This window comes from Oncorhynchus masou, chromosome 21 (assembly GCF_036934945.1).
Source record: "Oncorhynchus masou masou isolate Uvic2021 chromosome 21, UVic_Omas_1.1, whole genome shotgun sequence".
Lineage (NCBI taxonomy): Eukaryota > Metazoa > Chordata > Actinopteri > Salmoniformes > Salmonidae > Oncorhynchus > Oncorhynchus masou.
In genome coordinates, this window is record NC_088232.1 from 54,578,045 (window position 1) to 54,641,767 (window position 63,723).

The following is a 63,723-nucleotide window of genomic DNA, read 5'->3' on the forward strand; positions in this document are numbered from 1 at the left end:
GAGATGAGGACTGATAGAAGCTCTGAGAACACTGGGTAGAAGCTCTGAGATGAGGACTGGGTAGAAGCTCTGAGATGAGGACTGGATGTAGAAGCTCTGAGATGAGGACTGGGTAGAAGCTCTGAGATGAGGACTGGGTAGAAGCTCTCAGATGAGGACTGGGTCAAACCTCTCAGATGATGACTGGGTAGAAACTCTCAGATGAGGACTGGGTAGAAGCTCTCAGATGAGGACTGGGTAGAAGCTCTCAGATGAGGACTGGGTAGAAGCTCTCAGATGAGGACTGGGTAGAAGCTCTCAGATGAGGACTGGGTAGAAGCTCTCAGATGAGGACTGGGTAGAAGCTCTGAGATGAGGACTGGGTAGAAGCTCTCAGATGAGGACTGGGTAGAAGCTCTGAGATGAGGACTGGGTAGAAGCTCTGAGATGAGGACTGGGTAGAAGCTCTCAGATGAGGACTGGGTAGAAGCTCTCAGATGAGGACTGGGTAGAAGCTGGGTAGAAGCTCTCAGATGAGGACTGGGTAGAAGCTCTCAGATGAGGACTGGGTAGAAGCTCTCAGATGAGGACTGGGTAGAAGCTGGGTAGATGCTCTCAGATGAGGACTGGGTAGAAGCTCTGAGATGAGGACTGGGTAGAACCTCTGAGATGAGGACTGGGTCAAACTTCTCAGATGAGGACTGGGTATAAGCTCTCATATGAGTACTGGGTAGAAGCACTCAGATGAGGACTGGGTAGATGCTCTGAGATGAGGACTGGGTAGAAGCTCTGAGATGAGGACTGGGTAGAAGCTCTGAGATGAGGACTGGGTAGAAGCTCTGAGATGAGGACTGGGAGATAGAAGCTCTGAGATGAGGACTGGGTAGAAGCTCTGAGATGAGGACTGGGTAGAAGCTCTGAGATGAGGACTGGGTAGATGCTCTGAGATGAGGACTGGGTAGAAGCTCTGAGATGAGGACTGGGTAGAAGCTCTGGGTAGATGAGGACTGGGTAGAAGCTCTGAGATGAGGACTGGGTAGAAGCTCTGAGATGAGGACTGGGTAGAAGCTCTGAGATGAGGACTGGGTCAAACCTCTCAGATGAGGACTGGGTAGAAGCTCTGAGATGAGGACTGGGTAGATGCTCTGAGATGAGGACTGGGTAGAAGCTCTGAGATGAGGACTGGGTCAAACATCTCAGATGAGGACAGGGTAGATCCTCTGAGATGAGGACTGGGTAGAAGCCTTGAGATGAGGACTGGATAGAAGCTCTGAGATGAGTACTGGGTAGAAGCTCTGAGATGAGGACTGGGTAGAAGCTCTGAGATGAGGACTGGGTAGAAGCTCTGAGATGAGGACTGGGTAGAAGCTCTGAGATGAGGACTGGGTCAAACTTTTCAGATGAGGACTGGGTATAAGCTCTCATGAGTACTGGGTAGAAGCACTCAGATGAGGACTGGGTAGATGCTCTGAGATGAGGACTGGGTAGAAGCTCTGAGATGAGGACTGGGTAGAAGCTCTGAGATGAGGACTGGGTAGATGCTCTGAGATGAGGACTGGGTAGAAGCTCTGAGATGAGGACTGGGTAGAAGCTCTGAGATGAGGACTGGGTCAAACCTCTCAGATGAGGACTGGGTAGATGCTCTGAGATGAGGACTGGGTAGATGCTCTGAGATGAGGACTGGGTAGGAGCTCTGAGATGAGGACTGGGTAGAAGCTCTGAGATGAGGACTGGGTAGAAGCTCTGAGATGAGGACTGGGTCAAACTTCTCAGATGAGGACTGGTATAAGCTCTCATATGAGTACTGGGTAGAAGCACTCAGATGAGGACTGGGTAGATGCTCTGAGATGAGGACTGGGTAGAAGCTCTGAGATGAGGACTGGGTAGAAGCTCTGAGATGAGGACTGGGTAGAAGCTCTGAGATGAGGACTGGGTAGAAGCTCTGAGATGAGGACTGGGTAGAAGCTCTGAGATGAGGACTGGGTAGAAGCTCTGAGATGAGGACTGGGTCAAACCTCTGAGATGAGGACTGGGTAGAAGCTCTGAGATGAGGACTGGGTAGATGCTCTGAGATGAGGACTGGGTAGAAGCTCTGAGATGAGGACTGGGTAGAAGCTCTGAGATGAGGACTGGGTAGAAGCTCTGAGATGAGGACTGGGTCAAACATCTCAGATGAGGACTGGGTAGAAGCTCTGAGATGAGGACTGGGTAGATCCTCTGAGATGAGGACTGGGTAGAAGCTCTGAGATGAGGACTGGGTAGAAGCTCTGAGATGAGGACTGGGTAGAAGCTCTGAGATGAAGACTGGATAGATGCTCTCAGATGAGGACTGGGTCAAACCTCTCAGATGAGGACTGGGTAGATGCTCTGAGATGAGGACTGGGTAGATGCTCTGAGATGAGGACTGGGTAGGAGCTCTGAGATGAGGACTGGGTCAAACCTCTCAGATGAGGACTGGGTAGAAGCTCTGAGATGAGGACTGGGTAGATGCTCTGAGATGAGGACTGGGTAGAAGCTCTGAGATGAGAACTGGGTCAAACCTCTCAGATGAGGACTGGGTCAAACCTCTCAGATGAGGACTGGGTCAAACCTCTGAGATGAGGACTGGGTAGAAGCTCTGAGATGAGGACTGGGTAGAAGCTCTGAGATGAGGACTGGGTAGAAGCTCTGAGATGAGGACTGGGTCAAACCTCTCAGATGAGGACTGGGTAGAAGCTCTCAGATGAGGACTGGGTAGAAGATCTCAGATGAGGACTGGGTAGAAGCTCTCAGATGAGGACTGGGTAGAAGCTCTCAGATGAGGACTGGGTAGAAGCTCTGAGATGAGGACTGGGTAGAAGCTCTGAGATGAGGACTGGGTAGAAGCTCTGAGATGAGGACTGGGTCAAACCTCTCAGATGAGGACTGGGTAGAAGCTCTCAGATTGGGTAGAAGCTCTCAGATGAGGACTGGGTAGATGCTCTGAGATGAGGACTGGGTAGATGCTCTGAGATGAGGACTGGGTAGATGCTCTGAGATGAGGACTGGGTAGAAGCTCTGAGATGAGGACTGGGTAGAAGCTCTGAGATGAGGACTGGGTAGAAGCTCTCAGATGAGGACTGGGTCAAACTTCTCAGATGAGGACTGGGTATAAGCTCTCATATGAGTACTGGGTAGAAGCACTCAGATGAGGACTGGGTAGATGCTCTGAGATGAGGACTGGGTAGAAGCTCTGAGATGAGGACTGGGTAGAAGCTCTGAGATGAGGACTGGGTAGAAGCTCTGAGATGAGGACTGGGTAGATCCTCTGAGATGAGGACTGGGTAGAAGCTCTGAGATGAGGACTGGGTAGAAGCTCTGAGATGAGGACTGGGTAGATGCTCTGAGATGAGGACTGGGTAGAAGCTCTGAGATGAGGACTGGGTAGAAGCTCTGAGATGAGGACTGGGTAGAAGCTCTGAGATGAGGACTGGGTAGAAGCTCTGAGATGAGGACTGGGTCAAACCTCTCAGATGAGGACTGGGTAGAAGCTCTGAGATGAGGACTGGGTAGAAGCTCTGAGATGAGGACTGGGTAGAAGCTCTGAGATGAGGACTGGGTAGAAGCTCTGAGATGAGGACTGGGTAGAAGCTCTCAGATGAGGACTGGGTAGAAGCTCTGAGATGAGGACTGGGTAGAAGCTCTGAGATGAGGACTGGGTAGAAGCTCTGAGATGAGGACTGGGTCAAACTTTTCAGATGAGGACTGGGTATAAGCTCTCATATGAGTACTGGGTAGAAGCACTCAGATGAGGGTTGGGTAGATGCTCTGAGATGAGGACTGGGTAGAAGCTCTGAGATGAGGACTGGGTAGAAGCTCTGAGATGAGGACTGGGTAGAAGCTCTGAGATGAGGACTGGGTAGAAGCTCTGAGATGAGGACTGGGTAGAAGCTCTGAGATGAGGACTGGGTAGATGCTCTGAGATGAGGACTGGGTAGAAGCTCTGAGATGAGGACTGGGTAGAAGCTCTCAGATGAGGACTGGGTAGAAGCTCTCAGATGAGGACTGGGTAGAAGCTCTGAGATGAGGACTGGGTAGATGCTCTGAGATGAGGACTGGGTAGAAGCTCTGAGATGAGGACTGGGTAGAAGCTCTGAGATGAGGACTGGGTCGAACCTCTCAGATGAGGACTGGGTAGAAGCTCTGAGATGAGGACTGGGTCAGAAGCTCTGAGATGAGGACTGGGTAGAAGCTCTCAGATGAGGACTGGGTCAAACCTCTCAGATGATGACTGGGTAGAAACTCTCAGATGAGGACTGGGTAGAAGCTCTCAGATGAGGACTGGGTAGAAGCTCTCAGATGAGGACTGGGTAGAAGCTCTCAGATGAGGACTGGGTAGAAGCTCTCAGATGAGGACTGGGTAGAAGCTCTCAGATGAGGACTGGGTAGAAGCTCTCAGATGAGGACTGGGTAGAAGCTCTCAGATGAGGACTGGGTAGAAGCTCTGAGATGAGGACTGGGTAGAAGCTCTGAGATGAGGACTGGGTAGAAGCTCTCAGATGAGGACTGGGTAGAAGCTCTCAGATGAGGACTGGGTAGAAGCTCTCAGATGAGGACTGGGTAGAAGCTCTCAGATGAGGACTGGGTAGAAGCTCTCAGATGAGGACTGGGTAGAAGCTCTCAGATGAGGACTGGGTAGAAGCTCTGAGATGAGGACTGGGTAGAACCTCTGAGATGAGGACTGGGTCAAACTTCTCAGATGAGGACTGGGTATAAGCTCTCATATGAGTACTGGGTAGAAGCACTCAGATGAGGACTGGGTAGATGCTCTGAGATGAGGACTGGGTAGAAGCTCTGAGATGAGGACTGGGTAGAAGCTCTGAGATGAGGACTGGGTAGAAGCTCTGAGATGAGGACTGGGTAGAAGCTCTGAGATGAGGACTGGGTAGAAGCTCTGAGATGAGGACTGGGTAGAAGCTCTGAGATGAGGACTGGGTAGATGCTCTGAGATGAGGACTGGGTAGAAGCTCTGAGATGAGGACTGGGTAGAAGCTCTGAGATGAGGACTGGGTAGAAGCTCTGAGATGAGGACTGGGTAGAAGCTCTGAGATGAGGACTGGGTAGAAGCTCTGAGATGAGGACTGGGTCAAACCTCTCAGATGAGGACTGGGTAGAAGCTCTGAGATGAGGACTGGGTAGATGCTCTGAGATGAGGACTGGGTAGAAGCTCTGAGATGAGGACTGGGTCAAACATCTCAGATGAGGACAGGGTAGATCCTCTGAGATGAGGACTGGGTAGAAGCCTTGAGATGAGGACTGGATAGAAGCTCTGAGATGAGTACTGGGTAGAAGCTCTGAGATGAGGACTGGGTAGAAGCTCTGAGATGAGGACTGGGTAGAAGCTCTGAGATGAGGACTGGGTAGAAGCTCTGAGATGAGGACTGGGTCAAACTTTTCAGATGAGGACTGGGTATAAGCTCTCATATGAGTACTGGGTAGAAGCACTCAGATGAGGACTGGGTAGATGCTCTGAGATGAGGACTGGGTAGATGCTCTGAGATGAGGACTGGGTAGAAGCTCTGAGATGAGGACTGGGTAGAAGCTCTGAGATGAGGACTGGGTCAAACCTCTCAGATGAGGACTGGGTAGATGCTCTGAGATGAGGACTGGGTAGATGCTCTGAGATGAGGACTGGGTAGGAGCTCTGAGATGAGGACTGGGTAGAAGCTCTGAGATGAGGACTGGGTAGAAGCTCTGAGATGAGGACTGGGTCAAACTTCTCAGATGAGGACTGGGTATAAGCTCTCATATGAGTACTGGGTAGAAGCACTCAGATGAGGACTGGGTAGATGCTCTGAGATGAGGACTGGGTAGAAGCTCTGAGATGAGGACTGGGTAGAAGCTCTGAGATGAGGACTGGGTAGAAGCTCTGAGATGAGGACTGGGTAGAAGCTCTGAGATGAGGACTGGGTAGAAGCTCTGAGATGAGGACTGGGTAGAAGCTCTGAGATGAGGACTGGGTCAAACCTCTGAGATGAGGACTGGGTAGAAGCTCTGAGATGAGGACTGGGTAGATGCTCTGAGATGAGGACTGGGTAGAAGCTCTGAGATGAGGACTGGGTAGAAGCTCTGAGATGAGGACTGGGTAGAAGCTCTGAGATGAGGACTGGGTCAAACATCTCAGATGAGGACTGGGTAGAAGCTCTGAGATGAGGACTGGGTAGATCCTCTGAGATGAGGACTGGGTAGAAGCTCTGAGATGAGGACTGGGTAGAAGCTCTGAGATGAGGACTGGGTAGAAGCTCTGAGATGAGGACTGGGTAGAAGCTCTGAGATGAGGACTGGGTAGAAGCTCTGAGATGAAGACTGGATAGATGCTCTCAGATGAGGACTGGGTCAAACCTCTCAGATGAGGACTGGGTAGATGCTCTGAGATGAGGACTGGGTAGATGCTCTGAGATGAGGACTGGGTAGGAGCTCTGAGATGAGGACTGGGTCAAACCTCTCAGATGAGGACTGGGTAGAAGCTCTGAGATGAGGACTGGGTAGATGCTCTGAGATGAGGACTGGGTAGAAGCTCTGAGATGAGAACTGGGTCAAACCTCTCAGATGAGGACTGGGTCAAACCTCTCAGATGAGGACTGGGTCAAACCTCTGAGATGAGGACTGGGTAGAAGCTCTGAGATGAGGACTGGGTAGAAGCTCTGAGATGAGGACTGGGTAGAAGCTCTGAGATGAGGACTGGGTAGAAGCTCTGAGATGAGGACTGGGTAGAAGCTCTGAGATGAGGACTGGGTCAAACCTCTCAGATGAGGACTGGGTAGAAGCTCTCAGATTGGGTAGAAGCTCTCAGATGAGGACTGGGTAGAAGCTCTCAGATGAGGACTGGGTAGAAGCTCTCAGATGAGGACTGGGTAGAAGCTCTCAGATGAGGACTGGATAGAAGCTCTCAGATGAGGACTGGGTAGAAGCTCTCAGATGAGGACTGGGTAGAAGCTCTCAGATGAGGACTGGGTAGAAGCTCTGAGATGAGGACTGGGTAGAACCTCTGAGATGAGGACTGGGTCAAACTTCTCAGATGAGGACTGGGTATAAGCTCTCATATGAGTACTGGGTAGAAGCACTCAGATGAGGACTGGGTAGATGCTCTGAGATGAGGACTGGGTAGAAGCTCTGAGATGAGGACTGGGTAGAAGCTCTGAGATGAGGACTGGGTAGAAGCTCTGAGATGAGGACTGGGTAGAAGCTCTGAGATGAGGACTGGGTAGAAGCTCTGAGATGAGGACTGGGTAGAAGCTCTGAGATGAGGACTGGGTAGATGCTCTGAGATGAGGACTGGGTAGAAGCTCTGAGATGAGGACTGGGTAGAAGCTCTGAGATGAGGACTGGGTAGAAGCTCTGAGATGAGGACTGGGTAGAAGCTCTGAGATGAGGACTGGGTAGAAGCTCTGAGATGAGGACTGGGTAGAAGCTCTGAGATGAGGACTGGGTCAAACCTCTCAGATGAGGACTGGGTAGAAGCTCTGAGATGAGGACTGGGTAGATGCTCTGAGATGAGGACTGGGTAGAAGCTCTGAGATGAGGACTGGGTCAAACATCTCAGATGAGGACAGGGTAGAAGCTCTGAGATGAGGACTGGGTAGATCCTCTGAGATGAGGACTGGGTAGAAGCCTTGAGATGAGGACTGGATAGAAGCTCTGAGATGAGTACTGGGTAGAAGCTCTGAGATGAGGACTGGGTAGAAGCTCTGAGATGAGGACTGGGTAGAAGCTCTGAGATGAGGACTGGGTAGAAGCTCTGAGATGAGGACTGGGTCAAACTTTTCAGATGAGGACTGGGTATAAGCTCTCATATGAGTACTGGGTAGAAGCACTCAGATGAGGACTGGGTAGATGCTCTGAGATGAGGACTGGGTAGAAGCTCTGAGATGAGGACTGGGTAGAAGCTCTGAGATGAGGACTGGGTAGATGCTCTGAGATGAGGACTGGGTAGAAGCTCTGAGATGAGGACTGGGTAGAAGCTCTGAGATGAGGACTGGGTCAAACCTCTCAGATGAGGACTGGGTAGATGCTCTGAGATGAGGACTGGGTAGATGCTCTGAGATGAGGACTGGGTAGGAGCTCTGAGATGAGGACTGGGTAGAAGCTCTGAGATGAGGACTGGGTCAAACTTCTCAGATGAGGACTGGGTATAAGCTCTCATATGAGTACTGGGTAGAAGCACTCAGATGAGGACTGGGTAGATGCTCTGAGATGAGGACTGGGTAGAAGCTCTGAGATGAGGACTGGGTAGAAGCTCTGAGATGAGGACTGGGTAGAAGCTCTGAGATGAGGACTGGGTAGAAGCTCTGAGATGAGGACTGGGTAGAAGCTCTGAGATGAGGACTGGGTAGAAGCTCTGAGATGAGGACTGGGTCAAACCTCTGAGATGAGGACTGGGTAGAAGCTCTGAGATGAGGACTGGGTAGATGCTCTGAGATGAGGACTGGGTAGAAGCTCTGAGATGAGGACTGGGTAGAAGCTCTGAAATGAGGACTGGGTAGAAGCTCTGAGATGAGGACTGGGTCAAACATCTCAGATGAGGACTGGGTAGAAGCTCTGAGATGAGGACTGGGTAGATCCTCTGAGATGAGGACTGGGTAGAAGCTCTGAGATGAGGACTGGGTAGAAGCTCTGAGATGAGGACTGGGTAGAAGCTCTGAGATGAAGACTGGGTAGAAGCTCTCAGATGAGGACTGGGTCAAACCTCTCAGATGAGGACTGGGTAGATGCTCTGAGATGAGGACTGGGTAGATGCTCTGAGATGAGGACTGGGTAGGAGCTCTGAGATGAGGACTGGGTCAAACCTCTCAGATGAGGACTGGGTAGAAGCTCTGAGATGAGGACTGGGTAGATGCTCTGAGATGAGGACTGGGTAGAAGCTCTGAGATGAGGACTGGGTCAAACCTCTCAGATGAGGACTGGGTCAAACCTCTCAGATGAGGACTGGGTCAAACCTCTGAGATGAGGACTGGGTAGAAGCTCTGAGATGAGGACTGGGTAGAAGCTCTGAGATGAGGACTGGGTAGAAGCTCTGAGATGAGGACTGGGTCAAACCTCTCAGATGAGGACTGGGTAGAAGCTCTCAGATGAGGACTGGGTAGAAGATCTCAGATGAGGACTGGGTAGAAGCTCTCAGATGAGGACTGGGTAGAAGCTCTCAGATGAGGACTGGGTAGAAGCTCTGAGATGAGGGGACTGGGTAGAAGCTCTGAGATGAGGACTGGGTCAAACCTCTCAGATGAGGACTGGGTAGAAGCTCTGAGATGAGGACTGGGTAGATGCTCTGAGATGAGGACTGGGTAGAAGCTCTGAGATGAGGACTGGGTCAAACATCTCAGATGAGGACAGGGTAGAAGCTCTGAGATGAGGACTGGGTAGATCCTCTGAGATGAGGACTGGGTAGAAGCCTTGAGATGAGGACTGGATAGAAGCTCTGAGATGAGTACTGGGTAGAAGCTCTGAGATGAGGACTGGGTAGAAGCTCTGAGATGAGGACTGGGTAGAAGCTCTGAGATGAGGACTGGGTAGAAGCTCTGAGATGAGGACTGGGTCAAACTTTTCAGATGAGGACTGGGTATAAGCTCTCATATGAGTACTGGGTAGAAGCACTCAGATGAGGACTGGGTAGATGCTCTGAGATGAGGACTGGGTAGAAGCTCTGAGATGAGGACTGGGTAGAAGCTCTGAGATGAGGACTGGGTAGATGCTCTGAGATGAGGACTGGGTAGAAGCTCTGAGATGAGGACTGGGTAGAAGCTCTGAGATGAGGACTGGGTCAAACCTCTCAGATGAGGACTGGGTAGATGCTCTGAGATGAGGACTGGGTAGATGCTCTGAGATGAGGACTGGGTAGGAGCTCTGAGATGAGGACTGGGTAGAAGCTCTGAGATGAGGACTGGGTCAAACTTCTCAGATGAGGACTGGGTATAAGCTCTCATATGAGTACTGGGTAGAAGCACTCAGATGAGGACTGGGTAGATGCTCTGAGATGAGGACTGGGTAGAAGCTCTGAGATGAGGACTGGGTAGAAGCTCTGAGATGAGGACTGGGTAGAAGCTCTGAGATGAGGACTGGGTAGAAGCTCTGAGATGAGGACTGGGTAGAAGCTCTGAGATGAGGACTGGGTAGAAGCTCTGAGATGAGGACTGGGTCAAACCTCTGAGATGAGGACTGGGTAGAAGCTCTGAGATGAGGACTGGGTAGATGCTCTGAGATGAGGACTGGGTAGAAGCTCTGAGATGAGGACTGGGTAGAAGCTCTGAAATGAGGACTGGGTAGAAGCTCTGAGATGAGGACTGGGTCAAACATCTCAGATGAGGACTGGGTAGAAGCTCTGAGATGAGGACTGGGTAGATCCTCTGAGATGAGGACTGGGTAGAAGCTCTGAGATGAGGACTGGGTAGAAGCTCTGAGATGAGGACTGGGTAGAAGCTCTGAGATGAAGACTGGGTAGAAGCTCTCAGATGAGGACTGGGTCAAACCTCTCAGATGAGGACTGGGTAGATGCTCTGAGATGAGGACTGGGTAGATGCTCTGAGATGAGGACTGGGTAGGAGCTCTGAGATGAGGACTGGGTCAAACCTCTCAGAGATGAGGACTGGGTAGAAGCTCTGAGATGAGGACTGGGTAGAAGCTCTGAGATGAGGACTGGGTAGAAGCTCTGAGATGAGGACTGGGTCAAACCTCTGAGATGAGGACTGGGTAGAAGCTCTCAGATGAGGACTGGGTAGAAGCTCTGAGATGAGGACTGGGTAGAAGCTCTCAGATGTGGACTGGGTAGAAGCTCTCAGATGAGGACTGGGTAGAAGCTCTGAGATGAGGACTGGGTAGAAGCTCTGAGATGAGGACTGGGTAGAAGCTCTGAGATGAGGACTGGGTAGAAGCTCTCAGGTGAGGACTGGGTAGAAGCTCTCAGGTGAGGACTGGGTCAAACCTCTCAGATGAGGACTGGGTCAAACCTCTCAGATGAGGACTGGGTAGAAGCTCTGAGATGAGGACTGGGTAGAAGCTCTGAGATGAGGACTGGGTCAAACCTCTCAGATGAGGACTGGGTAGAAGCTCTCAGATGAGGACTGGGTAGAAGCTCTGAGATGAGGACTGGGTAGAAGCTCTGAGATGAGGACTGGGTCAAACCTCTCAGATGAGGACTGGGTAGAAGCTCTCAGATGAGGACTGGGTAGAAGCTCTCAGATGAGGACTGGGTAGAAGCTCTCAGATGAGGACTGGGTAGAAGCTCTGAGATGAGGACTGGGTAGAAGCTCTCAGGTATATAATCCACAGTTCAGTGAATGCCAGGCACAACCTTGTACATTTTAAGGTGATGCACACGTTACATTACTCAGAATGAAAAATGCACAAAATATTCTTGTACACCTCACCACTGTGTGAGAGGTGTAAGCAGGATGAGGGGACATTGACCCACTTGGACATGTCGGAAGTTACATGCTCACCGGTCTCTCATTTTTGATGACTTATCTAAAGCCTTTGATAGAGTTCTAGCCCCAGACCCATTGATCGCTCTGTTTGGTACAGCTGATGGGAATAACCAGGAGCCCAAAGGCTCATATTGTAATTTTGGAATAGTACAGGGAGATTAAAACAATTAAAACGATACTACAGAGATACAAAATAAGTTAGAGGAAAAACAAAACAACTGAAAGAACTTATTCAAGAATGATCTAATCTAATATATTACAAAAATAAAGCAAACTGGATGGAATATGGAGAAAAATGCACAAATTCTTCCTGAATCTCCAATACAGGAACAAAAATAACGAGCAGAAACTCCTTACTGAAGTCATCTATGATTCTGCAAATTATATTTTTAAAAATAGGACGCTAATTATGTTAGGCAGATGTTCTCTTTTCCGTCTCATCCTCTCCCTCTGAATGAAGATTACGGTAACTATTTCTGTAAGGAATTCTTTCCAAATAATATAAAAAATGCAAAATTAACAAATGTACAGAAAGATCAGTGCGAAGGCCAAATTACAACGCATAAACTTTTTGAGGCTATTAAATCCTTTCAGTCAGGAAAAGCCCCAGTGCTTGATGGAATACCAGTAGAGGTATATATCAAGTATTTTTTGATATATTAAAAGATCCATTGTTAGATTGTTTTAACTACTCCTATAGAAATGGCAGTCTGTCAGGTACTCAGCAGGAAGGTTGGATTTCTCTATTATTAAAACAAGACCCAGATTGCAAATATAAAAACTGGAGGCCCCTTACACTTCAATGTTGTGATGCAAAAACACTAGCAAAATGCATAGCACTCAGAATTAAAAGGGTTTTACCAGGTGTTGTTCATCCTGATCAGACAGGTTTTTTACATGGGCGATACATTGGAGATAATATACGACAAGTACTGGAAAGAATGGAAAGAATGGAACATAATGAAACATCTAAGAAGCCAGGACTGGTATTTATAAAACCCCAAACAGCGGATTTTGAAAAGGCATTTTATAAAGTAAGACTGAATTTTATTTATAAATGCCTGGATTTTTTTCAATTTCGGTATTTCTCTTATAAAATGGGTATAAGTAATGTATAGCAACCCCAGGTGTAAAATAGTAAATAACGGCTACTTCTCAGAGTTTTGAATTGTCAAGAGGAGTTAAACAAGGGTGTCTGCTGTCACCACTCCTTAGTCATATCTCAGTTTACTCACCGATTTATGGCTATCTGATGATAAGAGCAACAAAAAAAATCTTTATCTGGGACACTAAACCAGACAAAATAAAGGCTTAACTTTATAATGAATATGAATTGGTTGGGTTGAGATTATTAAATATAAAAGCACTAAACCTCTCTCGAAAAGCTTCACTTTTTCAAAAGTTTTACTTGAACCCTAAATGGTTCTCAAACAGATTAATAAGAAAAGCTCATCCATTGTTTAAAAATTGCCTTTTTGTCTTTGTGCAGATTGCCATGTCTCATTTTCAATGAATTGAAAATGATACTTTTTTCAAAGTATCTCTCTTTTTCAAACAAGCATTGCAGAGCTGGCTACAATTTCATCCCCCTGAAAAGATAGAACAAATATTATGACTGAACTCAAATGTGCTGGTTGATAAAATACCTGTATTTATGGGAAAGATGTTTGAAAATGGTATTTTGTTCTTCAATTGTAAATTGGAATGGTAGAGTTATGTCCTTCATGGAATTATCAGAATTGTACTGGAAGGTCTGCTCAATCCAAGATTACAACCAATTGATTACAGCATTATCCCAAAAATGGAGGAGGCAGGTTGCAGTAAGAGGAGGTAGGAAACTGGTCTGTCTGTCCAACATAAAGGATCAAAACTAATGCCGGTTTGCCTGAGGCTGATGCCGTGCAGGTGTTTGTACACATGCATATACACACACACTCTCATTCAAATCAACACATACAAGAACACACACATACATATAATAGTGCCAGACACACAAACATATACAGTCGGCATTGCTGTTATGATTTTAGTTGTCCTTGATGTCCCTTGTTTTAAATGTATCATTTTTTTAAATATATATATATATTGCTGTTTTCTTCCTTTTTTTTCTGTTTTTTTGCTCTTTAGTTCTTGGTTGGCATTGGGGGGGTTCTTGGGGGAATGGAATTAATTGTATTTTTTATTATTTTTCATCTTGGGGGGGACTGTGGAAGGGGACAGACTGTGGGAGGGGACAGCTATTGTGGTTGAGGGACTGTCACGGTCGTCATAAGGAGGAGACCAAGGCGCAGCGTGATAAGCGTACATTCTATTGTATTAAACGAATGCAACACTGAACAAAACTATACAAAATAACAAAACGGACCATGAAGCAATATGACTAGTGCGAACAGGCAATTAAACAGAATAACAACTCACAAAATACCCAAGGAACATGGCTACCAAAATATGGTCCCCAATCAGAGACAACGATAAACAGCTGCCTCTGATTGAGAACCAATCTAGGCAACCATGGACATTCAAAACACCTAGATACACAAACACCCCTAGACATACAAAAACTAAACAAACCACCTTCGTCACACCCTGACCTAACCAAAATAATAAAGAAAACAAAGATAACTAAGGTCAGGGCGTGACAGTAAGCCCTCCACCCCCCACCCCCAAAGGTGCGGACTCCCGGCCGAAAACCTAAACCTATATGGAGGGTCTGTGAACAGTCGCCGGACACTCTGGACAGCCAAGGCACACTGTAGGCCTGGTGCGTGGTGCCGGCGCTGGTGGTACCGGGCTGGGGACACGCACCTCAGGGCGAGTGCGGGGAGGAGGAACAGGGCGTACTGGACTGTGGAGGCATACTCATGCAATCTCCTCGTGACCCTCCCCCAAAGAAAATATTGGGCCTGCCTCTCGGGCCTCCGTGCTAGCCGTGTACCCTCATATCGATGCTGTTCCTCCTGTGCTTTCTCCACTTGCTTCCATGGCAGGGTCTTGTCCCCTGCCATTACCTCCTCCCAGGTCCAGGATGTCTTTCTCCAGGGTCCACGATGTCCTCTTTGGCACGCTGCTTGGTCCTTTTATGGTGGGTTATCTTGAAGGGTTTACGTTTTTTTGGCCTGGTGGAAGATCTGTCGACGTGACCTTGATCCTTGACCCTGGATGCTTCTGTGTGTCTGAATCTGTTGGATGACTGGTATGATGTAGTTATTGAGGGCTTCACTGCAAGTGTATTGTATGTTTCGGATATTCAATTAAAAAAAATAATAATAATTCCATAAAAAAATACAGTACTACAAAGTACTATTCAGTGCCCCTATACAGTACTAATAAAGTACTACTACAGTACTCCAAAACTGTACATAGTACAGTAGCCACACCACCCACTGGGCACACAACATAATTTCATTGTGGAACGTGGGTAATAATTGGTTGAGATGTCGATCAATGAGATTCAACCTTTGTTAAGGTTGATGAATTCCCAGTGTTTCATCACTATGCTTTCAACCATCTAAAAGCATAATCAAATTTCAATGGAAAAAAACATGTCGGTAATGTGTTATTACTGTGTGTCGTTGCTGATGGAATTTATAGCTTTAAAGGAATGACTAGAATACTCCACTCAGAAACCATATAATTGTAGAAATTGACTAGAATCATAAAGTTATAATGAATGATGAGTGATGTTTCAGTCAAACAATATGTCTATTATAGTGTCTTGAGCAGACTGTCTGAGCAATATTCGGTGCCGACCTGACAAGAGATTTGGGAGAGAACGGGACGTCTCAAGGACAAGGTCTCTCTAATCTCTGTCGGCTGGGTAGTGAGACAGTATGTGCGTCGGATATCTTCTGTTTTGTGTGGAAGTATGTGTGTGCGTATGCTTGTGTTATGGTGTGCGTGAGAAGCAAGTATAAAATGAATTGTTTTGTACAACAGGCTAGTGCGCTCTCGTAAATACATTTTCTGACTATCGTAGCTGGGCCTCCGTCTGATTAATTTCAACCAGTTTCTTACCAATTCTGGGTTTCAGGCTGAGTAATTAATTCAATTGGGTTTATGAACATTGAGAATATAATTATCGTGACAATTGGTCCTTCGAGCCGGATCTCAATACCTGCCTCTGTCGTCCCAAGGAACTGCACGGTTCAGATCCAGGACTTGACCTCTGAATTGAGGGTTTATTTCAGGCCCGTGGTAACCGGTACATGACAGAGGTGGTGAACCAACCGACATTGCTTTTCCCAGTCTTCAAGACAAGGTCAGTTATCTTTATTCACGAATTTGGGGGAATGATTTGAGATATCACCAAGCGTCACTTTGTGTACGTCGATAGTTAACTAATTGTGCAGGTCCATGTGCACTACCATAATTGAAACTAGCTTAATAATTGAGGTCTGTGAGGAATGGCCGAGAGGTTATTAGCAAGGGATATAAATAGGTGCTGTGAGATAGGACGGGGAGTTTGTGCAAATAAGAGAACTTAAGTGGTTCATTAACATGTGGTAAATTGGCCATAGATCCAATTCAAAAGACATACCTAAATAATATCCTAAAGTGTGAGGATATTGCTAAGGTTTGTGAGAAAGGACGGTAATTCTATGCGTACAAATAACTTAAATGGTCAATTAACAAAAGTGAATTAGACATAGATCCGCTTCAAAAGACAATACTGAAATAAGTCCTCTAAAAAATGGAGAAAGAATGGAAACCTAATATAGCGAAGTGAGATACGAGATATTGACGTCAAAAGAACAAGTAACAACCGAAAAATGGGCTGCTGGCTAGGGATTTATGCCCCCTGGAAAATAGCTTATGGGTTGTAAACGGTGAGACCTCATGTCCGATCGACACCACTATAGATAAAGTTTCAAGAAAGGAGAAGCACACACAGGCTAATAACACAACCAAATGACTTGGATTGCAGATGAGATTACATGAAAAGTACATAGTGAAAATGATCAATGCTGTTTGAGATTCTGCACAGATTATTACAGCAATTGTGGAGATCTCCACAGACCTGTGACCTTTGCATGCTATCTTGAACAGCATCAGAAATCCGATGTATTTTCTACGTTGATTTCACATCACAATACATTGTCAAATTATGTTAAAATAATGTTGATTAATCCTGCCAAGTGGGCAGCCAGGCCTGTCTGTCCTGTCTGTCCTGTCTGTCCTGTCTCTCCTGTCTGTCCTGTCTGTCCTGTCTGTCCTGTCTGTCCTGTCTGCCCTGTCTGCCCTGTCTGTCCTGTCTGTCCTGTCTGTCCTGTCTGTCCTGTCTGCCCTGTCTGCCCTGTCTGCCCTGTCTGCCCTGTCTGTCCTGTCTGTCCTGTCTGCCCTGTCTGTCCTGTCTGCCCTGTCTGTCCTGTCTGCCCTGTCTGTCCTGTCTGTCTGCCCTGTCTGTCCCTGTCTGTCCTGTCTGCCTGTCTGTCCTGTCTGCCCTGTCTGTCCTGTCTGTCCTGTCTGCCCTGTCTGCCCTGTCTGTCCTGTCTGTCCTGTCTGTCCTGTCTGCCCTGTCTGCCCTGTCTGTCCTGTCTCTCCTGTCTGTCCTGTCTGTCATGTCTCTCCTGTCTGTCCTGTCTGCCCTGTCTGCCCTGTCTGCCCTGTCTGTCCTGTCTGTCCTGTCTGCCCTGTCTGTCCTGTCTGCCCTGTCTGCCCTGTCTGCCCTGTCTGTCCTGTCTGTCCTGTCTGTCCTGTCTGTCCTGTCTGCCCTGTCTGTCCTGTCTGTCCTGTCTGCCCTGTCTGCCCTGTCTGCCCTGTCTGCCCTGTTCGTATTCTGCCTCATTGAGCAGCTAGCATGCCTGGCGTGTTGATTACAAGTATTACATATTCCATTAAATCATCACTTAATGGATGGATGCCTTTGATGAGAGAGGCAGGAAGGCGCATGCATTGAATTCCAAGCAGAACTGGGGTCTTGCAGGTATGGGGTCGATAGTAAATACCCCGGAAGAGCAAAGCGACCGTTGCATTTTCTACGTCCGTCCCTTCCTTCCTTCCTTCCTTCCTTCCTTCCTTCCTTCCTTCCTTCCTTCCTTCCTTCCTTCCTTCCTTCCTTCAGTGTTGATAAGGAAACTTCATTAAAACAAGCAGGTTATTTTTAAACTTTGTTTCCACTGAACATGCCATACAAATAAAGGCCTTTGAATTGTATGAAGAGTGCCTTGGTCCTCCTTTCTGATGAGCAGGCTTTTTTCTCATGCTAATAAAAGCCTGAATTAGTGGAGGGGGGGAGGCGAGAGGGACAGAGGATGAATTAGTGGAGGGGGGAGGCGAGAGGGACAGAGGATGAATTAGTGGAGGGGGAATCAGAGGGACAGAGGATGAATTAGTGGAGGGGGAGGCGAGAGGGACAGAGGATGAATTAGTGGAGGGGGGGGGCGAGAGGGACAGAGGATGAATTAGTGGAGGGGGGCAGAGGATGAATTAGTGGAGAGGCGAGAGGGACAGAGGATGAATTAGTGGAGGGGGAGGGAGAGGGACAGAGGATGAATTAGTGGAGGGGGAGGGGAGAGGGACAGAGGATGAATTAGTGGAGGGGGAAGGCGAGAGGGACAGAGGATGAATTAGTGGAGGGGGAGGCGAGAGGGACAGAGGATGAATTAGTGGAGGGGGAGGCGAGAGGGACAGAGGATGAATTAGTGGAGGGGGAGGCGAGAGGGACAGAGGATGAATTAGTGGAGGGGGGAGGCGAGAGGGACAGAGGATGAATTAGTGGAGGGGGGAGGCGAGAGGGACAGAGGATGAATTAGTGGAGGGGGAGGCGAGAGGGACAGAGGATGAATTAGTGGAGGGGGGAGGCGAGAGGGACAGAGGATGAATTAGTGGAGGGGGAGGCGAGAGGGACAGAGGATGAATTAGTGGAGGGGGGGAGGCGAGAGGGACAGAGGATGAATTAGTGGAGGGGGGGCGAGAGGGACAGAGGATGAATTAGTGGAGGGGGGGAGGAGAGAGGGACAGAGGATGAATTAGTGGAGGGGGGAGGAGGTAAAGGACGATACCAAGTCAGTTGTTCAACTGAATGCATTCAACTGAAATGTGTCTTCCTCATTGAACCCAACCCCTCTGAATCAGTGAGGTGCGGGGGAGGGGGGGGGGGGGCTGTCTTAATCAACAACCACGTCTTCAGTGCCTGGGGAACAGTGGGTTAACTGACATATATTTATTTTGTCAGGTCGGGGTTTCGATACAGCTACCTTTCCGTTACTGGCCCAACGCTCTAACTACGAGGCTACCTGCCTATCCACAGCACCTCCTACTGGAGAGTTGATCTATCCACAGCACCTCCTACTGGAGAGTTGATCTGCCTACAGCACCTCCTACTGGAGAGTTGATCTCTCTACAGCACCTCCTACTGGAGAGTTGATGTACCTACAGCACCTCCTACTGGAGAGTTGATCTCTCTACAGCACCTCCTACTGGAGAGTTGATCTATCTACAGCACCTCCTACTGGAGAGTTGATCTCTCTACAGCACCTCCTACTGGAGAGTTGATCCTACAGTCCTACAGAGGGGAGAGTTGATCCCTCTACAGCACCTCCTACTGGAGAGTTGATCCGTCTACAGCACCTCCTACTGGAGAGTTGATCCCTACAGCACCTCCTACAGCACCTCCTCCTACTGGAGAGTTGATTTATCTACAGCACCTCCTACTGGAGAGTTGATGTACCTACAGCACCTCCTACTGGAGAGTTGATCTCTCTACAGCACCTCCTACTGGAGAGTTGATCCGTCTACAGCACCTCCTACTGGAGAGTTGATCCCTCTACAGCACCTCCTACTGGACAGTTGATGTACCTACAGACCTCCTACTGGAGAGTGCACCTCCTACTGGAGAGTTGATCTCTCTACAGCACCTCCTACTGGAGAGTTGATGGACCTACAGCACCTCCTACTGGAGAGTTGATCTGTACGCTACAGCCCCTCCTACTGGAGAGTTGATCTACCTACAGCCCCTCCTACTGGAGAGTTGATCTATCTACAGACACCTACTGGAGAGTGATTTATTACAGCACCTCCTACTGGAGAGTTGATCTATCTACTCCTACTGGAGAGTTGAGCACCTCCTACTGGAGAGTTGATGTACCTACAGCACCTCCTACTGGAGAGTTGATGACCTACAGCACCTCCTACTGGAGAGTTGGTCCATCTACAGCACCTCCTACTGGACAGAGGATGAATCTACAGCACCTCCTACTGGAGAGTTGATCTCTCTACAGCACCTCCTACTGGAGAGTTGATCTACCTACAGCCCCTCCTACTGGAGAGTTGATGTACCTACAGCACCTCCTACTGGAGAGATGATCTATCTACAGCACCTCCTACTGGAGAGTTGATCCATCTACAGCACCTCCTACTGGAGAGATGATCTCTCTACAGCACCTCCTACTGGAGAGTTGATCTCTCTACAGCACCTCCTACTGGAGAGTTGATCTCACTACAGCACCTCCTACTGGAGAGTTGATCTCTCTACAGCACCTCCTACTGGAGAGATGATCTCTCTACAGCACTTCCTACCCGAAGAGTTGATCCAGCTACAGCACCTCCTACTGGAGAGTTGGTCCGTCTACAGCACCTCCTACTGGAGAGTTGATCTCTCTACAGCACCTCCTACTGGAGAGTTGATGTACCTACAGCGATCCATGTGGTGGTCTTGATGTGTTTGTCTCCATCTAGGGTTCTAACCAGTGGTGGGAAAAGTAACCAATTGTCACACTTGAGTAAAAGTATAGATACCTTAATAGAAAGTTGCTCAAGTTAAAGTGAAAGTCACTCAGTAAAATACTACTTAGGTAAATGTCTAAAAGTGTTTAGGTTAAAATCTACTTAAGTATCAAAAGTAGAGGTAAAAGTAGAAATAATTTCAAATTCCTTATATTAAACAAAACAGACAGCACCATTTTCTTGTTTTTAAAATGTGCGGAGAGACAAGGGGCACTCAGGCATTATTTACAGAAGATGAGTTTTTAGTGAGCCTGTCAGATCAGAGGCAGTAGGGATGGCCATGTGTTCTCTGTTTAGTGAGCCTGTCAGATCAGAGGCAGTAGGGATGACCATGTGTTCTCTGTTTAGTGAGCCTGTCAGATCAGAGGCAGTAGGGATGACCATGTGTTCTCTGTTTAGTGAGCCTGTCAGATCAGAGGCAGTAGGGATGACCATGTGTTCTCTGTTTAGTGAGCCTGCCAGATCAGAGGCAGTAGGGATGACCATGTGTTCTCTGTTTAGTGAGCCTGCCAGATCAGAGGCAGTAGGGATGACCATGTGTTCTCTGTTTAGTGAGCCTCCTCAGATCAGAGGCAGTAGGGATGACCATGTTTAGTTCTCTGGGATGACCATTGTTCTCTGTTTAGTGAGCCTGTCAGATCAGAGGCAGTAGGGATGACCATGTGTTCTCTGTTTAGTGAGCCTGTCAGATCAGAGGCAGTAGGGATGACCATGTGTTCTCTGTTTAGTGAGCCTGTCAGATCAGAGGCAGTAGGGATGACCATGTGTTCTCTGTTTAGTGAGCCTCCAGATCAGAGGCAGTAGGGATGACCATGTGTTCTCTGTTTAGTGAGCCTCCAGATCAGAGGCAGTAGGGATGACCATGTGTTCTCTGTTTAGTGAGCCTGCCAGATCAGAGGCAGTAGTTGATGACCATGTGTTCTCTGTTTAGTGAGCCTGCCAGATCAGAGGCAGTAGGGATGACCATGTGTTCTCTGTTTAGTGAGCCTGTCAGATCAGAGGCAGTAGGGATGACCATGTGTTCTCTGTTTAGTGAGCCTGCCAGATCAGAGGCAGTAGGGATGACCATGTGTTCTCTGTTTAGTGAGCCTGTCAGATCAGAGGCAGTAGGGATGACCATGTGTTCTCTGTTTAGTGAGCCTGCCAGATCAGAGGCAGTAGGGATGACCATGTGTTCTCTGTTTAGTGAGCCTGTCAGATCAGAGGCAGTAGGGATGACCATGTGTTCTCTGTTTAGTGAGCCTGTCAGATCAGAGGCAGTAGGGATGACCATGTGTTCTCTGTTTAGTGAGCCTGTCAGATCAGAGGCAGTAGGGATGACCATGTGTTCTCTGTTTAGTGAGCCTGTCAGATCAGAGGCAGTAGGGATGACCATGTGTTCTCTGTTTAGTGAGCCTGTCAGATCAGAGGCAGTAGGGATGACCATGTGTTCTCTAGTGAGCCTGCCAGATCAGAGGCAGTAGGGATGACCATGTGTTCTCTGTTTAGTGAGCCTGTCAGATCAGAGGCAGTAGGGATGACCATGTGTTCTCTGTTTAGTGAGCCTGTCAGATCAGAGGCCTAGGGATGACCATGTGTTCTCTGTTTAGTGAGCCTGTCAGATCAGAGGCAGTAGGGATGACCATGTGTTCTCTGTTTAGTGAGCCTGTCAGATCAGAGGCAGTAGGGATGACCATGTTTTAGTGAGCTGTTCAGAGGCAGTAGGGATGCCTGTTTAGTGAGCCTGATCAGAGGCAGTAGGGATGACCATGTGTTCTCTGTTTAGTGAGCCTGCCAGATCAGAGGCAGTAGGGATGACCATGTGTTCTCTGTTTAGTGAGCCTGTCAGATCAGAGGCAGTAGGGATGACCATGTGTTCTCTGTTTAGTGAGCCTGTCAGATCAGAGGCAGTAGGGATGACCATGTGTTCCTGTTTAGTGAGCCTGTCAGATCAGAGGCAGTAGGGATGACCATGTGTCTCTGTTTAGTGAGCCTCAGATCAGAGGCAGTATCCAGAGGCAGTGGGATGACCATGTGTTCTCTGTTTAGTGAGCCTGTCAGATCAGAGGCAGTAGGGATGACCATGTGTTCTCTGTTTAGTGACCTGTCAGATCAGGAGAGGGATGACCATGTGTTCTCTGTTTAGTGAGCCTGCCAGATCAGAGGCAGTAGGGATGACCATGTGTTCTCTGTTTAGTGAGCCTCCATCAGATCAGAGGCTAGGGATGACCATGTGTTCTCTGTTTAGTGAGCCTGTCAGATCAGAGGCAGTAGGGATGACCATGTGTTCTCTGTTTAGTGAGCCTCAGAGGCAGTCAATCAGAGGCAGTAGGGATGACCATGTGTTCTCTGTTTAGTGAGCCTGCCAGATCAGAGGCAGTAGGGATGACCATGTGTTCTCTGTTTAGTGAGCCTGCAGATCAGAGGCAGTAGGGATGACCATGTGTTCTCTGTTTAGTGAGCCTGTCAGATCAGAGGCAGTAGGGATGACCATGTGTTCTCTGTTTAGTGAGCCTATCAGAGGCTAATGACCATGTGTTCTCTGTTTAGTGAGCCTGTCAGATCAGAGGCAGTAGGGATGACCATGTGTTCTCTGTTTAGTGAGCCTGTCAGATCAGAGGCAGTAGGGATGACCATGTGTTCTCTGTTTATGAGCCTGTAAGATCAGAGGCAGTAGGGATGACCATGTTTCTTGTTTAGTGAGCTGTTTAGGGATGACCATGTGTTCTCTGTTTAGTGAGCTGTCAGATCAGAGGCAGTAGGGATGACCATGTGTTCTCTGTTTAGTGAGCCTGTCAGATCAGAGGCAGTAGGGATGACCATGTGTTCTCTGTTTAGTGAGCCTGTCAGATCAGAGGCAGTAGGGATGACCATGTGTTCTCTGTTTAGTGAGCCTGTCAGATCAGAGGCAGTAGGGATGACCATGTGTTCTCTGTTTAGTGAGCCTGTCAGATCAGAGGCAGTAGGGATGACCATGTGTTCTCTGTTTAGTGAGCCTGTCAGATCAGAGGCAGTAGGGATGACCATGTGTTCTCTGTTTAGTGAGCCTGTCAGATCAGAGGCAGTAGGGATGACCATGTGTTCTCTGTTTAGTGAGCCTGTCAGATCAGAGGCAGTAGGGATGACCATGTGTTCTCTGTTTAGTGAGCCTGCCAGATCAGAGGCAGTAGGGATGACCATGTGTTCTCTGTTTAGTGAGCCTGTCAGATCAGAGGCAGTAGGGATGACCATGTGTTCTCTGTTTAGTGAGCCTGTCAGATCAGAGGCAGTAGGGATGACCATGTGTTCTCTGTTTAGTGAGCCTGTCAGATCAGAGGCAGTAGGGATGACCATGTGTTCTCTGTTTAGTGAGCCTGCCAGATCAGAGGCAGTAGGGATGACCATGTGTTCTCTGTTTAGTGAGCCTGCCAGATCAGAGGCAGTAGGGATGACCGTGTGTTCTCTGTTTAGTGAGCCTGTCAGATCAGAGGCAGTAGGGATGACCATGTGTTCTCTGTTTAGTGAGCCTGTCAGATCAGAGGCAGTAGGGATGACCATGTGTTCTCTGTTTAGTGAGCCTGTCAGATCAGAGGCAGTAGGGATGACCATGTGTTCTCTGTTTAGTGAGCCTGTCAGATCAGAGGCAGTAGGGATGACCATGTGTTCTCTGTTTAGTGAGCCTGCCAGATCAGAGGCAGTAGGGATGACCATGTGTTCTCTGTTTAGTGAGCCTGTCAGATCAGAGGCAGTAGGGATGACCATGTGTTCTCTGTTTAGTGAGCCTGCCAGATCAGAGGCAGTAGGGATGACCATGTGTTCTCTGTTTAGTGAGCCTGTCAGATCAGAGGCAGTAGGGATGACCATGTGTTCTCTGTTTAGTGAGCCTGTCAGATCAGAGGCAGTAGGGATGACCATGTGTTCTCTGTTTAGTGAGCCTGTCAGATCAGAGGCAGTAGGGATGACCATGTGTTCTCTGTTTAGTGAGCCTGTCAGATCAGAGGCAGTAGGGATGACCATGTGTTCTCTGTTTAGTGAGCCTGTCAGATCAGAGGCAGTAGGGATGACCATGTGTTCTCTGTTTAGTGAGCCTGCCAGATCAGAGGCAGTAGGGATGATCATGTGGTCTCTTGATGAGTGAGAATTTCACAATTTTCCTGTCCTGCTAAGCATTCAAAATGTATCGAGTACTTTTTGTTGTCAGGGAAATTGTATGGAGAAAAAAGTACAATAATTTATTTAGGAATGTAGTGAAGTAAAAGTTATTCAATTAAGAAGCTGATAAAACAGCATGATCATTCCACAGGTGCACCTTGTGCTGGGAACGATAAAAGGCCTCTAAAATGTGTAGTTCTGTCACACAACGCAGATTTCTCAAGTTTTGAGGGAGCGTGCAAATGACATGCTGACTGCAGGAATGTCCACCAGAGCTGTTTATCTACTATAGGCAGCCTCAAGCTTCATTTTAGAGGATTTGTCTGTACATCCAACCGGCCTCACAACCAGGACCAGGACCTCAGGACCTCCACATCGGGCTTCTTCACCTGCAGGATTGTCTGAGACCCATGAGCACCAACATGTGAAGTTCATAGGAGCATGTCAAATTAAAAGGAATTTTGTGGAAATAAAGGAATAGATTTTTCAACCGTTGACAATCTTAAAAATGAGGTATAAGGCTTTGATTTCTGGATAAACAGATGGAAAAGGGGTCTTTACAAAACATCTACCAGAAAAAGTCTCAGCAGGTATCAGAAATATGTCAATACACAATAATGTTGACGTAAAGACCCCTGCCAACTCATATCAGCACTTATTTGTTATTTATTATCCAACCTTTTTAATATATATATTGTTCATATTTAACCTTTATTTAACAAGTCAGTTAATTAAGAACACATTCTTATATACAATTATTATACAATTAACCCTAACCCAGACTACACTGTGCCAATTGTGCGCCACCCTATGGGACTCCCAATCACGGCCGAATTGTGATACAGCCTGGAAACGAACCAGGGTCTGTAGTGACACCTCAAGCACCGAGATACAATGCCTTAGACCAACTGTCGACAAAATAAACTACGCTAGACAAGGTGGGATATTTTTATGTCTGTCAAATTAATTTTGTGAAAAATGGTAGTAAATGCGTAAATATTGATGTAGAGCGCCTTCAGAAGGTATTCACACCCTTTGTCCACAGTTTGTTGTGTTACAAAGTGTGATTCAAATGTATTTAATTGTCATCGACACAAAATATTCTGTAATGTCGAAGTGGAAGTATTTTTTTATTATTTTTTATTAATGGAAAATAAAGACTATGTTACGCACGCCTCTATGAAGAGGGAACGCAACACCCTGCTACAACTAAACTCTCCGTGAAGTGAAAAAGGTATGGACTGTAGGTGCGAGTAAGGATGACAACAGACAGAATGTGGTACCGTTTACAAGGACTTTATTCCTTTACACGGTAATATGGGGAAAAGGGGCTGGACGGAACCAAAGAAAATAAAGTAAATCTCAAAGCCCCCCCCTCTCCTATCTTACCTGCCTACCCACTACTTACCTAATTTAGCCCCACTTGGTGCCCTAACCAAAATACAAGGGGGTGGTCCGCCCAGGTCTTACCTAGTGTGCCTAGACAGCGAATATGCTACGGGTATATGTATGCCCGCGGGCCTCTTGCCTAAGCACTCCCTAGGTGCCTTCCCCTTCCCCCCTGGGAACAAATGAAACAGAATATTAAACAATTTTCGCAAACAAACTAAGAAACAAAGGATGTCAAATAAGCTCTATCTGAGCAACAAACTCACTAAACATACCAACTCTCAGCAATGAACTCCCAGCAAAATCTCTAGCAAAATCTCTAGCAAAATATCTGCAATGACCTCCCAGCAAAACTCTCTAGCAAATCTACCTCCAGCAAAATTCTCCCTCCTGAACAGAACACTGGCATTTATATAGCTTCAGATTGAATGGGTAATTGGAGACAGCTGTCTTGACGAGGGGGCGTGGTCAGCTCTCCAATTAGCCCTGGAGTCGACCAATCAGCTGCTTGATGGATTTCAGGAAGCCATTTCCTGAAATAAACACATGCAAACATACAAACTACAACACATAAACTGGGGAACGTAACACACTAATATACAGTATATTGATTAGATAAGTATTCAACCCTCTGAGTCAATACATGTTAGAATTACCTTTCAGCTGTGTCTTTCTGGGTAAACTTTGCACACCTGGATTGTACAATATTTGCCCAATATTTTTTTTTTAAATGCTTCAAGCTCTGTCAAGTTGGCTGTTAGCAATGATCAAACTGCCATTGATTTTCAAGCCAATTTAAGTCAAAACTGAAACTAAGCCACTCAGGAACATTCACTGTTGTCTTGGTAAGCAGCTCCAGTATAGATTTGGCCTTATGTTTTTGGTTATTGTCCTGCTGAAAGGTGAATTCATCTCCCAGTGTCTGGTGGAAAGCAGACTGAACCAAGTTTTCCTCTCAGATTTTGACCGTGCTTCTAAAAACCTCCCTAGTTCCTGCCGATGACAAGCATACCCATAACATGATGCAGCCACCACCATGCTTGAAAATATAACGAGTGGGTATTCAGGACATGACGTTTGCAACATTTTGTGCAGTTTTACTTTGTTGCAAACAGGATGCATGTTTTGGAATATATTTATTCTGTACGGGCTTCCTACTTTTTACTCTGTCATTTAGGTTCGTATTGTGGAGTAACTATGTTGTTGATCCATCCTCAGTTATCTCCTATCACAGCCATTAAACTGTTTTAGTCACCATTAGCCTCATTGTGAAATCCCTGAATAGGTTTCCTTCCTCTCAAGCAACTGATTTAGGAAGGGCACCTGTATCTTTGTAGTGCTACGCCATCCAATGTGTAAAATGAATAACTGCACCATGCTCAAATGGCTATTCAATGTCTACCAATCGGTGTCCTTCTTTGCTTGAGGTTGAATCTGTGTTTGAAATTCACTGCTGGACTGAGGGACCTTACAGGTGTGTGTGGGGTACAGAGATGCGGTAGTCACTTAACGAACAATGTAACACAGAATGAGTCCATGAAACTTGTGACTTGTTAAAAGCACATTTTTACTCCTGAACGTATTTAGGCTTTTCATAACAAAAAGGGGTTGAATACTTATCGACTCACAACATTTCAGTTTTTTTATTAATTTGTCAACATTTCTAAAAACATAATTCCACTTTGACATTAACCCTTTCTCCTAAGGCTGAGTCTCCTCCTCCACAACCAAACAGCCAATGAATCTCTGTTGCTAGGCAGAACCTTAGCGATATCTATTCTTCTTCTCTTCATCTGGGTAATTGTTTTGTCACTGATCTACACACAATCTCAATTGAATCCATTGTAAATTCAGGCGGTAACAACAACAAACATTTTGTGTAAAAATTCAAGGGGTGCGAATACTTTCTGAAGGCAATATAATAACCATCATATGGAAGTAAACTTGGGAGTCAGGCGGTGATATTGTGTGGTCCCACTACGACTCGGGGAAAACGTGTTGTTTATTAGGCTACAACAGGGTGGAGAAAGTGTACAGTTGTATACAGTCCAATAAATGTCAAGGTGTCACGCCCTGGTCTATATTTATTATGTTATCTTCATTTATTGAGTCAGGCCAGGGTGTGACATGGGTTTATTTGTAGTGTGTTTCGTCTTGGGGTTGTGTGGGGTGTATAGATTAGTCCATGGCTGCCTGAGGCGGATCTCAATCAGAGTCAGGTGATTATCGTTGTCTCTGATTGGGAACCTTATTTAGGTAGCCTGGGTTTCACTGTGTGTTTGTGGGTGATTGTTCCTGTCTCTGTGTTAGTGTTCACCAGACAGGCTGTATAGGTTTTTCACGTTCCGTTTGTTGTTTTTGTATTTATAAGTTATTTCATGTATCGTCATTTGTTTCATTAAAGACATGAGTAACTACCACGCTGCATTTCGGTCCGACTCTCTTTCGACAAACGAAGAACGCCGTTACAGAATCACCCACCACACACGGACCGAGTGGCGTGGTTACAGGCAGCGACAGCAGGAGCAGCGAAGGGAGGTCGTTATGGACAGCAGAAGCATGGAGTATACGACGTGGGATGAAATAGACAGGTGGGCAGTCAACCCAGAGAGAGTGCCGGAGCCCGCCTGGGATTCGCTGGAGCAGTGCGAAGAGGGCTATAGGAGAATGGAGTTGGAGAGGCAATCACGACGGCGCAGAGGAAAGCCCGTGAGTCAGCCCCAAAAATGTATTGGGGGGGTGCTCAGAGGGAGAGTGGCTGAGTCAGGAGACAGACCTGAGCCAACTCTCCTTGTTAATCGTGAGGAGCAGCGATCAAAGGACTTCTGGACTTGTGAGGAGATATTAGACGGAAAAGGACCCTGGGCTCAGCCTGGAGAATATCACCGTCCCAAGGAAGAACTGGAGGCGGAAAAGGCGGAGGCTCAGCTGGTATGAGGAGGAAGAACTGGAGGCGGATGCAAGCCTGAGAGTCAGCCCCAAAAATTTATTGGGGGGCAGCTTACAGGGAGTATGGCTATGCCAGGTAGGAGACCTGCGCAAACTCTCTGTGCTTACCGGGGGGCTAGAGAGACCGGGCAGGCACCGCGTTGTGTTTCCAGTGCGGGTGCATAGCCCGGTGCGGTTCATACCAGCCCTTCGTATTGGCCGGGCTAGAGTGGGCATCGAGCCAGGTAAGGTTGAGCAGACTCGGTGCTCAAGAGCTCCAGTGCGCCTGCACGCACCAGGCTTCCTGTGCGTGTCCTCGATCCAGTACAACCAGTTCCAGTACCATGCACCAGGCCTTCAGTGCGCCTCGCCTGTTCAGCGCAGCCAGCGCTTTCCCCCTCTCCTGCGCTGTCGGAGTCTCCCGCCTGTTCAGCGCTTCTAGAGCCTTCCTGTCAGTTTGCATGGAACAGCCAGAGCTGTCAGTCTGCTTGGAGCAGCCAGAGCTGCCAGTCTGCATGGGAGCTGCCAGTCTGCATGGAGCTGCCAGTCTGCATGGAGCTGCCAGTCTGCAAGGAGCTGCCAGTCTGCAAGGAGCTGCCAGAGCTGTTAGTCTGCAAGAAGCCGCCAGAGCTGTCAATCTGCATGGAGCAACCAGAGCCATCAGTCAGCATGAAGCAGCCAGAGCCGTCAGTCTGCCAGGATCCGCCAGTCAGCCAGACTCTTCCAGATCTGCCAGTCAGCCAGACTCTTCCAGATCTGCCAGTCAGCCAGACTCTTCCAGATCTGCCAGTCAGCCAAAGGGTCTTATTTTGGTGACATGATGATCGATGCTTGGTTGCCGTTTGACCAATTTATTAATTACATTTTTTATTTTACCTTTTATTTAACTAGGTAAGTCAGTTAAAGAACAAATTCTTATTTTTCAATGGTGGCCTAGGAACCAGTGGCTTAACTTGCCTTGTATAGGGGCAGAATGGCAAAAAAAAAATCTTTTTACCTTACAAATGATCTCACTCTTTAGTCCATAATAATCTCATTATGTAGGCTTTACCCGCTGTATCTGTGGGCTGTTGGCTAGAGCACACAGGAACCAATACCAGAGTAGGAACATTCGCTATATCATTTGTTTTTATATTGTTTTTATGCAATTTGTTTGAATCTATCCCCAATTGGATGGAAACCTCGCTACTAAATTAAGAAACATTGCCCTGTGCCTTGTAATTCAGTTACAAAACAAACAAAAAACATCACGGTGAAATATATCTCTGTATTTTATAACGTCTCTCCCTCATGAGGAGTGTTGGGGTCTGAGAATATGAAAATATATTCATGTCACTGATGCAGTGCTGAGGTTTAGAGGGTCTACACCAGAGGTTAAGGGTTATAGGAGGAAGGTATATAGTGGAGGGTGGAGACCAGAGGTTAAGGGTTATAGGAGGAAGGTGTATAGTGGAGGGTCGAGACTAGAGGTTAAGGGTTATAGGAGGAAGGTATATAGTGGAGGGTGGAGACCAGAGGTTAAGGGTTATAGGAGGAAGGTATATAGTGGAGGGTCGAGACCAGAGGTTAAGGGTTATAGGAGGAAGGTATATAGTGGAGGGTGGAGACCAGAGGTTAAGGGTTATAGGAGGAAGGTGTATAGTGGAGGGTCGAGACTAGAGGTTAAGGGTTATAGGAGGAAGGTGTATAGTGGAGGGTCGAGACTGGAGGTTAAGGGTTATAGGAGGAAGGTGTATAGTGGAGGGTGGAGACCAGAGGTTAAGGGTTATAGGAGGAAGGTGTATAGTGGAGGGTCGAGACTGGAGGTTAAGGGTTATAGGAGGAAGGTGTGTAGTGGAGGGTCGAGACTAGAGGTTAAGGGTTATAGGAGGAAGGTGTATAGTGGAGGGTCGAGACTAGAGGTTAAGGGTTATAGGAGGAAGGTGTGTAGTGGAGGGTCGAGACTAGAGGTTAAGGGTTATAGGAGGAAGGTGTATAGTGGAGGGTCGAGACTGGAGGTTAAGGGTTATAGGAGGAAGGTGTATAGTGGAGGGTCGAGACCAGAGGTTAAGGGTTATAGGAGGAAGGTGTATAGTGGAGGGTCTACACCAGAGGTTAAGGGTTATAGGAGGAAGGTATATAGTGGAGGGTCGAGACCAGAGGTTAAGGGTTATAGGAGGAAGGTGTATAGTGGAGGGTCGAGACCAGAGGTTCAGGGTTATAGGAGGAAGATATATAGTGGAGGGTCGAGACCAGAGGTTAAGGGTTATAGGAGGAAGGTGTATAGTGGAGGGTCGAGACTAGAGGTTAAGGGTTATAGGAGGAAGGTATATAGTGGAGGGTCGAGACCAGAGGTTAAGGGTTATAGGAGGAAGATATATAGTGGAGGGTCGAGACCAGAGGTTAAGGGTTTTAGGAGGAAGGTGTATAGTGGAGGGTCTAGACCAGAGGTTAAGGGTTATAGGAGGAAGGTATATAGTGGAGGGTCGAGACCAGAGGTTAAGGGTTATAGGAGGAAGATATATAGTGGAGGGTCGAGACCAGAGGTTAAGGGTTATAGGAGGAAGGTGTATAGTGGAGGGTCGAGACTAGAGGTTAAGGGTTATAGGAGGAAGGTGTATAGTGGAGGGTCGAGACCAGAGGTTAAGGGTTATAGGAGGAAGGTGTATAGTGGAGGGTCGAGACTAGAGGTTAAGGGTTATAGGAGGAAGGTGTATAGTGGAGGGTCGAGACCAGAGGTTAAGGGTTATAGGAGGAAGGTGTATAGTGGAGGGTCGAGACTAGAGGTTAAGGGTTATAGGAGGAAGGTGTATAGTGGAGGGTCGAGACCAGAGGTTCAGGGTTATAGGAGGAAGGTGTATGGAGGGTCGAGACTAGAGGTTAATGGTTATAGGAGGAAGGTGTATAGTGGAGGGTCTACACCAGAGGTTCAGGGTTATAGGAGGAAGGTGTATAGTGGAGGGTCGAGACCAGAGGTTTAGGAGGAAGGTAACAGTGTTGCACTGAGGGCTCGGAATGTGTTGGGTGCAGGGAAGTGATTACATGTGTCAGGATATGTCACTAAGGAGAGAGGGTAATGATTACTTTACATTATGTCACATATGTCACTGAGGGAGAGAGGGTAATGTTTAACGTTTATTTATATTATGTCAGGATATGTCACTGAGGGAGAGAGGGTAATGCATTACGTTTACATTATGTCAGGATATGTCACTGAGGGAGAGAGGGTAATGCATTACCTTTACATTATGTCAGGATATGTCACTGAGGGAGAGAGGGTAATGCATTACGTTTACATTATGTCAGGATATGTCACTGAGGGAGAGGGGGTAATGCATTACATTTACATTATGTCAGGATATGTCACTGAGGGAGATACTGAGGGAGAGGGTGCATTACGTTTACATTATGTCAGGATATGTCACTGAGGATATGTCACTGAGAGAGAGGGTAATGTCTGGATAACATTACAGCCGTCAGTTGGGGAGGAGTGAGCTTTACATTATGTCAGGATATGTCACTGAGGGAGAGAGGGTAATGCATTACGTTTACATTATGTCAGGATATGTCACTGAGGGTGAGAGGGTAATGCATTATGTCAGGATATGTCACAGAGAGAGGGTAATGCATTACGTTTACATTATGTCAGGATATGTCACTGAGGGAGAGAGGGTAATGCATTACCTGAGTTATTTATGTCAGGATATGTCACTGAGGGAGAGAGGGTAATGTATAACATTTACATTATGTCAGGATATGTTATTGTTAACCATCAGGGATCCTCTGGGAGGAGAAGAGACACAGTCTGGTAACCATGACAGCCGTCAGTTGGGGAGGAGTGAGCACTTTGGGGTGAGAGGTCGGGTCAGATGAAGAGAGGAAGAACAGATATCGCCAAGGTTCTGCCTAGCAACAGAGATTCATTGGCTGTTTGGTTGTGGAGGAGGAGACTCAGCCTCGGAGAAAGGGTTAAATATCAGAGCTTGTGTGAAATATTTGTTGTTGTTGTCTGAGTTACAGCTGTATCGACACTTTGGGAAGAATTAAACTTGGTTAATTAAGCTTCTCTAGTGTCCGTGAGTTATTTACTCTGATAAAAAAAACAAATGAACGTTCACAGAAGTCACAAGTAATGGTAGACCTACCAATTACTTATTGTGATTTTACTGATGTCAATTTTCTTTCTAAATTATTAAGTGGATAAAACTCATAATTCCGTTACCAAATTGGTAACAGAATTACCAAAAAATCTGCAACTGATTACCACATCTGTCATACGGTTATATTCAGTACTACAGTCCTCCCTTCTACTGGTTTACTGTTATGTTCATCCTACTGGTACAGTCCTCCCTTCTACTGGTTTACTGCTCCCTTCTACTGGTTTACTGCTACAGTCCTCCCTTCTACTGGTATACTGTTATGTTCAGTACTACAGTCCTCCCTTCTACTGGTTTACTGTTATGTTCCCTACTACTGTCCTCCTTTATGGTTTACTGCTACAGTCCTCCCTTCTACTGGTATACTGTTATGTTCAGTACTACAGTCCTCCCTTCTACTGGTTTACTGCTACAGTCCTCCCTTCTACTGGTTTACTGCTACAGTCCTCCCTTCTACTGGTATACTGCTACAGTCCTCCCTTCTACTGGTATACTGTTATGTTCAGTACTACAGTCCTCCCTTCTACTGGTTTACTGTTATATTCAGTACTACAGTCCTCCCTTCTACTGGTTTACTGTTATATTCACTACTACAGTCCTCCCTTCTACTGGTATACTGTTATGTTCAGTACTACAGTCCTCCCTTCTACTGGTATACTGTTATGTTCAGTACTACAGTCCTCCCTTCTACTGGTATACTGTTATGTTCAGTACTACAGTCCTCCCTTCTACTGGTTTACTGTTATGTTCAGTACTACAGTCCTCCCTTCTACTGGTATACTGTTATGTTCACTACTACAGTCCTCCCTTCCACTGGTATACTGTTATGTTCACTACTACAGTCCTCCCTTCCACTGGTTTACTGTTATGTTCAGTACTACAGTCCTCCCTTCTACTGGTTTACTGTTATATTCAGTACTACAGTCCTCCCTTCCACTGGTTTACTGTTATGTTCAGTACTACAGTCCTCCCTTCCACTGGTATACTGTTATGTTCAGTACTACAGTCCTCCCTTCATACTGGTATACTGTACTTACAGTCCTCCCTTCCACTAACATACTGTTATATTCAGTACTACAGTCCTCCCTTCTACTGGTTTACTGTTATGTTCATTACTACAGTCCTCCCTTCCACTGGTATACTGCTACAGTCCTCCCTTCCACTAACATACTGTTATGTTCAGTACTACAGTCCTCCCTTCTACTGGTTTACTGCTACAGTCCTCCCTTCCACTGGTATACTGTTATGTTCACTACTACAGTCCTACCTTCTACTGGTTTACTGCTACAGTCCTCCCTTCCACTGGTATACTGTTATGTTCACTACTACAGTCCTACCTTCTACTGGTTTACTGCTACAGTCCTCCCTTCCACTGGTATACTGCTACAGTCCTCCCTTCCACTAACATACTGTTATATTCAGTACTACAGTCCTCCCTTCTACTGGTTTACTGTTATGTTCAGTACTACAGTCCTCTCTTCCACTGGTTTACTGTTATGTTCAGTACTACAGTCCTCCCTTCTACTGGTTTACTGCTACAGTCCTCCCTTCTACTGGTATACTGTTATGTTCAGTGCTACAGTCCTCCCTTCTACTGGTATACTGTTATGTTCAGTACTACAGTCCTCCCTTCTACTGGTTTACTGTTATGTTCAGTACTACAGTCCTCCCTTCTACTGGTATACTGTTATGTTCAGTACTACAGTCCTCCCTTCTACTGGTTTACTGTTATGTTCATACTTCAGTACCCTTCCACTGGTTTACTGCAGTCCTCCCTTCTACTGGTTTCCTGTTATGTTCAGTACTACAGTCCTCCCTTCTACTGGTTTACTGTTATGTTCAGTACTACAGTCCTCCCTTCTACTGGTTTCTGTTATGTTCAGTACTACAGTCCTCCCTTCTACTGGTTTCCTGTTATGTTCAGTACTACAGTCCTCCCTTCCACTGGTTTACTGTTATGTTCAGTGCTACAGTCCTCCCTTCTACTGGTTTACTGTTATATTCAGTACTACAGTCCTCCCTTCCACTAACATACTGTTATGTTCAGTACTTCCAGTCCTCCCTTCTACTGGTTTACTGTTATGTTCAGTACTACAGTCCTCCCTTCTACTGGTTTCCTGTTATGTTCAGTACTACAGTCCTCCCTTCTACTCTACTGTTATGTTCAGTACTACAGTCCTCCCTTCTACTGGTTTACTGTTATATTCACCTACTACAGTCCTCCCTTCCACTAACATACTGTTATGGTATAATTTCAGTACTACAGTCCTCCCTTCTACTGGTTTACTGTTCCACTGTTCACTACTACAGTCCTCCCTTCCACTGGTTTCCTGTTATGTTCAGTTCATAACTGTTTTCTTTGTCTTTCTGTTGTCTGGTGGTCAAACCAAGAGTGTTACAACAGTCTGAGTCTGGAGAACCCCTGCCTCTCTCTCTCTCTCTCTGCCTCTCTCTCTCTCTCTGCCTCTCTCGCTCTCTCTGCCTCTCTCGCTCTCTCTGCCTCTCTCTCTCTCTAGCTCTCTCTCTCTAGCTCTCTCTCTCTGCCTCTCTCTCTGCCTCTCTCGCTCTCTCTGCCTCTCTCGCTCTCTCTGCCTCTCTCGCTCTCTCTGCCTCTCTCTCTCTCTGCCTCTCTCGCTCTCTCTGCCTCTCTCTCTCTCTGCCTCTCTCTCTCTAGCTCTCTCTCTCTCTAGCTCTCTCTCTCTCTGCTCTCTGCTTCTCTCTCTCTGCTTCTCTCTGCCTCTCTCTCTCTCTCTCTGCTTCTCTCTCTCTCTGCCTCTCTCTTTCTACCTCTCTCTCTGCTTCTCTCTGTCTCGCTCTCTCATTCTCCAGTTAATGCCCCCTTTCCTGGCTTTTATTGACACCTACCCATGAGCCTCCTCTCCTTCCAATTAAATGTAACCAAAAAGTAGTGGAAATTTGTCCAGTCCGTCTTGGCTTTGATATGAACTTCCACAGACGGACCGGACTGGACCAAATCTGAACCTATCATAGACGTATGTTTCATGAGTTTGGATAGCACAGCATGCTTCTTCCACTAAATGAGTTTGTGTAAACATTTCTGTGTAAATTGTCAAACTTTATTAGACACATGTGCCCAATACAACAAGTGTAGACTTTACCGTGAAATGCTTTACTTACAAGCCCTTAACTAACTGTGCAGTTCAAGATAGAGTTAAGAAAATATTTACCAAATAGAATAAAAAGTAATAAATAAAATAATTACCAAATAAAATAAAAAGTAATAATAAAAAGTAACACAATAACATAACAATAACAAGGCTACATACAGGGGGTACTGGTACTGAGTCAGTGTGCGGGGGTACAGGTTAGTTGTAGGTGGGGGTGCAGTGACTATGCATAGATAATAAACAGCAAATAGCAGCAGTGTACAAAAGGGGGGGGGTCAATGTAAATTGTCCGGTTGCGATTTTGTTAATTGTTCAGCAGTCTTATGGCTTGGGGGTAGAAGCTGTTGAGGAGCCTTTTGGTCCTAGACTTGGCTTACTGGGTGCCGTGCGGTAGCAGAGAGAATAGTCTATAACTTGGGTGACTGGAGTCTCTGACAATTTTATAGGCTTTCCTCTGACACCGCCTGGTGTAGAGGTCCGGGATGGCAGGAAGCTTTGCCTTAGTGATGTACTGGACCGTACACACTACCCTCTGTAATGCCTTACGGTCCGATGCCGAGCAGTTGCCATAACAGGCAGTGATGCATCCGGTTCGGATGCTCTCGATGGTGCAGCTGTAGAACCTTTTGAGGATCTGAGGACCCATGCCAAATCTTTCCTGCTTTAATTTAAGCTTGTAAGCAGGAATCAGGAGGATAATATTGTGGTCGGAGTTACCAAATGGAGGGCGAGGGAGGGCTTTGTACACGTCTCTGTGTCTGCAGTACAGGCGATCTAGATTTTTTCCCCCTCTGGTTTCAGATGTTGATAGAAATTAGGTAGAACTGATTTAAGTTTCCCTGCATTAAAGTCTTCGGCCACTAGGAACGCCGCCTCCGGGTGAGTGGTTTCCTGTTTGCTTATTTCCTTATACAGCTGACTGAGTGCGGTCTTCGTGCCAGCATCTGTCTGTGGTGGAAAATAAACAGCCACGAAAAGTATAACTGAAAACTCTCTAGGCAAGTAGTGTGGTCTGCAATTTATCACAAGATACTCTACCTGAGCAAAATCTAGGGACTTCCTTAGATATGCACAGCCCGCACCCCCTCATCTTACCAGAGTGTACTGTTCTATCTTGCCAGTGCAGCGTGTGTCCCATTAACTGAATATCCATGTCATCATGTCATTCAGTGAAACATAAGATATTACAGTTTTTGATGTCCCGTTGGTAGGATATTTGTGATAGTACCTTGTCTAATGTATTGTCCAGTGATTGCACGTTGGTGAGTAATATTGATGGTAACGGCAGCTTTCCCACTCGCCTTCTATGGATCCTTACGAGGCATCCCGCTCTGTGTCGTCTGTACCTGCTTCTCTTCCTCTTGCAAATGTTGGCCTCGTCGGGTGTTTGGAGAATGTCCTGCTTGTTGAAGAAAATATCTTTGTCTAATCCGAGGTGAGTGATCGCTGTCCTAATATCCAGAAGCTCTTTGTCTAATCCGAGGTGAGTGATCTGTCCTGATATCCAGAAGCTCTTTGTCTAATCCAGGTGAGTGATCACTGTCCTGATATGTCTAATCCGAGGTGATGATCCAGAAGCTCTTTGTCCAATCCGAGGTGAGTGATCACTGTCCTGATATCCAGAAGCTCTTTGTCTAATCCGAGGTGAGTGATCTTTGATATCCAGAAGCTCTTTGTCCAATCCGAGGTGAGTGATCACTGTCCTGATATCTCCATCTCTGTCCTGATATCCAGAATCTCTTTGTCTAATCTAATCCGAGGTGAGTGATCGCTGTCCTGATATCAGAGGTGAGTGATCGCTGTCCTGATATCCAGAAGCTCTTTGTCTAATCCGAGGTGAGTGATCGCTGTCCTGATATCCAGAAGCTCTTTGTCTAATCCGAGGTGAGTGATCTCTTTGTCCTGATGATCCAGAAGCTCTTTGTCTAATCCGAGGTGAGTGATCACTGTCCTGATATCAGAAGCTCTTTGTCTAATCCGAGGTGAGTGATCAGTCCTGATATCCAGAAGCTGTTTGTCTAATCCGAGGTGAGTGATCGCTGTCCTGATATCCAGAATCTCTTTGTCCTAATCCGAAGTGATCACTGTCCTGATATCCAGAAGCTGTTTGTCTAATCCGATCTCTCTTTGTCTAATCCGAGGTGAGTGATCGCTGTCCTGTCCTGATATCCAGAAGCTCTTTGTCTAATCCGAGGTGAGTGATCTCTGTCCTGATATCCAGAAGCTCTTTGTCTAATCCAGAAGGTCTAATCCGAGTGATGATCTCTGTCCTGATATCCAGGTCTAATCCGAGAGTGATCGCTGTCCTGATATCCAGAATCTCTTTGTCTAATCCGAGGTGAGTGATCCAGAAGCTCTTTGTCCTGATATCCAGAAGCTCTTTGTCTAATCCGAGGTGAGGTGATCCAGTGATCGCTGTCCTGATATCCAGAAGCTCTTTGTCTAATCCGAGGTGAGTGATCGCTGTCCTGATATCCAGAAGCTCTTTGTCTAATCCGAGGTGAGTGATCTCTGTCCTGATATCCAGAAGCTCTTTGTCTAATCCGAGGTGAGTCTCTTTGTCCTGAATCCGTCTAATCCGAGGTGAGTGATCTTTGTCTAATCCGAGTACCTTCTTCCATATGTTTGGGGAGTCTCCCACATGCCTTTTGGCAAACACCAAACGTGTTTGCTTATATTTTTCTTTAAGCAATTGCTTTTTTTCTTCTCGCCACTCTTCCGTAAAACCCAGCTCTGTGGAGAGTATGGCTTAAAGTGGTCCTATGGACAGATACTCCAATCTCCGCTGTGGAGCTTTGCAGCTCCTTCAGGGTTATCTTTGGCCTCTTTGTTCCCTCTTTGATAAATGCCCTCCTTGCCCGTTCCTTGCCTAACCTCTCCTGGCAGGTTTGTTGTGGTGCCATATTCTTTCCATTTTTTTAATAATGGATTTAATAGTGCTCTTTGGGATGTTCAAAGTTTCTGATATTTTTTTATAACCCAACCCTGATCTGTACTTCTCCACAACTTTTTTCCCTGACCTGTTTGGAAAGCTCCTTCATGGTGCTGCAGGGCCTTTTCAGAACAGGTGTATATGTACTCAGATTATGTGACACTTCGATTGCACACAGGTGGACTTTATTTAACTAATTATGTGACTTCTGAAGGTAATTGGTTGCACCAGATCTGATTTAGTGGCGTCATAGTTAAGGGGGTGAAAACATATGCACGCACCACTTTTTTATTTTTTAAAATTCTTATAAACAAGTAATTTTTGTTCATTTCACTTCACCAATTTGGACTCTTTTGTGTATGTCCATTAAACGAAATACAAATACAAATCAATTTAAATTACAGGTTGTAATGCAACAAAATAGGAAAAACGCAAGGGGGGTGAATACTTATGCAAGGCACTGTACTTCTCCAAACTACTTAGAGGAAAGACCTATGATAAATATTATACATTTCTCTATTCTCTTTGTTCCATTCATTCCCTTTGTTCCATTCATTCTCTTTGTTCCATTCATTCTCTTTGTTCCATTCATTCTCTTTGTTTCATTCATTCTTTGTTCCATTCATTCTCTTTGTTCCATTAATTCTCTTTGTTCCATTCATTCCCTTTGTTCCATTCATTCTCTTTGTTCCATTCATTCTCTTTGTTCCATTCATTCTCTTTGTTCCATTCATTCTCTTTGTTTCATTCATTCTCTTTGTTTCATTCATTCTCTTTGTTCCATTCATTCCCTTTGTTTCATTCACTCTTTATTTCATTTGTTATCTTTGTTTCATTTATTCTCTTTGTTTGATTAATTCACTTTATTTCCTTCATTCTCTTTGTTTCATAAATTCTCTTTGTTTCGTTAATTTCAGGAATGTCTATTTTATCCCAAAATGAACCTGGGATAAATCTACTGTAACCTCTAGGGATTTTGTATGACTGTGTACTCTATGTAGAAATCAATAAGTTCTTGTTCAGGTAATCATGTTCTGCTTCAGCCAACCTGACAGAAATGCAGAGACACACACACACACACACACACACACACACACACACACACAGAGCTCTATCTGCAGTGAGCTACTGGGGGTGAACAACCATTTCAATTAAATTACATCAGATCTAATTTAGCCAGATATCTCTGAATGTGTGGAATATAACACAGAAGGAGAACACGATAAGAGTGAGGGGAAATGGTCCCTGATTCCACCATCTTTTAGTTGTGAAAATACATTGTGGCCTTGAGACGCGTACAAAGCTCTCCCTCGCCCTCCATTTGGCAAATCTGACCATAATTCTATCCTCCTGATTCCTGATTACAAGCAAAAAACTAAAGCAGGAAGCACCAGTGACTCGGTCTATAAAAAAGTAGTCAGATGAAGCAAATGCTAAGCTACAGGACTGTTTTGCTGTAGCTGTAGACTGGAATATGTTCCGGGATTCTTCCGATGACATTGAGTATTACACCACATCATTCGCTGGCTTTATCAATAAGTGCATCGATGACGTCGTCCCCACAGTGACATTTACGTACATACCCCAAACCAGAAGCCATGGATTACAGGCAACATCGGCACTGAGCTAAAGGATAGAGCTGCCTCTTTCAAGGAGCGGGACTCTAACCCGGAAGCTTATAAGAAATTCTGCTATGCCCTCCGACGAACCATCAAACAGACGAAGCCTCAATACAGGACTAAGATCAAATCGTACTACACCGGCTCCAACGCTCTTCGGATGTGGCAGGACTTGCAAACGATTACAGACTACAAATGTAAGCACAGCCGCGAGCTGCCCAGTGACACAAGCCTTCCAGATGATCTAAATTACTTTGATGTTTGCTTCATGGCAAGTAACACTGAAGCATGCATGAGAGCATCTGTTGTTCCGGACGTCTGTGTAATCACGCTCTTCGTAGCCGATGTGAGTAAGACCTTGAAACAGGTCAAGACCTTTTTACAAGGCCGCAGGGCCAGATGGATTACCAGGACATGTACTCCGAGCATGTGCTGACCAACTGGCAAGTGTCTTCACTGACATTTTTAAACTCTCCCTGACTGAGTCTGTAATACCCACATGTTTCACGCAGACCACCATAGTCCCTGTGCCCAAGAACACTAAGGTAACCTGCCTAAATGACTACAGACCTGTAGCACTCAAGTTTGTAGCCATGAAATGCTTTGAAAGGCTGGTCATGGCTCACATCAACACCATTAACCCAGAAGCCCTAAACCCACTCCAATTTGCATACCGCCCCAACAGATCCACAGATGACACAATCTCTATTGCACTCAACATTGCCCTTTCCCACCTGGACAAATGAACACCTATGTGAGAATGCTATTCATTGACTACAGCTAAGTGTTCACCACCATAGTGCCCTCAAAGCTCATCACTAAGCTAAGGACCCTGGAACTAAATAACTCCCTCTGCAACTGGATCCTGGACTTCCTGACGCCCCCCCCCCCATGTGGTGAGGTAAGGTATCAACACATCCGCCACGCTGCCCTTAAACATGAGGGTCCCTCAGGGGTGCATGTTCAGTCCCCTCCTATACTCCCTGTTCACTCATGACCACATGGCTTCGCACGACTCCAACACCATCATCAAGTTTGCCGACGACACAACAGTGGTAGGCCTGATCACCACAGACAACGACGAGACAGCTTATAGGAAGGAGGTCAGAGACCTGGCCGGGTGGTGCCAGAATAACAACCTATCCTTCAACGTAATCAAGACAAAGGAGATGATTGTGGATTACAGGAAAAGGAGGGCCGAGCACGCCCCCATTCTCATCAACTTGGCTGCAGTGGAGCAGGTTGAGAGCTTCAAGTTCCTTGGTGTCCACATCACCAACAAACTAACATGGTCCAAACACACTAAGACAGTCGTGACGAGGGCACGACAAAACCTATTCCCCCTCAGGAAACTGAAAATATTTGGCATGGGTCCTCAGATCCTCAAAAGGTTCTACAGCTGCACCATCGAGAGCATTCTGACCAGTTGCATCACTGCCTGGTATGGCAACTGCTTGGCCTCGGACCGCAAGGCACTACAGAGGATAGTGCGTACGGACCAGTACATCACTGGGCCAAGCTTCCTGCCATCCAGGACCTCTATACAGGCAGTGTCAGAGGTAGGTCCTAAAAATTGTCAAAGACTCCAGCCACCCTACTGGACTGTTCTCTCTGCTACCGCACGGCAAGCAGGACCGGAGCGCCAAGTCTAGGTCCAAACAGCTAATCAAAGGGCTACCCAGACCCTTCTTTTACACTTTATGCTACTCTCTGTTTATTATGTATGTCATTTGAACTCGACCTATATATACATAATTACCTTGAATAACTGGGGCCCTCACACATTGACTCTGTACTGGTACCCCCTGTATATAGCCTACACATTGACTCTGTACCGGTACCCCCTGTATATAGCCTCCACATTGACTCTGTACTGGTACCCCCTGTATATAGCCTCCACATTGACTCTGTACCGGTACCCCCTGTATATAGCCTCCACATTGACTCTGTACCGTAATACCCTGTATATAGCCTCCACAATGACTCTGTACCGTAATACCCTGTATATAGCCTCCACATTGACTCTGTACCGGTACCCCCTGTATATAGCCTCCACATTGACTCTGTACCGGTACCCCCTGTATATAGCCTCCACATTGACTCTGTACCGGTACCCCCTGTATATAGCCCCCACATTGACTCTGTACTGGTACCCCCTGTATATAGCCTCCACATTGACTCTGTACTGGTACCCCCTGTATATAGCCTCCACATTGACTCTGTACTGGTACCCCCTGTATATAGCCTCCACATTGACTCTGTACTAGTACCCTCTGTATACAGCCTCCACATTGGCTCTGTACCAGTACCCCCTGTATATAGCCTCCACATTGACTCTGTACAAGTACCCCCTGTATATAGCCTCCACATTGACTCTGTACCGTAATACCCTGTAAATAGCCTCCACATTGACTCTGTACCAGTACCCCCTGTATATAGCCTCCACATTGACTCTGTACAAGTACCCCCTGTATATAGCCTCCACATTGACTCTGTACCGTAATACCCTGTATATAGCCTCCACATTGACTCTGTACCAGTACCCCCTGTATATAGCCTCCACATTGACTCTGTACAAGTACCCCCTGTATATAGCCTCCACATTGACTCTGTACCGTAACACCCTGTATATAGCCTCCACATTGACTCTGTACCGTAATACCCTGTATATAGCCTCCACATTGACTCTGTATCGGTACCCCCTGTATATAGCCTCCACATTAACTCTGTACCAGTACCCCCTGTATATATCCTCCACATTGACTCTGTACCGTAATACCTTGTATATAGCCTCCACATGGTCTCTGTACCGTAATACCCTGTATATAGCCTACACATTGACTCTGAACCGTAATACCCTGTATATAGCCTCCACATTGACTCTGTACCGTAATAACCTGTATATAGCCTCCACATTGACTCTGTACCGGTACCCCCTGTATATAGCCTCCACAATGACTCTGTACTGGTACCCCCTGTATATAGCCTCCACATTGACTCTGTACCGTAACACCCTGTATATAGCCTCCACATTGACTCTGTACCGTAATACCCTGTATATAGCCTCCACATTGACTCTGTATCGGTACCCCCTGTATATAGCCTCCACATTGACTCTGTACAAGTACCCCCTGTATATAGCCTCCACATTGACTCTGTACCGTAATACCTTGTATATAGCCTCCACATGGTCTCTGTACCGTAATACCCTGTATATAGCCTCCACATTGACTCTGTACTAGTACCCCTGTATATAGCCTCCACATTGACTCTGTATCGTAATACCCTGTATATAGCCTCCACATTGACTCTGTACCGTAATACCCTGTATATAGCCCTACTATTGCTGCATGAGTGAAGGATGCTTTGTTGCGAAATAGGAAGACAATTCTAGATTTAACTTTGGATTGGAGAATTTTTGATGTGGGTCTGAAAGGAGAGTGTACAGTCTCACCAGACACCTAGGTATTTGTAGTTGTGTCTCAATTGACCTCATCCCGTCAGTTGAGGATGCCTGGTCATTCTTTAAGAGTAACTTCCTCACCATTTTCCGTTCAAAAAATGCAGAACTAAGAACAGATACAGCCCTTGGTTCACTCCGGCCCCCCCGCAGCTCCTCGCCCAAGCCTCTCCAGGTTCTCCTTTACCCAAATCCAGATAGCAGATGTTCTGAAAGAGCTGCAAAACCTGGACCCGTATAAATCAGCTGGGCTTGACAATCTGGACCCTCTATTTCTGAAACTATCCGCCGCCATTGTCGCAACCCCCATTACCAGCCTGTTCAACCTCTCTTTCATATCGTCTGAGATCCAGGTCACTGACCATCTCGAATCCCACCGTACCTTCTCCGCTATGCAATCTGGTTTCCGAGCCGGTCACGGGTGCACCTCAGCCACACTCAAGGTACTAAACGACATCATAACCACCATCGATAAAAGACAGTACTGTGCAGCCATCTTCATCGACCTTGCCAAGGCTTTCGACTCTGTCAATCACCATATTCTTATCGGCAGACTCAGTAGCCTCGGTTTTTCGGATGACTGCCTTGCCTGGTTCACCAATTACTTTGCAGACAGAGTTCAGTGTGTCAAATCAGAGGGCATGCTGTCCGGTCCTCTGGCAGTCTCTATGGGGGTGCCACAGGGTTCAATTCTCGGGCTGACTCTTTTCTCTGTATATATCAATGATGTTGCTCTTGCTGCGGGCGATTCCCTGATCCACCTCTATGCAGACGACACCATTCTATATACTTTCGGCCCGTCATTGGACACTGTGCTATCTAACCTCCAAACGAGCTTCAATGCCATACAACACTCCTTCCGTGGCCTCCAACTGCTCTTAAACGCTAGTAAAACCAAATGCATGCTTTTCAACCGATCGCTGCCTGCACCCGCATGCCCGACTAGCATGGTTCCGACCTTGAATATGTGGACACCTTTAAGTACCTAGGTGTCTGGCTAGACTGCAAACTCTCCTTCCAGACCCATATCAAACATCTCCAATCGAAAATCAAATCAAGAGTCGGCTTTCTATTCCGTAACAAAGCCTCCTTCACTCACGCTGCCAAGCTTACCCTAGTAAAACTGACTATCCTACCGATCCTCGACTTCGGCGATGTCATCTACAAAATTGCTTCCAACACTCTTCTCAGCAAACTGGATGCAGTTTATCACAGTGCCATCCTTTTTGTCACTAAAGCACCTTATACCACCCACCACTGCGACTTGTATGCTCTAGTCGGCTGGCCCTCGCTACATATTCGTCGCAAAACCCACTGGCTCCAGGTCATCTACAAGGCCATGCTAGGTAAAGCTCCGCCTTATCTCAGTTCACTGGTCACGATGGCAACACCCATCCGTAGTACACGCTCCAGCAGGTGTATCTCACTGATCATCCCTAAAGCCAACACCTCATTCGGCCGCCTTTCGTTCCAGTACTCTGCTGCCTCTGACTGGAACGAATTGCAAAAATTGCTGAAGTTGGAGACTTTTATCTCCCTCACCAACTTCAAACATCAGCTATCTGAGCAGCTAACCGATCGCTGCAGCTGTACATAATCTATTGGTAAATAGCCCACCCATTTTCACCTACCTCATCCCCACAGTTTTTATTTATTTACTTTTCTGCTCTTTTGCACACCAATATCTCTACCTGTACATGATCATCTGATCATTTACCACTCCAGTGTTAATCTGCAATATTGTAATTATTCGCCTACCTCCTCATGCCTTTTGCACACATTGTATATAGACTCCCCTTTTTTTCTACTGTGTTATTGACTTGTTAATTGTTTACTCCATGTGTAACTCTGTGTTGTCTGTTCATACTGCTATGCTTTATCTTGGCCAGGTCGCAGTTGCAAATGAGAACTTGTTCTCAACTAGCCTACCTGGTTAAATAAAGGTGAAATAAAAAAATAAAAAATAAAAGATGATTACCAACCAAATGTACTGAGCTTGAGCAATTCAGACAAAAACAATGGATATATGTTGCCCTAAGAGTTGTGCAAAGTTGGTAGAATCTTATTCAAAATGATTAACAGCTGTATTGGTTTCCAAAGGTGCTTCCACCAAGTATGAACTGTGGGGTGTGAAGACATATGCAATCAAGACATTTTCAGATTGTATTTATTTGGAAAATGTTGTATATTTTTCTTTCACTTGGACAATGCGGAGTAGATTTTTTTTTTAAATGACATTTTAAGGCAGCCAAATGTTACTGACTGCAAGGGATGTGTAGACTTTCACTATAGGCACTGTGTATAGCCTGCACATTTGATTACATTGGATTATATTAGATTACCGACACAGTGCTGCTTGGATTGTTCATTGGACTCATCCTGATTTGTGATTATTGTGTATTGTTTTGTGTTGACATATTGTGTTGTAGTATAAACTTGTAGTATAAACTTTAATTTGTCTTAAAATGCCGAAGAGAATCCGTTTCGTGACCAATGTAGTTCTAATGAATTAGCGTTCCACTTGATCTGAGTCTCTCCTGCTTCGTGGATTATCTCTCCTCTCCTCTCCTCTCCTCTCCTCTCCTCTCCTCTCCTCTCCTCTCCTCTCCTCTCCTCTCCTCTGCCTCCCCGACCCCATCTGCACCAATACAATAATACAGGATATTCATGATTTGTGGTGCCGCTCGTTCTCTCACCCAGCTGATAGTGACGTAGACACGCGTGTGTGTCTGTGTGACTTTAGGTGAAGGGGGGCGATTGAGAGGCATTGCTCATGTTGAATAGCAAGGCAACTGCGATGCTTTCCCGAAATAGGGACATAATATAATATTTAGAAATGAATAGGCATAGTGTAAAATACTATATTCAATCTGGATTTTAAAGTGTAATGAATATATACCTGGAGCTTCCGACGGTGTGTGTATCAAAATGATACCCATTGATCATCAAATGGAATATTTATACATGATTTATCTGAGTTCGTCGTAACGTTGGATGTAGCCTCGGTCGGTTATTTTGCAAGATTGGTGAGACATTCTTTTTTATTATTGATAAATTGACCAACGGACTGGACATCAAAAGGAGCCACACAGTTTTAACGAGATCATCATACATTCTTTTTGTTGCGCTAACACAGAGGAAACAGAGTGGAGACGAGGCGAGCTGTCTCGATTTTGCGGGAGAAGAGCTGTTTGGTTTGCATGGATTCCGATTCCAAAGTTCCATTCGACCGCAGAAAAACATTCTCGTCACCGCGGTGCGGCTGGCCTTAACGTTACCGGGCAAGAGGAGAGGAAATGTAAAGCGAGCCATCACCTCCGGTTTGATCGATCGGCCAGAAGCAGAGCGGTCTTGGGGGGGGGGGGGGGGGGGGGGGCAGCTTGATTGTGCGTGAGGAAACCGATATCGCCCCTGGGGTCATTCTTTCAACGGCAGTAGCTTGTCTACAGCACGTTTGACTGAGGAGGAGGAAGTGCTGATTCAAAACCATATTACGTTTACTGCTGAATGATAGATACCTCGGAGTAAAAAGGTCGATTGGAAAAGGGACATTACGCAGTGTCGAAAACACTTCAGAATACCAAAATACAGGTAGGCTGTAATAAAATGAATTCGTCTGGGTCTCGTTAGTAGAAATGAACCGCATGACATAGCCTCCTATACATTTGAGGCTACCGCGTTTCTGGTGAGCGACGCAGACACACCACTAGACCGACAACCCGAGGCGGTGCTGAAATGATGACGCGGTGTTATGTTTTTTTTTTTTGCGTTTCAATTAATAACTCTAGCCATAATAAGGCCAATGATAATGTGAGTCTTAAAAACCCAACCGTTGGCCATATGGTTGGACTAGGCTATTCATGCCAGATGACTTGACATCATCTTAGAAAATGTCGCCTGGCTATGCGCTATGAGTCAGTAACATGTCCATCTCCAGATTTGAGGATGAGGAGTGTTTGAGCGGTGCTCTTTCTCTCTCTCTCTCTCTCTCTCTCTCTCTCTCTCTCTCTCTCTCTCTTTCTGTCTCTCTCCCTCTCTGTCTCCCCCTCTCTCTTTCTGTCTCTCTCCCTCTCTGTCTCTCTCCCCATCTCTCTTTCTGTCTCTCTCCCTCTCTGTCTCTCTCCCTCTCTCCCCCCCTCTCTTTCTGTCTCTCTCTCTCTCTGTCTCTCTCCCCCTCTCTCTTTCTGTCTCTCCCCCTCTCCCTCTCTCCCCCTCTCTCTCTCCCCCTCTCCCCTCTCTGTCTCTATCTCTGTCTCTCTCCCTCTGTCTCTCCCCCCCTCTCTCTCTGTATCTCTCTCTCTGTCTCTCTCCCTCTGTCTCTCTCTCTGTCTCTCTCCCTCTGTCTCTCTCCCCGTCTCTCTCTCTGCTCTCTCTCCCCCCTCTCTGTCTCTCTCTCCCTCTGTCTCTCTCTCTCCCTCTGTCTCTCTCTGTCTCTCTCTCCTGCTCTCTGCTCTCTTTCTCTCTGTACAGTAAAGCGGTGTGCCATGCCAAGCCTATGATGAAGCTAGCCTTCCACCTGGCTGTGTCCGGCCTTATGAATGATTAATTAGGCTACCATCGATCACACGACCTTATTATTTACACCATCGTGTTACTATTATGGAAGGAAGCCTCGTGACGTTTCTGACGATGAGGGTAGTGGGCAGTAGCTACAGTGTTGCTATAGGGCCTATAGGATTGATAATAGAATATACTCTCATAATAATTTAGCACTTAAACTTGGCTTGCTACCTGCAGGTTCCACTCCTATTCATTTGATTCATAATGTGGGCTACGGCAGGGATTTCCCCTTTAGGTAAAGAGGGAAGTGGATGTGCCGAGAGGAGAAAAAAGGCCTTATGGATGATTGATTTAGCAACAGCTGAGGCTAGCTGTCTCCGTGTCGACCTGCTGAGTCTGCTGAGTGCCTGTTTGAGGGACCTCTCGCCTTATTAAATAAGAGAAGAGATCTGTGCCCGTCTAGGTTTCTCCTCCTCTCGTGCCACTGCCGAGGCACAGGCTACGGTCTTGTCATGTGTCTCTGAGTACGTTTCACCTCTGGCTCGGACGCGTCTGCTGTGTGAGGGAGGGAGGCCTATCTATCTATGTATGCACATACGAAGAGGTCCTCTTCACAGCTCTACATTAGGGAGGTCCTTCAATGACATCACAATATAGGTACAGGTTTTAGTCAACGTTTTTGAAAGGCCTGCAGCCCTATTTATTGCACATGCATAGCCTGTTCAAATGAATATTTCAAACCCTTTAATATTCAGTTGTTCTTATACCTGTGTCATAACATTGCAATTAATCTGCTAATACAAACGTGTTATTGCACAGGAAATGACCTCAACCGTAGAGTATGGAGTTGGTGTTCTCCATGGGGAATTAATGGTGTCACTCGCAGCGCTTCTAATGCTGACAGTTTGTTTACATGAGAAAGCGTCATCGCGCTGTCGAAACATCGGAAGTCATTCCCTTTCAATGGATGGAAAGCAAGAGAAATGGGAGTGTGTGTGTGGGCGGAGCGTTGAGCGACGCGAGGATAGGCGAGGGAGCTGAACAGGGCGGGGCTAAAGTTGGGGAAAGCAGAACTTTATTGGAATCCTCCACAGTATCATGGTGTGAATTACCAATCAAAGCTCACCATAGATTTTGTTAACCCTTTATTGCAGGGGTTCCCAAAGTTTTTTTGGGGGGGGCCTAGGATCCTATTTTGATATCTGAAAAATGAGCCCAATCATGTGAAAAAAATGTGTAATTAACAACCAATGTTAACTTTTGTATTTGGGGCTATGGCTGTCAATAGAAAAACATTGTAACAGTATTTCTGATTGTCTCCTCAACTCACCATCACATACTGTTCATGTGGGACTATGACAGTCAATTGTAAATGAGTCTGACATAATGTCTCTTATCTCTCCACCTCTAATGAGATGGGTGTGTGGCTTGATGCTGAGATGGGTGTGTGGCTTGATGTTGAGATGGGTGTGGCTTGATGTTGAGATGGGTGTGGCTTGATGTTGAGATGGGTGTGGCTTGATGTTGAGATGGGTGTGGCTTGATGCTGAGATGGGTGTGGCTTGATGCTGAGATGGGTGTGTGGCTTGATGTTGAGATGGGTGTGGCTTGATGTTGAGATGGGTGTGTGGCTTGATGTTGAGATGGGTGTGTGGAGATGGGTGGTGTGGCTTGATGCTGAGATGGGCTTGATGTGAGATGGGTGTGTGGCTTGATGTTGAGATGGGTGTGTGGCTTGATGTTGAGATGGGTGTGTGGCTTGATGCTGAGATGGGTGTGTGGCTTGATGCTGAGATGGGTGTGTGGCTTGATGCTGAGATGGGTGTGGCTTGATGCTGAGATGGGTGTGTGGCTTGATGTTGAGATGGGTGTGTGGCTTGATGCTGAGATGGGTGTGGCTTGATGCTGAGATGGGCGTGTGGCTTGATGCTGAGATGGGGGTGTGGCTTGATGCTGAGATGGGTGTGGCTTGATGCTGAGATGGGTGTGGCTTGATGCTGAGATGGGTGTGTGGCTTAATGCATGTCGTGTTCAAAGCTTCTCAAAGTCAGGGCGCGGGGTCGACAGTGCAAATCTCATGGTAGGCAACTTCTTCGCCCGCTCATATCTGTGTGAAGCTGGATTCAGTGCTCTCGTCTGTATTTAAACCAAATATCCATCCAGGTTGGATGTGACAGCAGAGATGAGGTGCTCTGTGACCGTTGGTCGCGGTAATCCCATCCAAACCTGTGCATATGAATGGCGCTGATGGGTAGCTTTCCAAACTTGCTAACAGCCCTCGCTAATGGCCTGGTACTTAGCGGTCTAATGTCCCTCTAACCACTCTCCCAACACTTAATAATTGAATTTTAATCATCAGAATGGTAAGGACAAATTGTGATGGGAGTTAGAGTTCCCGTTCTGAAATGGACACAGGAAAGCCTCGGACCCAATATGCATAAATTCACTTGTAAAACCCTTTTCCGAAAGGAACTACAGGACAACCGGTCCGATCCGAGTGAGGGAAGCAGCAGAAAAGCAAAACATTTTTTGCTACTTTACTTAACCATGGAGAAAGGGGGAGAGAGAGAGAGGGAGAAAGCAAACAGCTGTAGGCTATTATGGAGTGGAAGCTGTGCCGTGTGTGTGTGTGTGTCTCTGATAGTTTGAGCTCTCTGACTTATGCTTGATTGTGCAGAAGAGGCCCTGCCGTAAGAGGCCCTGCCAGAAGTGGCCCTGCCGGAAGAGGCCATGCCAGAAGAGGCCCTGCCAGAAGAGGCCCTGCCGGAAGAGGCCCTGCCGGAAGAGGCCCTGTCGGAAGAGGCCCTGTCGGAAGAGGCCCTGTCGGAAGAGGCCCTGCCGGAAGAGGCCCTGCCGGAAGAGGCCCTGTCGGAAGAGGCTCTTGCCAGAAGAGGCCCTGCCAGAAGAGGCCCTGCCAGAAGAGCCCTTGCCAAAAGAGACCCTGCACGAGGAGAGGCCCTGCCAGAAGATGCCCTGCTAGAAGATGCCCTGCCGGAAGAGGCCCTGCCGGAAGAGGCCCTGCCGGAAGAGGCTCTGCCAGGCTCTTGCCAGAAGAGGCTCTTGCCAGAAGAGGCCCTGCCAGAAGAGGCTCTTGCCAGAAGAGGCCCTGCCAGGAGAGGCTTTTCCAGAAGAGGCCCTGCCAGGAGAGGCTTTTCCAGAAGAGGCCCTGCCAGAAGAGGCCCTGCCAGGAGAGGCCCTGCCAGAAGAGGCCTGCCAGGAGAGGCCCTGCCAGAAGAGGCCCTGTCAGAAGAGGCCCTGCCAGAAGAGGCCCTGCCAGGAGAGGCTTTTCCAGAAGAGGCTTTTCCAGAAGAGACTGCCAGAAGTCTGGAGAGTTTTGTAGATTAAACTTCCTCTACTCTAAATCTGGAAAGGATTTTTGACGCTTGAAATGTTGTGAATCTTTTTACAAATCCTCCTCAAGCCCTATATTTATATTGATATATTGATTTATATTATTTATACAGGTCCGATTATACTGTATAGGGTTGCAGCATTCCGATAACTTAGAGATAGATGATGGAGCAATTTGGAAAAGAGACAAAATTCTAGGCAGATACAGCATTAGTGTTGAACAATTCTGGATATTTCCCCCCAAAATCCCTGGATTTCCTACTTATTCCTCCATATTTCCAGGAATCTTCCAACCAGGATTTCTGGAAGAAAAAAAAAACAACAACTGGGAATTTGGGACATGTACGGAATTTTTTTCAACCCTAATACTGTATCTGCCTGGAATTCTGTCTTTTCCAAATTGCTCCATCGTCTCTTTTTCAAAAGATAATACACATTAAACACTTAAAACATAAAAACATAAAACACTCATAGAGCCTTTCCTCCCTTCACTACTTTCTAGACCCTTTAGGAATGTGCGTTCGTAGGCAAAATGTCACGCCCTGATCTGTTTCACCTGTCCTTGTGCTCGTCTCCACCCCCCACTACTTTCTAGACCCTTTAGGAATGTGTGTTCATAGGCAAAATGTCACGCCCTGATCTGTTTCACCTGTCCTTGTGCTCGTCTCCACCCCCCACTACTTTCTAGACCCTTTAGGAATGTGCGTTCGTAGGCAAAATATCACTCCCTGATCTGTTTCACCTGTCCTTGTGCTCGTCTCCACCCCCCTCCAGGTGTCGCCCACATCCACCCCATTATCCCCTGGGTATTTATACCTGTGTCGTCCTGTACCTTGACCTCTCCTCTGGATTTATCGATCCCTGCCTGCATTGACCTGTCGTTTTGCCTGCCCCTGTGGGTACAATAAACAGTGTTACTTCACACAGTCTGCACTTGGGTCTTACCTAGATTCCTGATACAAAAAGACTAACCTAGAATGACACGAATTCCACATTGTATTGAAAAGGGTGAAGGGAAAGGGGCTTCTGTAATAAAACTTGTAATCCTCAGTAGGATAGAGGACAGAAACAGAGTGATCTGGTTAACGATGGTTGTAGAGATTGTTCTCATTGATCCTAAATTGACTGTGTGCTTTAGGGGGCCTCGGGCGATGTGTCTGGTTGAGATAGGACTGTGCAGGGGGGACCCATCTGCTCCCACACACACACACACGAGGGGCCAGGAAGAACATGAAGAGGGCAAACTTTTTAACAAATGTCTCCCGTTAGTTCTCATTAGCTCTTTCAGCCTCAACAGCTGGGGTGGCTAAAGAAATATATTTGCTTGAATAGAGATTACAGTCAAATTGCTTCTAGTAATGTCATTTCTGTCTGTCTGTCTGTCTGTCTGTCTGTCTGTCTGTCTGTCTGTCTAACTGTTCTCCGTGTCCCCACTGTCAGCACTCGTCTTCTCTGTCTGTCTTGTCTTGTCTTGTCTTGTCTTGTCTTGTCTTGTCTTGTCTTGTCCTCCACAGTCTGCACACTGTCTCTGGCCCATACTCCTGCCATCATAAGGAGCATTGTCATCTTCCATTAGAGTTGAGTCCATATTTTTAAAATTAGGATATTGAATTTGAATTTAAAACCTCTAAAAGCCTTTTTTTAGGTTTTTATTTTATTTTTTATTCCCACCAAAGAATAGAAAGTGAAAGACAAAACAGATTTTAAAAAACAGCCTGATCACCAGTCTTCATGGAGGGAATTTTAAGATGGTCATACCATGGATCATTGAGATATTTGATTTTGAATTTTAGGACCCCTGCATATATAAAAATATTATTTGATAAAATATTGAATTTGGCCTTTACTTCTATAGCCCAGAGAAACGTATTGAATAACACATTCATAAATGGCAAAACAAAACAAAATGTATCATAAGGAATACGGTTTGGAAGTGTCTAGAAAAAAAAAAAATGTTGACTCATGTTTGGTCACGTTATTCGTAACACATGATTCGTTTCTCCCCATAAGAACTTTTAGCAATTCTTACAGTCCGGTACGACTCCACTGACGCTGTTGTGTCGTAGAGTAGAGCAACCTTTGTTCAGAATTTGTTTTTAGTTTTTTTGGGACAAATATTTAAGCCCTTTTTTTTTTGTTGGCACAAAACTACCTCCATATTACCATTCATTTGTATGGGTTACCTTCAGACGAGTCCTGTGAAACTTGTTGTGGGGGACGTAGAGTGAAACGGAGAACACCATTGAGTTTGGGAGAGTCTCCCCTTTCCATAGTCATATTCGTTAGTAGGCTAAACTGTTCCACATATTAGTTTGTAGCCCGAACGCTTCGGACGGTACAAACAGAAGTTGGAACATTGGCGGTATCGACTTCAGACACTTGTTGTCGTACCTGCCTCCCCTATCTCCTCCCTGCCTCCCCTATCTCCTCCCTGCCTCCCCTATCTCCTTCCTGCCTCCTCTGTCTCCCCTGATCTCCTCCCCTGCCTCCCCCTATCTCCTCCCTGCCTCCCCTTTCTCCTTCCTGCCTTCCCTTATCTCCCCATGCCTCCCACTATCTCCTCCCCATGCCATGTTGTCGTAGAGCAAACCATTGTGTTTGTGAGAGTCTCATATTTCCATAGTTAGTTGGCCAAACTGTTCGGACGCTGTAGACATTTTTTGTGAGAAGACCGATTTTTGGGATGTCTCATGGTCTGACAAACACTGCTGTTGCTCTGCCACTTCCCCCCGCAGACGCAGAAGGGAAAGAAAAGGGAAAAGAGGGGGGGGGTAGCTAGTCAGTTGTCCAACTGAAATATATCTTCCTCATTTAACCCCCTGAATAGGTGCCTTAATCGACATCCAGGTCTTCAGCGCACGGGGAACGGTGGGTTAACTGCCAATGCTCAGGGGGCAGAACGACAGATTGTTACCTTGTCAGCTTGGGGATTCAAGGCCAACATAGGCAGATGTGGTGGATTGACATGCAGCTCATGCAGGAAGAATTATAGCCCATTCAAAAGCTAGATATCTCTCGCTTAAACTGTAGGATTTTGATGGGGATTCTTGTATTATGTTAATTAGATTGACGCACGAGTAGACTCTTAAGGCTTGATGTATTTACATTTATAATGCACAAATTGAATAATTGAATTCATAAATTGAACTTGCATTTCAGGATTTGAAACTTAATTTAAATAATATTGTAAACCACGCTCTTTTGATGACTAACCTTGCTGGGTCTTGAAGACTTGTATTAATTTAGCAGATGGGGACTGTGAGACTCACTCCTCAGCCTGTAGTTTCGCCCCTTACGCAATTGAAGAAGGCCTTTTTTAATTGGACGATGGATTGGAATGCTTCAGGAGGGCAGTCACGTGTGTTTTCGAAACAGACGTCCTGATTTGGGGGCCTCCGAGTGGCACAGCGGTCTAAAGCATCACTACAGCCTGGGGTTTGATCCCAGCCGGCCGTGACCGGGAGTCCCACACAAAACATAGGTGTTCCTTTTGTCCAGGTGTGAAAGGGCAGTGTGGAGCGCAATAGAGATTTCATTTTCTGTGGATCTTTGGGGCCGGTATGCAAATTGCAGTGGGTCTAGGGTTTCTGGGATAATGGTGTTGATGTGAGTCATGACCAACCTTTCAAAGCACTTCATGGCTACAGACGTGAGTGCTACGGGGCGGTAATCATTTAGGCAGATTACCTTAGTGCTCTTGGGCACAGGGACTATGGTGGTCTGCTTAAAACATGTAGGTATTACAGACTCGGACAGGGAGAGGCTGAAAATGTCAGTGAAGACACTCGCCGGAATCTAAAACAAAAATCCAGAAGATCACATTATATGATTTTTAAGTAATTAATTGGCATTTTATTGTATTTTTTTATTTATTATTTTTTTATTTATAAACTTGCAAAATCGGCAGTGCATCAAATACTTGTTCCCAAATACTTGTTTTTACTCCCCCAAAGACTTTAGATTTCGTCTCTCACAGTCGAAGTGTACCTATGATAGGAATTACAGACCTCTACATGCTTTGTAAGTAGGAAAACCTGCAAAACCGTCAGGGTATCAAATACTTGTTCTCCCCACTGTATATTGGCACAATATTACCTCCATGCTCCCATTCATTTGGTTTCCTTCAGATATATATATATTTCATGAGTTTTCTTATATCTCCTAGATATAGCAAAGACACCTTTTAACCTTATTGTTTTTAGTTGTTGTCTTTTTTTGGGGGCCATTCATGAATGTCTTATTCAATGCGTTTCTATAGTAGTAAAGGCCATATTCAATATTTTAATCACACAAAAAAAAATTATATATATTTTTTGATATTTAATGGGGTCCTACAATTCCTAATGAAATAGCTTAATGATTCATGGTATGACTATCTTGAAATGATTCCATATGCTTAGTCGAACCTCCCTCCCCACCCAACGGCTTAGAGTTTTTTGTGATGAAATAGCTTAATTTCCTGCGAATGCCTTCAGCTGCTGACACATGGGCCTATTTCTCCATCTGGGAAATGTACACATTGATTTGCATGACTTGAGCTGTAGCCCAGAAAAATGCCACGCTGACCTCTTAGTAAAAGTATAACATACACTGAGTGTACAAAACATTAAGAACACCTGCTCTTTCCATGACACAGACTGACCAGGTGAATCCAGGTGAAAGCTATGATCCCTGATTGATGTCACCTGTTAAATCCACTTCAATCAGTGTCGAATGAAGGGGAGGAGACAAAGTCATTTTAAGTCTTGAGATACTTGGATTGTGTGTGTGTGTGCCATTCAGAGGGTGAATGGGTAAGACACTATGTAAGTGCCTTTGAACAGGATTTGGTAGTAGGTGCCAGACCTGTGGAACGCTTTTGACTGGGAGGGAGGGAGGGAGGGAGGGAGGGGGGAACTCAACATTAGGAAGATGTTCCTACTGTACATCAACATTATTGCCTCAATATTATGGTTTTCAAATGGCTATTTCCTGATGGACTTGTTGTTGTCTCACCGTCTGTTGTGTTCTGTTCCCTCTGATAGGTGGAAGTACAGAGTGGACTGTCCTATTGTTTCTATACTATAAGTCTAATCTCTGTCAGGTAGCCAAGTACAGAGTGGACTGTTGTTGTGTTGTTGATGTTATTTCTCACACTCTGTCGTCGTCTGTTGATGTTATGTCTAATCTCTCTCTCTCTCTCTTTTTCTTGATCTCTCGCTTTGTCTCTCTCTCTTGCTCTCTCTGTCTCTCTCTCTCTCTCTCTCTCTCTCTCTCTCTCTCTCTCTCTCTCTCTCTCTGTCTCTCTCTCTCTCTCTCTCTCTCTCTCTGTCTCTCTCTCTCTCTCTCTCTGTCTCTCTCTCTCTCTCTCTCTCTCTCTGTCTCTCTCTCTCTCTCTCTCTCTCTCTCTCTCTCTCTCTGTCTCTCTCTCTCTCTCTCGCTGTCTCTCTCTTTCTCTCTCTCTCTTTGTAGGTGTTGTGAGGTATCAACGACAGCCCAGTGCTGGATCCCAGAGGGCTTGTCAGTGTGGTAAGGACCCCCAGGACCCCCGAGGGTGGATGGAGCGCTTCAGGCCGAGGCTGACGAGGCTGGGGCAAGGGATCAGGACCGGGTCGTCGTCCTCTTACCCAGCATGCCTCTGGTTGGGCCTGCTCTCTGTGGCCGCCGCCTTCCTGTGCGCAGAGGGCGATCGCACCACCCCCAGCCCCGCCACCACAGACTCCCACAATGCCACCTGCTCCGAAGTCACGTCAAGGTGCAAGCCAGGAATTGTCTTGCCCATCTGGTACCCTGAGGACCCCTCCATGGGGGATAAGATGGCCCGAGTCATCGTCTACTTCGTAGCTATGATCTACATGTTCCTGGGAGTGTCCATCATAGCAGACCGCTTCATGGCGGCCATCGAGGTCATCACCTCCCAGGAGAAGGAGATTATTATTAAGAGAGCCAACGGAGAGACCACCACCGCAACCATCAGAATCTGGAACGAGACGGTCTCCAACCTGACCCTCATGGCCCTGGGTTCTAGTACCCCTGAGATCCTGCTGTCTGTCATCGAAGTCTGTGGACACGACTTCGTAGCTGGCGAGCTGGGACCGTCTACGATCGTCGGCAGCGCTGCCTTCAACATGTTCGTGATCATCGGCCTGTGCGTGTCTGTGATCCCCGAGGGAGAGACGAGGAAGGTGAAACATCTCAGAGTGTTCTTTGTGACGGCGGCGTGGAGTATCTTCGCCTACATCTGGCTCTACATGATCCTGGCGGTGTTCAGTCCCAACGTGATCCAGATATGGGAAGGGCTGCTAACCCTGGCCTTCTTCCCCATCTGTGTCATCCTGGCCTGGCTAGCCGACCGACGACTCCTCTTCTACAAGTTCATGCACAAGAAGTACCGTGCCGACAACCACCGCGGCGTCATCATCGAGACCGAGCACGAGCGCTCCAAGGGCATCGAGATGATGGACGGTGGCGGCAAGATGGTCAACTCACACTTCGCCCACGACGGAGGCGTCGCCCATAACCTCATCAGCCTGATCGAGGGGAAAGAAGTGGACGAGTCTCGGCGGGATATGATCCGGATCCTGAAGGACCTGAAGCAGAAACACCCAGAGAAGGAGATGGACCAGCTGGTAGAGATGGCTAACTACTACGCCTTGTCCCACCAGCAGAAGAGCCGAGCCTTCTACCGCATCCAGGCCACGCGCATGATGACAGGGGCCGGGAACATCCTGAAGAAGCACGTGGCGGAGCAGACCAAGAGGAGCGCCAGCGTACAGGAAGTGTGTGTGGTAGGGGAGGAAGTCGAGGAGTACGTGTCACGGATCGCCTTCGAACCTGCTGTGTACCAGTGCCTGGAGAACTGTGGCGCCGCCCTGCTGGCCATCTCCAGGAAGGGCGGCGACATGGCCAAGACCATCTATGTTGACTACAAGACAGAGGACGGCTCAGCCAACGCCGGCGCCGACTACGAGTTCACGGAGGGCACGGTGGTGTTCAAGCCCGGCGAGTTCGTCAAGGAGATCAGCATCGGCATCATCGATGACGACATCTTCGAGGAGGACGAGCACTTCTTCGTGCGTCTCAGCAACGTGCGCGTGTTGGAGTCTGACGAGGACGAGACACTACTGTCTCCGAACTCTCTCCCGTACCCCAAGGCCCTGCTGGGGTTCCCTGCCATCGCCACTGTTACCATCCTGGACGACGACCACGCCGGGATATTCACCTTCGAGACCGACACGTGTCACGTGAGTGAGAGCGTGGGCGTAATGGAGGTGAAGGTGCTGAGGACTTCGGGGGCGAGGGGAACGGTCATCGTGCCATATCGTACCATGGAGGGGATCGCCAAGGGAGGAGGGGAGGACTTTGAGGACACCTACGGAGAACTGGAGTTCAGGAACGATGAGACCTGGTAAGACGATCTACTATATTTTAGTTTGATTGATTTATAAACAATTGATTGATTGTCCAACCATCGATTGTTGTCCAGCCCGGGGACAACATTATGTGGGGGTTGGTCTGCTATGTATTCTTTACACTTAAATGATTTTGGAAGAGAAAGGCTTTATTGGTGGGGGCAAGTTGGCTGGTGGGACAAGGTCGGGACATTTTAGCAGTGGTGATGAATGTGTGTATGCTGTGTATTTTTGTTTTACGTTTAGTTGCCTGACATGAACTGCTAAGATCAGTACTTTATTTACAAAAGGGGTGGGATCGGTTTCGGTTAGTTGATGGGATGGGATTGGTCGGTTGGTTGATGGGATGGGATTGGTCAGATGGTTGATGGGGTGGGATTGGTCGGTTGGTTGATGGGGTGGGATTGGTCGGATGGTTGATGGGGTGGGATTGGTCGGATGGTTGATGGGGTGGGATTGGTCGGTTGGTTGATGGGGTGGGATTGGTCGGTTGGTTGATGGGGTGGGATTGGTCGGTTGGTTGATGGGGTGGATTTGGTCAGATGGTTGATGGGGTGGATTTGGTCAGATGGGGACGGATTGGTCGGTTGGTTGGTTGATGGGGTGGGATTGGTCGGTTGGTTGGTTGATGGGGTGGGATGGGGATCGGCCATTTTAGTTATGGTAATGAATGATGTATATGTATATTTGAAATGTATTTGCCTGTAGGGCAAGATGACAGCCAGGATGACTGTCGACAGGATAGGCCACGAATGTGTCTTACTGTGTTTATTTGCCTGTTTTTAATCAGGTACGGCTCCTTAACTGAAAAAACTTGAAATATCATGAATTCAGAATGATGTTTCGTGTGTTTGTAGAGGGGTGTGTTTGTAGATGGTGTGTTTGTCAAGGGTGTGTTTGTAGAGGGGTGTGTTTGTAGAGGGGTGTGTTTGTGGAGGGTGTGTTTGTGGAGGGTGTGTTTGTAGAGGGTGTGTTTGTAGAGGGTGTGTTTGTAGAGGGTGTGTTTGTAGAGGGTGTGTTTGTGGATGGGTGTGTTTGTGGATGGGTGTGTTTTAGAGGGTGTGTTTTTAGAGGGTGTGTTTGTGGATGGTGTGTTTGTAGAGGGTGCGTTTGTCGAGGGTGTGTTTGTAGAGGGGTGTGTTTGTGGAGGGTGTGTTTGTGGAGGGTGTGTTTGTAGAGGGTGTGTTTGTAGAGGGTGTGTTTGTAGAGGGTGTGTTTGTAGAGGGTGTGTTTGTGGATGGGTGTGTTTGTAGAGGTGTGTTTGTGGATGGTGTGTTTGTAGAGGGTGTGTTTGTAGAGGTGTGTTTGTAGAGGGTTTTGTAGAGGGTGTGTTTGTAGATGGGTGTGTTTGTGGAGGGTGTGTTTGTAGAGGGTGTGTTTGTAGAGGGTGTGTTTGTAGAGGGTGTGTTTGTAGAGGGTGTGTTTGTGGATGGTGTGTTTGTAGAGGGTGTGTTTGTAGAGGGTGTGTTTGTAGAGGGTGTGTTTGTAGAGGGTGTGTTTGTTGTGTTTGCAGAGGGTGTGTTTGCAGAGGGTGTGTGTTTGCAGAGGGGGTGTGTTTGCAGAGGGGTGTGTTTGCAGAGGGTGTGTGTTTGCAGAGGGTGTGTGTTTGCAGAGGGTGTGTTTGCAGAGGGGGTGTGTTTGCAGAGGGGGTGTGTTTGCAGAGGGGGTGTGTTTGCAGAGGGGGTGTGTTTGCAGAGGGTGTGTGTTTGCAGAGGGGGTGTGTTTGCAGAGGGGGTGTGTTTGTGGATGGTGTTCTCCATTCATTACCATTTTGTTTCTATATTGTAATTTGATAGCTGTGATACATCAACACGAAACACTCTGAGACTATCTGCCTTTATTTAGAATAGATGACCTGTGTGTAGGGTGGCAAAATTCCCAGGTTCTCCAAAAAATCTGGGATACCCCCAAAAATGACATTTGGGGGGGATCCCAGATTTCCTTCTTATTCCCTCCTGGTTTCAGGAATCATGCAACTGGGACCCCCCCAATGACATTTTGTGAAAGTTACCAGAATTGTGCGAACATAGATACACAGTAGCTTTAGTTGGTTTTGCATTGCAGACATCGTCTGACCCGTGTGGGTTCACACTATACACGTCACGTTGCTTTGCCATTCTGCCTGATACACAGACCGTGTTATTTTTGAGAGTGGAAGTGCTAACCCACACAGGTCACGGAGGAGCAAAGAGGAAGAAGAGAGGAGAGGAGGGGAAGAGGAAGAGGAGAGGAGAGGAAGAGGAGGGGAAGAGGAGAGGAAGAGGAAAGAGGAGAGGAGGGGAAGAGGAGAGGAGGGGAAGAGGAAGAGGAGAGGAGCAGAGGGGAAGAGAAGAGGAGCAGAGGGGAAGAGAAGAGGAGCAGAGGGGAAGAGGAGAGGAGAGGAAGAAGAGGAGAGGAAGAGGAAAGAGGAGAGGAAGAGGAAAGAGGAGAGGAGCAGAGGGGAGAGGAGAGGGAGAAGAGAGGAGCAGAGAGGAGAGGAGCAGAGGGGGAGAAGAGAGGAGCAGAGAGGAGGAGGAGAGGAGAGGAGGGGAGAGGAGAGGAGGGGAAGAGGAGCAGAGCAGAGGGGGAGAGGACGGGAGAGGAGAGGAGGGGAAGTGGAGAGGAGGAGGAGAGGAAGAAGAGAGGAGGGGAGTAGGAGAGGAGAGGAGAGGAAGAAGAGAGGAGGGGAAGAGGAGCAGAGCAGAGGGGAGAGGAGAGGAGCAGAGGGGGAGAAGAGAGGAGGAGAAGGGAACATATCGAACTGATTTGATTGTCCCGGATTTAGCTTTACTATGTTAAGTCTAGTCTATGAGACCAGGCTGGTGAGTTGCATGCAACTCATCACGCAAGGTCCTTAGGTAACCTCTTCTGCTAATCCTACTGTTTTTGTTTTCCTAATGCTGATGCACGCTCTGGCTGTCTGTTTTCTGGAGAATATAGACTATTGCAATGAGGTGAGTCTGCAACAGAATGGACACAGCTCTAACTGTAGTGTACAATATTGTTGACAGATGTACCTGTAGTGTGTTATATTGTTCTGTGTCTTAGTCTGTAGAGCGTGGCACTTGCAACACCAAAGGGGTTGTGGGTTCGATTCCTGCTGTGGCCAACCATACAAGTGTATGCATGAATGTAGGTCTATATCGCTTGGGATACAACCATTTGCAGCTCTACTAGTGTACTGAACGGTTTGCTGGAGAAGAATTAACTACTGACCGATCTGTCTGAAGACCTACTGACCGATCTGTCTGATGACCTACTGACCGATCTGTCTGAAGACCTACTGACTGATCTGTCTGATGACCTACTGACTGATCTGTCTGATGACCTACTGACTGATCTGTCAGAATCCAGCCAGGGTCTGAAGACCTACTGACCAGATGTCTGAAGACCTACTGACTTTCTCCACCTAGGGGGTGTTTCTCCATCTGTCAGAATCCAGCCTGACTGATCTGTCTGGACCTACTGTTTCTCCAAGCCAGCCTACTGACTGATCTGTCAGAATCCAGCCAGGGGACCTGACCGATCTTCTCCACCACTGGTGATCTGTCTGAAGACCTACTGACTGATCTGTCTGAAGACCTAGACCGATCTGTCAGACCTACTGGTGATTTCTGAAGACCACCAGTCTGAAGACCTACTGTTTCTCCACCAGTCAGAATCCAGCCAGGGGGTGTTTCTCCACCAGGGCCAGGGGGTGTTTCTCCACCAGTCAGAATCCAGCCAGGGGGTGTTTCTCCACCAGGGGGTGTTTCTCCACCAGTCAGAATCCAGCCAGGGGGTGTTTCTCCACCAGGCAGAATCCAGCAAGGGGTGTTTCTCCACCAGGGGTGTTTCCCCACCACTCAGAATCCAGCCAGGGGGTGTTTCTCCACCAATCAGAATCCAGCCAGGGGGTGTTTCCCCACCAGGGGGTGTTTCTCCACCAGGGGGTTTGGCCCCCAGAGGTTAGGCTCCAGAGCGTGGGTTGGTGTCCATATGTGTTGGCTGTTAGGTTTCAGAGGGTGGGGTCCTCCAGGGGCCCAGGCAGGGGGAAGAGGCAGCCCAGAGGAGGGAGAAGCTGGGGATGAGTGATCAGCATGCTCCTCATGGGGGCTCTGGTGCTCCCGGGATTGCAGTTGATTTGTGTGTGTGTGTGTGTGTGTGTGTGTGTGTGTGTGTGTGTGTGTGTGTGTGTGTGTGTGTGTGTGTGTGTGTGTGTGTGTGTGTGTGTGTGTGTGTGTGAGAGAGAGAGGAAAAGGCGGCTGAAGGGTGCAGGGATGTGACAGAGAGAAAGACAATTATGAGGAAAGTGCTATGATGTTGTCTGCATTGTGAGGTGTGTGTGATCATTACGTGGAAGATGCTGTGTTGTTGAGCACTGGTTCTATGGATCTGCTCACTGTGCTGCTGCTGGTCTGGTCTCCTCGGCAACACAGCTGTGTTTCTCCATCCCACATTTTGGAACGAAGAAGAAAGGGAAAATAACATGTCGGCCAGAACAGTCCTATCAGCTGGTTAATATGACAGTCCTATCAGCTGGTTAATATGACAGTCCTATCAGCTGGTTAATATGACAGTCCTGGTTATCAGCTGGTTTACAGTCCAGCTATCAGCTGGGTTAATATGACAGTCCTATCAGCTGGTTAATATGACAGTCCTATCAGCTGGTTAATATGACAG

The 63,723-nt window shown here is 46.9% G+C and overlaps 1 protein-coding gene across 1 annotated transcript; it reads left to right on the plus strand.

The window, feature by feature from the left end:
• Positions 1–47,245: 47,245 nt before the first annotated feature.
• On the plus strand, positions 47,246–59,082 carry LOC135507545 (sodium/calcium exchanger 3-like). Its single transcript, XM_064927051.1, has 2 exons — positions 47,246–47,431; positions 57,143–59,082. Exon 2 carries the CDS (start codon positions 57,229–57,231, stop codon positions 59,080–59,082), a length of 1,854 nt encoding a protein of 617 aa, XP_064783123.1. The 5' UTR covers positions 47,246–47,431; positions 57,143–57,228.
• The last annotated feature ends 4,641 nt before the right edge of the window (positions 59,083–63,723 follow it).

Bases quoted from the DNA above. Each gene is read 5' to 3' on its own strand.
- LOC135507545 (XM_064927051.1), top strand. From the start codon at position 57,229: ATGGAGCGCTTCAGGCCGAGGCTGACGAGGCTGGGGCAAGGGATCAGG.